The 72,089-nt window shown below is 34.5% G+C and overlaps 1 protein-coding gene across 1 annotated transcript; it reads right to left on the reverse strand.

The window, feature by feature from the left end:
* Nucleotides 1–16,049: 16,049 nt before the first annotated feature.
* On the reverse strand, nucleotides 16,050–48,885 carry ICOS (inducible T cell costimulator). Its single transcript, XM_012546436.3, has 5 exons — nucleotides 48,704–48,885; nucleotides 23,702–24,040; nucleotides 21,570–21,679; nucleotides 19,448–19,538; nucleotides 16,050–17,346 (listed from the first exon to the last, which is right to left on the reverse strand). Exons 1-5 carry the CDS (start codon nucleotides 48,759–48,761, stop codon nucleotides 17,333–17,335), a joined length of 612 nt encoding a protein of 203 aa, XP_012401890.1. The 5' UTR covers nucleotides 48,762–48,885; the 3' UTR covers nucleotides 16,050–17,332.
* Between the last annotated feature and the right edge of the window lie 23,204 nt (nucleotides 48,886–72,089).

Raw genomic sequence — 72,089 nt, forward strand, 5'->3', positions numbered from 1 at the left:
TTACAGGAAATTATGACCAGGATATATATGCCATGACCAAGTAGGATTTATACCAGGAATGCAGAGCTGGTTCAATATTAGGAAAAATATTAGTGTAATTGACTATATCAATAACCAAACTAACAGAAATCATCTGATTACCTAAATAGATGCAGCATTTCACAAAATCCAACATTCATTCCTATTAAAAACACTAGAGAGCATAGTAATAAATGAAGTTTTCCTTAAAATTATCAGTAGCATCTATTTATTTAAAACCATCAGCAAGTATCATATGTAATGGGAATAAATTAGAAATATTCTCAATACGATAAAGGGTGAAATAAAGTTACCCTCTATTACCATTACTATTCGATATTGTATTAGAAATGTTAGCTTTCGCAAAAAAATTAAAAAATTAAAGGAATTAAAGGAGGTGATAAGGAAACTAAATTATCATACTTTTCAGATGATATAATGGTATACTTAGAGAATCCTAGAGAATCAACTAAAAAACTTCCAAAAACAATTCACAACTTAAGCAAAGTTGCAGGATGCAAAATAAATTTACATAAGTCATTATCATTTTTATATATTACCAACAAAGTCCAGCAACAAGAAATACAAAGTGAAACTCCATTTAAAATAACTGTAGATAACATAAAATATTTGGGAGTCTACCTGCCAAGACAAAGTCAGGAACTATATAAACACAATTACAAAACACTTTGCTAACAAATAAAATCAGATCTAATCAATTGGAAGAATATCAAGTGCTCATGGGTAGAGTGAGCTAATACAGTAAAAATGACAATTCTACCTAAACTAATCTACTTATTCAGTGCCATATCAAACTCCTAAGAAATTATTTTATAGAGCTAGAAAATATAACAAAGTTCATCAAATATAATAACAAAGCTAGAAAATATAAGAACAAAGCTAGAAAATATAAGAACAAAAGGTCAAGAATTTCAAGGGTAATAATGGGAAAATATAAATGAAATGACCTAGCTGTATGAGATCTAAAACTATATTCTACAGCAGCAATCATTAAAATCATTTGGTACTGACTAAGAAATAGAGTGGTCAATCAGTGGCATAGGTTAAGGTCACAACACACTATTTTAGGTTCACAATATAATAATCTAATGTTTGATAAACCCATAGATCCCAACTTCTGGGATAAAAATTCACTATCCGATAAAAAATTGCTGGGGAAGTTAGAAATTAGTATGGCAGAAACTAGGCATTGACCCATACCTGAAATCCCACACCAGATAAGGTTAAAATGGCTTCTTGATTTAGACATAGTCATCCTATAATCAAATCAGAAGAACAAAGGATATGCTATGTCTCAGATCTATGGAGAAGGAAAGAATTTGTGATCAAAGAAAAACTAGAGTACATTATAGAATGCAAAATGGATAATTTGTTGTTAAAAAGGTTTTGTACAAACAAAACCAATGCAGACAAGATTAGAAGAGAAGCAGAAAACTAAGAAGAAAATTTACACCCAAGGCCTCATTTCTAAAATATATAGAGAATTGATTCAAATTTACAAGAAGATACCATTCTCCAATTGATAAATGATCAAAGATATGAATAGACAATTTTCAGATGAAGAAATTTAAACAATTTCTAGTCATATGAAAAAATGCTCTAAATCACTACTGATTAGAGAAATGCAAATTAAAACAACTCTGAAGTATCACCACACCTCTCAGATTGGCTAAGATAAAAGGAAAAATTTTTGATGAATGTTGGATGGATGTGGGAAAACTGGGATACTAATACATTGTTGGTGGAGTTATGAATGGATCCAACCATTCTGTAGAACAACATAGAGCTATGTCCAAAGGGCTAAGAAACTATGCATACCCTTTGATCCAGCAGTGTCTCTACTTGGCCTGTATCTCAAAGAAATTATAAAAAGGGAAAAGGACCCACATGTGCAAAAATGTTTGTAGCAGTCCTTTTTGTAGTGGCCAGGAACTGGAAACTGAATGGATGCCCATCAGTTGGAGAATGGCTGAATAAGTTATGGTATGTGAATGTAATGAAATATTATTGTTCTCTTAAGAAATGCTCAGCAGCATGATTTTAGAAAGACTTTGAGAGACTTACATGAACTGATGCTAAGTGGAGTGAATAGAAGCAGAAGATCATTGTACACAGCAAAAAGATTATATGATGATCAATTCTGATGGATGTGGCTCTTTTCAACACAAAGTTATTCAGGCCAGTTCCGATAGGCTTGTGGTAGAGAGAGTCATCTGAGCCCAGAAAGAAGAATGCGGGGACTAAGTGTGGATCACAACATAGTATTTTCACATTTTTGTTGTTGTTTGCTTTCTTTTTGTTTTCTTTCTCACTGTTTCCTTTTTTGATCTGATTTTTCTTGTGCAGCATGATAAGTGTGGAAATATGTATAGAAGAATTGTACATATTTAACATTTACTGGATTATTTGCCATCTAAGGGAGGGATTGGAGGGAAGTTAGGGAGAAAAAAATTAGAACACAAGCTTTTGCAAGGGTGAATATTGAAAACTATGCATATGTTTTGAAAATAAAAAGCTTTAAAAATTTTAAAAATAGCAACAACTTTATTCAATGATTACTCTTGAGTAATTTAGCTCTTCCTAACAATAAAATGATCCAAGACAGTTCCAAAGGACTCATAATGGAAAATGTCATTCACATCCAGAGAAAGAACTGATGGAGTCTGTGTGCATATCAAAATGTAATATTTTTACTTTTTTCATGTTTTTGTTTGTCTTTGGTCTGTTTCTTCTTTCACAACAAGACCAAGATGCAAATATGCTTTTCATGATTGTATAGATATAACCTAATATCAAATTTGTTACAATCTTAAGGAAGAGGCTAGAGGAAGAAAATTTGGGACTCAGTAACATTTTAAATTAATATTAAAAAATTAAATTAATATTCAAAAAATGTTTTTTAAACTTTAAAAAAGAGAATCCATTCTACAAATTATCCAACAAGAAATAATCCAGCTTTCAATTAGAGACCTCAAGAAAGTGGGAAATTCATTAACTCTTCTATCATATAAGTACCAACAAAATACTTTCTGAAAAACCTGGGGAGATGTGTATAAAATGATATAGAATGAAGTGAGAGAATCATGAAGTCACTGTTATAGTAACAGAAATATTGTAAGTATATCTACTGAGAAAGACTTAGCTACTCTGATTAACGCAATGATACAAGACAATTACAAAAATGTTATTGACCTCTAGAGAGAGAACTGATGAACTTTGAGTGCAGATGAAGAGTGATTTTTAAAACTTTGTTTTTCTTGTTTTGAATATGTGTGTATGTGTTTTCTTTTGCAACATGGCTAATATAGAAATAAGTTTTCATGACTTCACATGTTTAATCACTATCTTATTGCTTGCCTTCTCAGTGCATGAGGGAAGAATACCTGAGGGAGGAAGAGAATTAGGAACTCAAAGTTTTAAAAAGTTGAATGTTTAAAAAGTTTGCATATAATTGGTAAATATTTAATGAAATAAAAATTTTATAGGTCACAGGTGCAGTATTTTGTTTTGACAAAGAGGGATACTTCTTTCTCTGACAGAGGAGGATGATGGGTTGGGCAAAGATAAAGAGTAATGTTGACAAGAAAAAGGAAGGAAGTTGAGGAAGCTCATTTCAGATGGCCTTGATCTTCTTTGTTAAGTAGTGCTAAGATCATCTCTTGAGAAAAAAAGGGGAGGGTTAGGGTGAGGTTAGGAGATGGGGGAGCTTAAAAGGTTTGGAATAGCTACTGTGAAATTTCACAAGCGAGTTAACCAGAGAAAGATCCAAGGTTTGCCCATTAATCATGAAGACCCAGAAGATATTGGGCACAGAATTTTGAATTTATATGGTGTCCCAAAAGATTTAGTTAAGTTTTAAGCTTTAATAACTTAAAGCTTCAGTAAGACTTTGGAGATACATGTATAGTGGATTTCATCAGTGTTGTTAACAAGATTTTTTCCCAAGAATTCTTAGCAACCTACAAGCAGAGAAAAAAAAAAAAAAAAAAAAAAAAAAAAAAAAAAAAAAAAAAAAAAGCATTGGCTGTTATTCAGGACAAGAGATTGACATAATTTGTTTTATGGAAAATCAATAGGAGAAATGATTCTAGGATACCAGAGGCAAAATGCTGGAAATAATTAACTATCCTGTCCAATTTTCTTAGTCTGTCAAAGACAACCAGGAAGGGGCTTAGTGGCAAAAACAGACATCACTTCTGCAGAAAGTCAAGTTGTTCTGTGGAAAAAAATTGCTTAGCAAAAATTTCTCTTTGTGGGAGTGGCACAGTTTCTAAATGGCAAGTATCAGAACATAGTTTCATTATGTTTGTCCTGAAAGTGGATTTTTCATCTTAGATATGCAACTAGTCAAGGTTGTTAGAACTGCCCATATGGTGAGACTGGAGGTGAAGCAAAAGGATGTCCCTGGATTTCTCAAGCTAATTGAGAGTATGTGAGTTTGAAATAACTCTAATAGAGGTCTCTAGCTTAAAGCAGCTTCAAAAAAGAGTGCACATAAAAAATGATTAAAATAATGATAACTATAGGGAGGTAAAAGCTAAACAAAATCACACAACCAATTCTACACTTTTAAGATTCGGAAGGAAGTTAGAAGTAGATAGCCCCATACTCTAGCTTGTTTTTCAACATTTTGTATTTTTGTGCCTTGCCTCTATTCATCTAGATTGAAAGTCTTTTAAGAGTATGTGTCATTTCTTATATTGTCATATCTTACAGTCTTTGTTACCACCACAGTATGTAGCATAATGTCCTACATATAGAAAGCACTCAACAAAAATTTGTTTATTGGTCATTAGAACAACAATCCTGGTCCCTCCATTCAAGTAAAATTTCTTTCAAATAAAACTTTAAGCCCTGCTTGGTCTGGCTCCAGCTTACCTTTTCAGGTTTAATACATAATATTCTCCTTCTTCTGCATTCCAGACAAACTGGCTTTCTATAGCACTGTACATCTCCTCATGACCATGGAATTGGATAGGATTTAGAATGACTTCCTCTCTGGACCTTGGAATATGTCAGTTAACAAGTATTTATTAAATACCTACTATATTCCAGGCATTTGTTCATTGGATTCAGTGATTAGAGCCAATATCCCTCAGAAATCTTCAATCTCAGGATAAATTCAAGAATATAATCAAAGAGTAGGATAAAGATGTGAACAAAGAGAGGGCTAAGTAGCGGGAATTACTAACAAGAGAAGAAAGGTGTGTTCTCAGAAGAATGGCCAGACCCTGATGGGAGAGAAACAATTCACTGAGCAAAACCTTAGTTCCCAGTAAGGCATATTAGAATGTATTCTTTCTATGGCTGTCCCTCTTTTGTATGCTTCGAGCATCAACTCAAGTCCCACCTCCACAGTTGCTTGGTAGCTATCTCCATTCACCAAAATTACTATTTATCTACATACACATATTTATTTTTCAGTCATGTCCAGCTCTTTGTGACTTCTTTTTTGGCATTTTCTTGGCAAAATACTGAAATGGTTGTCATTTCCTTCTCTAACTCATTTTGCAAATGGGACAACTGAGGTAAAAAGGATTGAATGGCTTATTCAGGATCATACAGCTAATAAGTATCTGGGGCTGGGTTTGAACTCAGGAAGATGAGTCTTCTTGATTCCAATGGCACTTTATCCACTTAGTCATTTAGTGTTCTTTTCCCTTCCCACTCTTTTCCTCCCTCTCTCACTTCCCTCTTTTCCTTTCTTTCTCTGTCTCTCTGTCTGTCTCTGTCTTCTTCTTTCTCTTTATTCTCTGTCTGCTAAATAAACATGCACACACACACACACACACACACACACACTCTACTCTGTCACCTCCCCAAAAGACTAAGAGTTCCTTGATCTCCCTTCCACATCATGACTTTCCGCATCATAGTTTTGATACATCACAGGACAATGTAAGAAATTAAATGGGGATTTGCAGGGAGTTTACAGAAGCCACAGACAACATGCAAAGGCCAGTAGATGACACAGAGCCTATGACGAAATCTTTAAGCCAAATTTGTAATAAGTATTGTAAATACCCCATATAATAAAGAGAAAAAAATCAGACCTTCTCTGGTGTGAAGGGAAGGCCAAAAAGTTATATGCAGATTTTCCAGATCAAGGAGTTATCATGACCCTACTCCCTACCATAATGTGGAAGGGATAATTATTTAATTTTTGTCTTTGTATTTCCAACATCTAACAGAGTATTTGGTACATAGTAGTTGATTAATAAATGCTCATCAAATCAATGCATAAATAAAATATCAATTAAATTCAACAAATATTTATTAAGACCCTATTATGTTTCAGGCACAGAGCTAATCAGGTTCATATGTAAGGGAGTAAAAACACTAGACTATGAATCAGGAAATCTCTGTCATATAACTTTCTAGGCCTCAATATCTCTATCTGTAAAATGGGTAAGTTGGACTAAGGAATTTCTCAGATCCCTCCTATGATTCTATAGCTCAAAGACAGAGGTCAGGATTTTAGGATATTTTAAGAAATGGTGTTACTAAATTGCCACACTAAGCTTCCATCTTGTTCTTGAGTTGTGTTCTTATAAAAGACAAAGAGTTGCGTTTTTATAAAAGATAAAAAGGCAAAGAGTCTTTTAAGAACATTTATCCTAGGGAATAAAATTCCTTGAAAATTAAAATTGATGAAATGGAAAAGGAAGTATAAAAGCTAATTGAAGAAAATGACCCTTAAAAGTTAAAATTGGGCAAGTGGAAGCTAATAACTCAATGAGACATCAACAATCAATCAAATACACTCAAAAGAATGAAAAAAAATAGAAGAAAATGTAAAATATCTCTTGGGAAAAACAACTGATCTGGAAAATGGATCCAGAATAGACAATGTCAGAATCATTGGGCTACCTGAAAGCCATAACCAAAAGAAGGATCTTTCAAAAAATTATCAAGGTGAACTGTCCTGATATCCTGGAGCCAGCAAGTAGATAGGCATTAAAAGAATCTGCCAATAGAGCTGTGAGTCAACAGAAAAATACTGTAAGTGACCAGAAAGAAATAATTCAAATATTGGGGAGCCACCATCAAGATTATATAGGAAAATTGGGAAAACATAATTTGCTCTTGGTTAGGCTGAGCCAATATAATAAAAATGACAATTTTGACTATTTCACTTATCCAGTGCCATACCAATCAAACTACCAAAAATATTTGATAGAACTAGGAAAAAGTAACAACAAAATTAACCTGGAAGAACAAAAGGACGAGAATATCAAAATATAAAAAAAAGTGGTCTACAAAACCAGATCTCAAACAATAATATAAAACAATAATTATCAAAACTATCTGATACTGTTGTTTCTTTGACAACTATGACTGATATGGAAATATGTTTTACCTGATAGCATATGTATAACCTATATCAAATTGCTTACCATTCTTGGAATAGGGGAGAGGAGTGATGGTGGAAGAAAAACTTGAAATTCAAAATCTTGTAAAAAAAAAATAAATGTTAAAAATTGTGCTGACATGTAAAGGGGAGGAAATGAGATACTATTAATAAAATAATTAAAACTAGGGATTTTGATAGATTCCAGACACTGTGAGCCAACTGAAACATGGTAACCACAAAAAGCTAAGTCTATACTGGGCTTCAGTAAGGAAGGCATAGTGTCCAAAACAAAGAAGATAATTGTTCCCCTATTCTGTACTATAATCAATGCATATCTGTAGTTCTCTGTTCAAGTCTAGGTCCCTCATTTTTAAAAAAAATCTCTTTCTGTAGCATATCTAAAACAGGGTGATTAGAAGGGTGAAAAATTTAAGGTCGTGCTGAACATAGACCTATTGAAGGAGTTGTGTGTTTTTAACCTGGAAAACAAAATCTTGAGTCTGTTCAAGTATTAGAAAGTTTGATATTTTGAAAAGGAATTAACCTAGGGTAAAAAGCTAAAAGTTAACTGTGGAAGTTGTAGGCAGATAGATTTAGGTTCAATGGAAAGGAAAACTAATTTTAATGAGTGCGATCCAAAAGTGGAAAGGGCTGCTTCGATGGCTATTTAGATTCCCTTTCATTATTGGTCTTCAAGCAGAGGCTGAACAACTGTTTTCAGGAGAAGTGATTCTTGGTCAAATATGAGTAGAATGGGTAGAATGCCCACTTCTGATTCTTTCAAATAAAGTAAAGCACCCATATAAAGTAGCATGTGTGCATGCATACATACAAAAATACATACACAATCAAAACCATAACAATGAAGTGCACAATAACTACAATCATAAAAGAAAAAGTATGTAAGAATGAATGGACAAAGAATCCTGATGGAGATTTAAGGAGTGACTAAAACATTTCAACTTTGTGAGTTAAAAATAATTCATTTGAATATAAATTATTATTAAGCAAATTTGTTTGGTTGGATTGGTGTTATGTCAAAATTTTAATAAATTAAAAGGCCATGTGAAAATGTAAGAAGGGGAAGAGAGATACCACAGTATATAGAGCACTATGGACCCAAGTTCAAATCCTACCTCAGGCTCTTAAAACTTACCATTTAGTAGTTCTATACACCTGAGCAAATCACTTAATCCTAATTGCCTTGAAAAATAAATCAGGTAAGAATGTGGGAAGGGCCACCACTAGGAATTTGGCAGTTAGGTGGCTGAATAGGTAAAATTCTGTCTTGGTAGCTGTGTGACCCCAAGCAAACAACTTAACCTCTCTATACCTCAGTTTACTCATCTGTAAAATGAGGATGTTCCATTTGCTGGCATCTGATTTCCCTTTCAGTTCTACATCTATGATTCTATGAAAAGGAGAGACAACCATGGCTCCCACCACACCTGGAATCAATGTGTTCTCTTAGAATATAGGGTAATATCCTCCATTCCTCTTGATTCAAATGAAGCAAGACTGAGTATTTTCAAGAATTTTACTAGTAAACAGGAGGAAGTAGAAGAAAACAAATTTGTCAGTGAATCTACAGAGGAGAGATTTCTATTCCTGAGGTAACTAAAGCCTAATCCCAGATTGATTTATCTGATAAAGCATTAGGAATATTCTGAGTATTCTATGCCTCAATATTAAGTCTCAGATCCTGGATCCTTCAGAGATGCATGGTGTTTTTATTTCTTATTCTATGGACTTTTTGGCAGATTGTTGTCTAACTGCTAAGTTGTTTTTTTTGGGGGGGGAGAGGAGGGGTGAGACAATTGGGGTTAAGTTACTTGCTCAGGTTCACACAATAAGTATTAAGTATATGAGGCTGGATTTGAAGTCATATTCTCCTGACTTCAGGGCTGGTGCTCTATTCCCTGTATCATCTAAGTGCCCCTGTTTCTTAATCTAACCTAGCCCACATAGCATTATGGCAAATAATTCCATTGCTGGGGTCTTTCTTCTTCATATCAGTTCCTTCCAACAATCAAGCATAGCCTAGCTTCTTGTCCTGTTTCAATCTCTCTTTCTCTCTCACACACACACACACACATACACGCACGCACACACACAATTCGAATTTCTGATCTGAGAGATGACTTCAAATCTAATATCATCAGAGCAGACATGATTGCCATACTCTGATCTTTGATCAAGCTATTGCCACAACTAGAAAGGCAAGAGCAATTGACCTTGAGGGTAGGAAGGCAACAGGAATTGCCAATAACCGTGATGAGGGCATCAACCTGTTCCCTGGCCCCTGCAGACGCAACCTCTGGCCATGCTATGAAAGCAAAACTAGCCCAAGTTTCCGGGACAATGTTTATGCTGCTAAATTGACTATAGCAGATGACAAGGCGAGATCTGTATGTGACATCAGGGAAGTTCTAGGAAAATCTAGATAGTTGGGTAGCTCTTCCTGTTTATCTAAATATATATTCTCCTTTGTGGTATACTAGGACCCTCATGATATGATCTCACAGAACTTTCTGGTAAGATTAGATCCCTTGCCAAACTCTAAGGTCAAATCAGCCAGTGCTAATACTGAAGGTTTGGGGGTAAATGAAGATGAACTCCAGTTTACATAGGTACAAATCTTGTCCAAATTAGGCATTGCCCAATTAATATCCAGAAAGTTTCATGTAGGAAAAATTCAAGAACTGTGAGGACAAAAGTCCATTGTTATATTTTCCAAGTAATCTCCTATTCATTATGCTGCCCATTGTTCTAGGAGCTCTCGGTCTGGTGTTTTTTGACCTCATATTTTATGTTCTTACCCACATTCTTACTCATTTTTCTCCTAAACCTTGCCAAAGCTTTTTCTGCCTGACTTCAAGATAGAAAATCTATCCAATTCTCTTTTTGTTTCTGTCTCTGTCATAGAAAGAGTATTTTTTTCAAGTTACACAAGCTACGATTTGGAGAACCCATGGCAGAGACATGAGACGTGACTGAGTCAGCCTAGATCCTTTGGACACAGGAGACTGTGTATCACAACATACCAGTAGATTTTGTCAGAAATCTGCAAGTAGGAAAATAGGTCTGCTTCCATTCCACTCAGGTCTTTGAGGTTAAAGGCTAAAATTGTTCTATTGGTCCTTATTACAAGGTTGACTTTGAACCAAAACTCTACCCATGGATCTGTAGTGAATACAGTTAATTATGAAAAAGCAAGAAATTTCATGTCTAGGTAGTGATTGGCTCATATGTCTAATATCTAGTTGACTGGCAGAAGTATAGGCCAAAATAAAGGACAAAGGAGTTTGTGCCCTGAAATTGGTAGAAGCCTCCGTGGTTTCCTACTACATCCTGTATTTAATATTGTTATGCCTCAGTTTCCCTGAATTATTTTGCTTCAGTTCCCTTGATAGTAACCCCCCTTCCTGGCCATTAGGACTGAGATAATTAGTGTTATGGGCCAGAGCTCTGTATTTGAAACAAGGTGTTACAAGGTTGATTACAAGGTGTTATGTCAGTGGAATTGATGAGACAAGGGTTATCTAGTTTAGCATGGTGCTTAATAGTTCTCTAGTTCAATATGATTGATTTAATCTTACAACAAATAATGGTTTCCTAGTAATATAATGATTGGCTTATACTCAAAATAGAACATATAAAGCTGTGACAAACTCAGTCAGAGTCAGAGACAGATGCAGAAGGGCTTGGAGAGAGACTTCAGAAGGGCCAGACACAGACTCAGAAAGGGCTTGGAGCCAGATTCATTCACTTCATCTCACAATACCATGGTAGCTGGCCTCCTGTACTTCTCCCACTGAGACCAAGGCTAGTCTGAAAGGCCTCTAAGAAAGCTAGCCTGGGCCCCAGGCAAGGAAACTAGATTGTGAAGGAGGTAATAAAGGATTTGGATTTTAACACTTGCTATTCTTGTGGTGATTACAGAAACGAAGGCTGCTACAAGACCTCCAGAAAACCACCAAGAACATTACAAATTAGGGCTACAGAGCTCTGGTCACTTTGGCATTCCAAAAAGTCATAAAACTCAAATACTTAGATGGAACTCTCTATCTTTCTGGCCCAGACTTCCTGTCTCTTGCTTGACTAGTTTCTTCACTCCCATCTTATCAGAATTTATGATTCTTCCTTCTTCACCCCCAACTTGTCAGAATTAAAAAGTTATGGTCCTTCCAGGAATTTCCACTCAACCAGTGCTCTGTCCCACTCTTGCCTTTTTTTCCCCCTGATCACTGGAGCCCTATAAGACTCTGAAATTACTTGCTTGTTGCTGGATGCTTTGAGACAAGAGTCCCATCCAACCTGGCTGGCTATGGCTTCATCAATCTAACTTCTCCACTATTAAAATATTAAAAACCTCTAATCTCTGTCTTGCCTCAGTTTCTCCAGCATTGCAATATCCACATACATGTTCTATGGGGAGAAATGATATTTGATTGCACAGCCTCACTATAATATACGTTCACAAATGGATGTGATATATGTGTTGGCCCATGACTACACTGACAAAGAAAGTTTAGATGAGGGAAAGCTTTGCTTCAATAAAAGGATGATTACATTAAATAAATTTTCCTTTGGGTGACAACTTTGATGATACGAACCTCCTTATATTATGTGTTATCTCCTGCCTTGCCTCCTGTTCTCTTAGGACATCAGAATAATTTCTATATTTTATGACATAATCCTTTGGTATGGCTTTATTTACCACTCTGAAATTAAAATTTTAATGGTTGTAAGTGATGAGATAAGTGGCAGTCAGAAAGTTGTTAAAATCTCCTTATGATCAGCACAGGTTTTCCATGAAAGAATTTATGAAACCCCGAATTATTAACTGGCAAAAATGAAAGTTTATTGTTGGACAGAAAGCCAGTCTTGCTAAAAGACTGACTTCTATAGGGGCAAAGTCCTATTAGAGAAATGGAGTCTGGCACTGAGAAGAGAATGCCTTTTCAGCGAGCAGGGTCCTAACAGCTGAGCAAGCTACTTTGGGCCTCTGCAAAGTTTAGAATCTGCCCTTTAAAAAGAGTCTTGAGGCTTCAGGAAGCCAAAGTTCCCATCCTAGATGCTTATCTGTATCCAGCCCAGATCTCCTATTAGAATTAACAACACTTCAAAGTGATGCTTTTTGACCAAGATTTCTAATTGAATCAAAGGCTCTGGCATCCCCAAAAGATAACTTATCTGGGAGAATATGCCTTCCCTAGGAGGGGCTGACACTCCAAAAGGGATCACAGATCAAAAGGGAACACAGTTTCAGTAAAGGAACAATTTCCCTCCCCCTTCATAAGGACCAGTATAATATTAGTACTTCTTCCTGCCAGCATCACACACAATCCCTTCTTTGACCTAGTCTTCTTTGATTCATGTAGCGCCTGGCCAAAATCAACTATCATGAGAGTATCATAATCAAGTAACTTTTCAAAGAGTCTCCAGAGAATCAATTCATATATATTTTAATCTAAATATTCCTTTTGAGTAACATCAGGATTTAACTTCTCAGTAAACACATTCTTATCCAGTTTCCAAAATGTCTTTGACCTGTATCTCCAAAACCCCTCATAAACCTAATGGAGTCTATACCATGTAGATTACTAAACTTGTAATCTCTGAACCAACCTTCTACACTTAAGCATTCCTGAGAAACTCTCATTCTTAGCTAAATCCAATTTCTTGCTTATTCCTCTCTTATTTCCTCTTTTTCTTCTTGATTTGTTCAATCATTGGCAAATGTTAAACACTTTTTATAAGCTGACACATTTTCCTTTAGTAACTTTAAAGTCCTAATCCACAGAATCCTCTTCTCTCTGGAAACTCCATCTGGAATGCCATGAAAGCCATGGGAAATAGATGCCATCCCCTTGGCCTCTTCCTATAATTGGTTGGTTCATCCTAAAATCTCTGTTTTATAAAGAATGCCCAGGACAAATTTGTCTTCCTTCCTCTGCAGGCCACACTTCTAGCTCTCTGAACTTTTTCTACAATGACCCCTTCATTTTCATACACATACACATTCATGCATATATACACACACACACACACACACACAATTTTCAACTGTCTTTTATGTGTTTTCTTCCTCTATTAAAAGATGAGGGCCTTGAGGGTAAGGACAATTTCTTTCTCTATTTATATTTATATTTTCAGTGTTTGCACAGGACCTGGCACATGCTAGGTGCTTAATAAATCTAATTGATTTGTTGACAAATACATAAAGTATTTAAGTATACATGTGGATCCACTTCTATAAATATATAAATTTTAGCTATCAAAAGGTCAATAGATCAATGGAATGTCCTAAACATAGCATACTTTGATTTCATAAGGCATGTGAAATGACTTCACATGATTTTGGGGGCCTAATATTGTAAAGATCCAGAAAGGACCCCAAAAATTGAGGTCACAGATGGGTGTCATGAGGTGTCTCAAAAAAATTTGCAGGCTTGAATCCATTTCCAATCAAGGGGCAAAGTTTATTGTAATTGTAATGCCATTGAAGTAGTCTAAATTCCAAGAGAATTTAACAAAGAAGCAGAAGCAAGAAGACACATTTATCTAGTTCTTCATGTTATAGATATATTAATTTTATGGTCTAAGGGGTAGAACCAAGAAGTGGTCTCAAGAATTTAGTTATCACTGACCAACAGATTATCCATCTGACAGTCAACAATGAACTGAGGAGTGGTCTATTCACTGTTATCTAGGGAGTTTGATTTGTGAGACTATCCTGAGGCCAGAAGACTTTGGAATCAGATAGATTATTAGAATAGAAGCCCCCTAAGGTCAGGGGACCTTGAAATTATTGTTGTTTCCCCTAAAAGCTATATTACATCAATATTAAGAAATGGGAGCTGAATGATGGTATGATTAAGAGATTTTGTGACTGACTTACTAGAGCCCAAGAATGCATATCATCAGATGGATGTCTACTCAAAAGCAGATCAATCAATCGATAAATAAACACTTATTAATTATCATAAGAAATAGAGAGCTGAGTCTGGAGTCAGATAGATCTGAATTTAACTCCAACACTTAACTAATTATGTGATCTCTGGTCAAGTCTATCCACACAAATTTCCTCAATTACAAAGTGGGAGTAATTATAGCATCATCACAAGTGTTTAGTAGAATATCTAATACATAGTAGGTCCTTAATAAATGATTATTCCCTTCATCTTTCTTCCCTTTATATCCCCAGGAATTAGCACAGTGACTTACATATAATAAATACTTAATAAATGTTTGTTGAATTCCTTCAGTATTTAATTTGATTAGTTTGGCAAATGTAAGGGAAAAGAACTTGGAAACTTGCTCTGCTCCTAATTGTCTGTGTGACATTGGACAAGTAATTTCACCTCTCTGAGCCCCAGTATTCTCAAAGGAAAAATGAAAGAGTACATCAAATGATCTCTAAACCCCCTTTCATTTTGAACATTGTATGATTCTGAATCAGATACTAAGAAGGCAACACATAGCAATCTGAGTTTGAAAAGTCAGGGACAGAAGTTACTGCATTCACACAGGTCACTTGTCTATGATTGCCTCTGGTCCTGAAATGAATGGTGGCAGGGTTTCAAGTGAAATAAAGATTCCTTCCCTGTCACCCCAATCCAGTTCAGAAAGACACTTTGAGTAAAGTACTCCACCCCCAAGAAAATAAGAAAACCACTAAATCTGTAAAACAAAAAACAACTTTTATCTTTATTACTTTTGTAATTCGTTTGAAAATCTATTAAACCAAATTAATTTCACAGAAATTTTGTCCTTTAATAAATTCAACTTTGAAATGTTCAGTACTGTTGACAGAAGAAACATTGTATTTATGTGCTGTTGGCCAAAATACCAATATACCAAAGTTCAGTCTATCTGTCCACTCTTGACACCCTCACTCAAAAAAGACTTGTAGAAAAATCTCTTCTGAATAGAGTTGATCCAGGTGAATGTAAGGCAGTAAACATCAACACTTGATTCAAATTACAAGTTCAGTATTGTACTGTACAGACTCAACACTATGCATACTTAAAGCACATAGGTATACATAATGATATTATTGACAACTAAAACATTAAGGATTCTAGACTTTCATTTTGTATACTAATAGAAACTCATTTAACATAAGAGACAAAAGTAGAACTTATACATATTTTTTAACTTGGAAGCTGTGATTTTGTTAGTTCAGGTGAATTTAAGGCAGTAAACATCAACATGATTCAAATTACAAGTTCAGTATTGTGTTGTACAAACTCAACACTATGGATACTCAAAGCACAAAAATTATTAATATTATTTGACAACTAAAACATTAAGGATTCTAGACTTTTGTTTTGCTTATTTATAGAGATTCATTTAACATAAGAGCCAAAAGTAGAACTTATATACATTATTTAACTTGGAAGCTGTGATTTTGTATTTTACAAAATGAATCAGAGGGGATATTAGAACCAAGGATGACATTTTATATGTATTCCACCCAAAAGAGACCTCAAAAGAAATCTATCTTGTTCTATTCTATGTAGCTAGAGCTCCACCATCTTAATAGTTCTATCAGAAATTCAGACCTTGCTAGTGAGGTTTTTTCCCCTCCCTGAGGCAAATGGGGTTAAGCTACTTGCCCAGGGTCACACAGCTAGGAAGTGTTAAGTGTCTGAGACCAAATTTGAACTCAGGTCCTCCTGAATTTAGGGCTGGTGTGCTATCTACTGTACCACCTAGCTGCCTCCTTGCTAGTGATTTTTAAGTAAATTGATTCAGCATAAGGTTCCTATAACTCATTAAGTTGTTTTCAAACTTAAGGCAAAAGGACCAGGATCTAAGGCATTCAACCTTTATGATGAAGACAGACTTCTAGTGCTTATTCCAGGGAGCATGTGGGCTATGACAAACCTTTCTATCTTTATCTATCTTCTTGGGTCTAGAAATTCTGGGAGATCCATTACAATATAAGGATATAAGGTTCAAAGAACACTTTTGTTAAGATTATTGGCCATTTAACCAGACTAGAACTTTTCAAGCAAATTATCAGTTATTCTACTAGAAGGATGCCAGATTGCCACAGAAAATCCTCTGTTTAAATTCAATCTATGAAAATGACATTGCCTGGAAGCCACCAAATACTACAACAGAGGGCTGATAATATTGGGTGAAGCTATAGCAATTCTGAGTATTATTTCCTATCAAGATGATACTGAAGTAGCAGATATGGTTAAATAAATTTGAAGGAACAAGTTGGGTTTCTGTGACAGAACAATTGTTTTAGGGAAACAGATTATATTTATCAAGGTCTCAAAGTACCATTTAGTCTTTTTGAGCTTCAGAGAAATAATATAGAAATATCCCCTTGACTCTGCTTGATAGAAAAGTAGATGCACAGAAGGAAATGAGTAAATAAGAGAATACTAGTAGAAAATAAAATATACTTAAGCCCTTCCTGAGTTACATCCTGGCATTGCTAAGATATCTGAAGTCAGAGCAATACTGTAGCATTGCAGAACTACCCAGTATTTTCAAAGTTCTTAGGTATAATTCAAGTGTTTCCCCTTATTTTCCTATGGGTGTATTTCAAGCTTCTAGGATGTTTGCTAAATATAGTAAATTGAATTCCACAGGAAAAAAGAGGTAGTCTGTCAGTGATATGAAGATGTCCTTAGAAGAGAGTCCATAGCATTGGATTCATTCTTATTTTGTCTCTTTTTAAGGTGGATGCGTTTATTTTTATCTGAGGCCAAAAATCCCATGAGCAAAACATGTCTGCTCTGAACAGAGCCCTATTGTCCCAACCTGTTGAAAAATGATTGACATATATAATCACTAGAATCCATGTATATAGTAAACCAAATGAATTCAAAACCCTGAGTTGAATCAAAATACAGAATTTCAAGTAGGCAGAGTTGACTTGTGTGCTTCTCCGCTGGACACCTGAGTTTCAGATTATGTGCTCATGCCTGTAATGCAAATTTAGAATTAGTCGTAAAGAGACCACCATTTGCCAGACTTTTATTTAATGAGCTACCTAATGGAATGCTCTTTCTCTATCTTTTCAGCTATCCAGATCTTGCCCATCTTTCAAGATCTATCTCAAATCTGACCTCCTTATTGATTCTAGGAGCTAGAAGGGACCTTAGAATTAATATGGTTCAACCAACTGTATAACACAAATGAGGAAACTAAGATCTTCAAAAAGCCTTCCCCAACCACCTTATCCCACATTTCTTTGACTTTCAGTTTTTGGAACTGCAGATATCTGTGCCCTTCATTTGGCATTTAATGATATACTGTCCAAAAGGAAATGTAAATTCCTTGAGTGGAGGAACTATTTCATTTTTGTCTTCATAGCCCAATCACTTAACAGCATACCAACACATAGTAGTCTCTTCATAAGTGCTAATATATTAACAAATCATAAATGCTTATTGACTATTATGATAAATACTTGTCACAAAATCTTAATAAATGTTTATTTATTACATATTAAATGACTGATTACTAGCTGGCAATCTTCTGGGCCTAAACGGCACTGTCCTAGAAGCTCTTCTGTATTAAGAAAAAATATATTTCTTATTACGCTTACATTACACTACCTTCTTTCAAGAGTTTTTTTTTTTTTTAATTCCTGTACTTATATCCTCAATGTATAATGATGAGGTAAAGTCTAGTTTTCAGGGCTCCTGGTATGGGAACCAAAAATATGATGGGGTTTAGGTTTGGGGGTTCCCTTTTATAAGGAACCAAATGATAAGGTCTAGATTTAGGGAACCAAAATGAGATTAGGATTTCTGGTGGTCAGGGAGTTAAATGATAAAGTCTAGTGGCAGTTTCAGGGTTCAGGGAACCAAATGGAGAGGTTTGGCTCCCCTGCACCCCCTTGGGATTTGGCACAAGGGTAGGGCGTTTTGGGGAACCCCCTTCTGAAGTCACAGTGATTCTCTGTAAAGGAATTTACAAACCTGAAAACCTAGATTGATAAAAGAGGTTTATTATGGGGATTGGGAAGTAAAGTTCGAAATCCTAACAGAGGCATAAAGTCTTGTTAGGGAAATAGGTGAGGATAAAGAGAGGATAGCACTGGAAAAGAATATTCTCCAGTGGGCAGAAGCTCCTTGGCATAGCAAGCATAGCATAGCTGGCATGTCTAGAACCTCCACAAAGAAATGAGTTTTTAATTGCCATTTTTATGAGGAGGTCTTTAGCTGCAAGCTGGATTTCAGCTTGAGCTGAATTTGAATAGAATTGAATGAGTTTCTTTAACTGAATAGGGTTGGAATTCTTTTGCTCTGGAGTGAACCAACTCCACCTAGATAACAGAATGAAGCTGGTTATCTTGTTTCCCTTGGGCAGGGTCCCTCACTGAGGCAGAGTCCAAGGAGAATTTCTCCTTCAAGAAGTTTTAAAGTTTCGGGGTCCCTTCTTCATATAGCATAGTACTTGATACATAGTAGTTGGTCAGTAAATACTGAGTTTATTTATTGAAAATGAATTGTTATCTGAATTTATATTCCAAATTTTTTTCTTTAGAACCCAGAAAACGCAGTGCCAATCAGTGATTATGAGTAGTATCTAAATAGAGCTGAGCTTAGGATACCCATGGTTGAGGGAAAACACTTAAAATATTAAATGGTTATCCCTTCCAGCTCTTGGACTATTGTGCGATTATTTCTAAGGCCTTTTCTTGGATGGTTTCATGTTATTATTCTTTTCTCAAAGTCAGTAGGATAATTGCAAAATTGGTGAAGTATGATGCTCTATCACTAGATCACACCCTCATATTTGCTCTTCCTCCTCACTCTAATCCTGGAGATTTTTGAGCTTTTAAACTAACAATGAAGAATTCAATGCAAAGAACTAGCATAGACACAACTTCTGAGTGTTTTTTTTTTTCTCTCACGGTAGTAAAATGAAAGCAAACTTCAATTGCAGAAATTCTTGCTTCTATCAAACCTGCTAAAATCAATCCAAGCAGAAAGGGACTTTTACTCTGAAAAGAAAACATAAATATTTAGATCCTAATACTCCAATCATTAATTAAATCCCTAAATCAAGACCCACCTTTGAATCCAGGGTTTTTAGCTGCAGTCACTGCTGCCATAGGCATGTATTCGCTATTAGTTTCATGCAAAAGAGATTGATTTTGGCTCATCTGAAAAGAAAGAACATCCCATTAACAATGTGAGTAGTTACTCTGTTTTCTAACCTCTGCCTTCCAGCTTTGTTCTCTACCTTTCTTTTCCCATTTGTTATAAAACCTTGCCAGATTCTGGGCAAATAATTCAACCTTTATGTGTCCCAAGAAACTCCTTTGAATTTTTCTAAATCATAGCTCTGTATTGGTATTTGGGGTAGAAAAAAAAAAAAGAGTTACAGCTTATGAAATCGTGAATCCTTAGAGTGAGTCCCAAAGTTTTAGGAGCATCAAGTCAGGCTTTTAGAACAGACACTAAAGGGAGTCAGTAAAGAGTGGAAAGAGTTATAAACTGTGTGACTTTGAGTAAGTTATATAACATCCACAAAATGACAACTCTCTTGCATTTTATAGATGATACAGAAATGGAATGGAATTATCATTCAGGTTTCTATATCTCTTAAGAACTTTGGAATCAATTACTTATTGGGAGATACAACATAGCCTGCTCTCATTAGAGAAAATGCTGCGCTTTATGAGCAAAGTGGAATTGAAATAGCCCAAAGGAAATGTGAGATATGCCAAATTAGAGAAACTACCCCAGATGTCTATAAGGACTATTTGTGTTCAACCAAGAGCAATACTGCTCTTGAAGGCGAGGGAAACTGTTCCCTTTACTGAAGCTGTGTTCCCTTTAAGATTATCACTAAATTGTGTTCCCTTTAAAATTAAATTGTGTCCCCTTATTTGATCTCAGAGATCAGGATCTCCCAGGCTCCAAGAGTCTAGACAGAGGACCCATCCTCTGCGTGAGAGAAGCAACACTATTCAAGGGCAAATCAACTCCCATTGATCTTTCTGAAATTCTAAATTCTCATTCAATTGAGAAATCCTGGTCTGATCAGCTCAGGCTGTCCCAGCCTCCCACCAAGATACCCATATAACAAGCTTCCTTCAGCTCAATTCCTTGCAGAAGGCCTAAAGTAGCATCCTCAGCTGCTAGGACTCTCTCTGCCCGCTGAGAAGGGATTCTCTCAGCAGCAAATTCCATTTCCCAATAGAACTCTGCCACTATAGAAATCAAACTGGTTTCTATCCAACAATAAACTTTCATTTTGTAATTAATAATTTGGGAATAAGTGAATTCTTTCACTTTAAACTTGTGGCCAGCCAAAAGAGGATTTTTAACAACTACCTTACTGTGACTAACCTCATCATCATCTCCAATTGAGGGGATGCAAATCTCTTCACTCTGATCAACCATATTCAGATACACTGTAACTTGACTCTAACAAAGTAATGTTATTTTGGTCCTCTTTGAGAATTAAGGACAATAACCAACCAGTTCTATATTTATGGTCCTACATGTGTGATAGTAGCCCTTAAAGGAAGAATTTTCTGCATAAATATCATGCCTTTATATTTTTTTAAGTGTGATTTTTCTCATTTTGGCCCAGATTCCCTCACATACCCTATCTTAAAGTTATATCCCTTCCTTTCCATTTTCTCTCTTCTTCAAAATTTAGTCTATCATGGATTTATTTGTTTCTTTTTCTTGGTATCAGGAATATTTGTGTGTTTAACAGAACATCTTGTTTATTGAAATTTCAGCTCTTTGAATTCAGAGCCACAATGAGCTATGAAGCTAAAACAAACCCAGTAATCTAGGAAGAGCAAGACCCTCTCCCTGGGCCCTGCCATTCTTCCATGGTTCAAGTTCAAGAGACTGGGCAGGTAACTCAGTCTACTTACATCTCTCTACTCCACTTATCATACTGTAAAAAAAGCCAATAGGCAGATTTCATTCCTGAGTACCTTGCCGATTTATATTAAGGACTCTTCTTCTTTTCTGATCCAGATGATTAAATTAGCCAGGAGCTACAGCTGGAAAGAAGTTGCTCTCATTTTCTTGAAATATTTTGGCAAATACAATTCATCCTTTCCCCTAATAAGCACATCTCCCTGATGTTCTTCAGTCAGTTAGGTCCAAAATGTATCATCTATCTTGTAGAGGAATGATTTTTACAGGAAAAGACAGAATCTTCTCACCTTTTTTCTTACACAGTAAGAAAATATGCCAACAAATATTCCAATAAAACAGAGGAGACATGCAATTCCAATAGACAGCCATAAGATCATATGGAAGCAAGACTTTGATTCTAAATTGGAAAAAAAAATGAGACAAATGTTAGTGTTAGGAATGTAATTTTGAAAATCATTTTTCCTGTATTAAGAGAGCTCCTTAAGAGACTCAGAATATGCTTTTTAAGCACTTGTGACATTCAATAAATGTAGAATAATATAAATATCAACTTATGTTAACAACTTGGACAGCAAAAATTGCACACATACATATATGTATATGTATGCATATATTTGTATATTTACAAATTTGTATACATACACATACATACATACATATACATACATACATATGGTCCGTGGTTGGTAGATTAGCCTTCTCTATATCTGCATAAAAGAGGTAACCAGGTAGTGGTGACCCCAGTCAAGTTATTTAATCCTATTTGCCTTAGTGTCCTCATCTGTAAAATGACTTCAAGAAGGAAATGGCAAACCATTTAATACCTTTGCAAGAAAACCCCAGATGGGGTCACAAAGATTCAGACACCACTGAAATCTCAGAAAAACAAGATGAAAAAGTGAAGTGACTAAAACGACTGAAACAAGAGCAACAAAAAGCTGTGTAAGGAATAAGCATTGGATATGTTCAAAGTAATTTTTATCCACTCTTTTTTGTTAGTCTTACGTCACATGCCATGTTATATTCTTTTATTCCCTTTATTAGTAATAACTCTTAAGGAAAGGCAATGTGACAATGTGAGTAGAGGGTGAACCTTTCAGTCAAGAAGTCCTCAATTCTAGTCTTAAGCTCCAACATATACTGGCTCATGGCCAGGGACAGATCTCTTAAAATTTCAATCTAAACTCAAACACCCTCTAAGAATATATGTTGTGGAGTATTTGCTGATTTGTATCAGTGGAGAATCAGAGTCAACTCCATTGCACTAAACTTTAGAGCTGACTGTGTGCAAGGAACTGGGGAATCAAAGTTAAAAGTGAAGCAAGACCTGACCCCAAGGAGTTTAATTCTATTGGGAGGAAACAACATCTATAGGAATAAGTAGATGCTGAAATTTGAGGAGGGGTTGAGAATTAATTACTGAGGAAATGTTTTGCCTAGAAGATGGTGCTTATACTGAACAGGAAGGGAAATAAGGATTTTAAGAGATAAGGTAGTAATGGACTGTGTGGTAGAGGTAAGGGGATTGTTATTATTTTTATTAATTATTGTTATAATCATCTATATCATCGTCATTATTCAAGAAAGGCAGGTTATCAGAGCTGGATTCTGAACCCAAGCTTCATAATTCCATATTTAACCCTTTTTCTACTAAACCCGAGATAGTTCAGCTAAACATTTTTTGAAGTTTCTGTCTCTAACTTTAGGTTTTAGGTTTATGCTATCATCATTTCATGTGTAGTGATTTTTTTCTTAATATTTTGCTCAGTGGATTTTAAGTTCCTTGAAGCTACTGTTTTAAATTTCTTAACCCCAGCACCTAATATAGCACTTTGCACATAATAGGGGCTAAAGAATTATATTTTGAATCATTGTTGATTATTAGCTTTTAAGAACATGCTTTAAAAGGAATATGACATAAGGCAACTAAATGGCACAATGTAAAAAACATTAGACTCAGGAAGATTTGAGTTTAATCCTTGCCCCTAACTGTGTGACTCTGGGCAAGTCACTTACTCCCACTCAGGCTCAGTTTTATCATCTCTGAAAAGGGTATGATAATAGCACCTATCTTGGAGAGTTGTGTTGAGAGGGAAAAATGAAAAGGTTTGCAAACCTTAAAGAGCTAATAAATGTTAGCTATTTTGGGATTTTTCAATATCAATGAGTTAAAAAATGTTTCTGTAACTTTTTAATAAAAATAAAATTTAAAGTTACCACCTTAAATTTTTCCATTGGAAAATAATTGAGACTTACTGAAGCTAGAAGAATGCCAATGCCAAAGGCATTTGACTTGTTGATTTATTTTATAATATTTAACAAACTGCATGTGCACATGTCTCTAAGAAAATGGCTTTTTTCCCACTACTATTAGAGGAAATATCCTTTTAAGCACAATAGAATTTGAAAGTTCTCTTACCATAGATATGTAAATAAGCTCCATTTGAAGTACTGTTCTGGAAAGGAGGAGGAAAACTAATATGCAGGCTACAGAAGTAATGATCAGTATGAGTGCTGTCCAAGTCCGTCAAGAAGAAAATTACACTTGTATTAGAAAGCTCGGGTTGACAAGATACCAACTCATTAGTCATTTTAATATCATGCTTAAGCTTTTGGAGTTCACAGACTTTTTGCTTTCTAGTCGCTCTCATCAACTGCATTTTAAAGTCCCGGACATTTTCAGGATAGTGGCAGGTCAATTTTAATCCTCCATTATGGAATTCAATCAACTTCAGCTGAACAGACACATTAAAATTTTCTGGGGGGTGAAAAAAAAAAAACAAGTATCGTTTTGTGTTAAAAAAAAAATAACAAGTAACATTTAATGTCATGTATGTTTCTGAGTAATAATGTAAGAATATAAGAATAATCACCTTTCACATCTTAGCTTAAGTTAGAACTTTATAAATCCGATAATAACAGAAAGTTAGATCTCAGAAAACAAAAGTGAATGGCTATTGAAAGCAGGGTAGTTTCTGTCAATTACATTATTTGAAGTTTTTTAGTGGAAATCGACAAAAATGGCATGACTCCTAACAGTAAACAACAAATATTTATGTCTTTAGTTCTATTCCTAGTTCACCCCCTAACTTGGACTCATAGAATCTCACAAAAGACCTTTGGTCATCTAGTCCATCATATCTAGATAGGAATCAACTTTACTTGGACAAGTGGTCATCATGCTCTACATGAAGACCTCACTGTCTAGTCAAGCCCATAATATGATGTCCCCCAAAGTCTGTATATATCGATGATCTAAACTAGTTTTGAGGGAAACTAAAATGTAAAGACAAAAGAGGATAAATACATGAAAATCTGAATAGGAAACTGTTAAAGTTGATGGTTGTATGTTAAACATCCTATCTGGCATAGAAAATCATTCTAAATTTGATGGAGAAAAAGGGACAGAGAAAGAATGAATTAACTTACTCATAGCTATTCTGTCACTGTGAGACTTTGAACTGTGTAATCTTTGACAAATTATTCCATTTCTCTAGGCTTCCATTTCCTTATCTGTAAAATGAGAGTGATTGACTAAATGACTAAGTTTCCAACTCTAAATCTTTGATTTGGTGCTCTACTTTGTTATTCACTTATTCCTAATAGGAAGAAGTCAACAACATTGACTCTTCCTAGCTCTCTTTTAGTTGTTTCTAAGTCAATTGTTTGAACTACTGGAGATCTTAGTGGTCTCTGTGGTCCCAATCCTTATAGTCAGGAGGTAGAGCAAGTAAATTGCTAAAGATCTAAACACCAAAAACAAAAACAAAAACATTTTTAAATCATTGCTCCAGTGATGAGGAAATCAAGTGCCCTTAGTCTATTTGCAGCCTGGTACTTAGAAGAATCAATAAACATTTGAACAATTATAAGTTGACCAGTCAAAAAAGAAAAGTTGTGAAAATAGTACATAGTAAAAATACACTTCTAGAAGAACAAAATGTTCCAACATAAATATGGGTAGAGATAATTATTTTTCAAAATTCATTCATTCTCTCACCAGAGACCCAAAAGATCAAAAAAGCTCCTTTCCCAACATGAATGTCTGTGAACCAGGACATATGTACTGAGAAAATGGAGGAGGAAATGTAATTGAGAATGAAAGAATAATTAGTTCCATCATTCAGCCAACAAATAAATATTTACTATTTGTTGGGAATTGTAGGACTTTACTGAATTCACTGAATGTTACATGTCTGGTCAGGTCTGAGTTCAAGAGCAGCCAAAGGAGGAAGATGTGGTTTTCCTGACTAAGCTGTAGAAATCTCAAGAATAGATAAAACTTGATCCCTAGAATAGTTTTTATTCTTTGAGTCTTACCAAAAGTACAGTTCAAACACTTCTAACCTTTCTTTTTTTTTATGAGCAATTCCTTGTTAAAAAAAAATCATCCAGAAGAAAATTATAAACAAGGTATGTCATATATAAACTGGGAAACAGATTTTCATTTAAGGATTTGATGCTAAAAAAAAAAAAAAACCAAGAGAAATAATGTTTAAAAATGTATAGTCTTAGGCATTTACAAAGAAAAAAGAAATAATTAGGGTTATGCATACCTAAATAAGTATAGCCCTCTTACTCAACATTAATTAGTTCTATGCAAATCTGAGGCTAAAACAGTAATAATACAAGCTGACATTTTTATAACATTTTAAAGTGTTCAAGCTTTTTACATACATCATATCATTTGATCTTTATAATATCCCTGTGAAATGTATTCTTGGAATTCAGGGACTGGAAGCTAAGGCGGAGGCAAAGTAGACACAGGTACCTTTAGGGGTGATTGTTACCCCTAAAACACTCATCCAGAGATTCTAAAAGAAGTATCAGGAGCTTCCCCTAATGCTGGTATTCATGACAGAAGTAGATGTTGCTCAGTTGGCCTATAACTGGTTAAGGAGAATTGTGATGAGCAGATTATAGGATTTGCTATCCTGACTGGGATAGAATTTTGTGATCATGATGAGTTCAAGCAATACTTGTACTCTGGATATGAACAATGAATGGATGCATTTCTTGATGAGAGTTGGGAATCAGTTTTTTCATCAGGGAGGATATATCACTGTTAAAAGTAAATCTAGTATATTTCTGTGTAAACATACCCAGATGCAGACTCTTAGACAAGTTTAAGGGAATATGAACTTTCTGGCTTTTCTGGATACTCTAGAAAATTATGGGTACAGTATGTATATGTGAGTCATCATAGTTTAGAACTTCATCAATCCTTACTTAGATCATTCTCCTTATTGGTTTAGTGTCTCCTCTCCTCAATCTATCCACTTCACAGCTATGAATATATTCTTCCTACAAAATTCTTCCCACAGATATGACAGGGGAATTATATTTCCATTGGGTGGATTCCAGTTACATCTAAATAAATGGCAAAATCTTCAGCTTGGTATTTGAAACCTCCCATAATATGAATCTAACCAGCCTTTCCTAGTTTCCTGTGGATCCTGAACTCATCACATCTCTTGCCTGCATGCAAGCATATAATACACTTTTTCTCCATGCTATGGAAGTGAACCAAAGCCCAGACAATCCATTATAATCCACAACATGAATATAACAACAATTTTTTACTACCATGCTTTAGAATCTTTAGTTTCCTTTAAGACTCATCTACCACCTCCTCTGAAGTTTTTTTCTAATATTTGTCTCTACCACCTCTTTGTCTCTGTCTCTCTCTGTGTCTCCGTCTTCGCGTGTCTCCGTCTCTCTCCTTCCCTCCTTTTTCTCCTTTCCTTTTCCTCCCTCTTCCTCCTTCTTTTTCTTTTTCCATCCCTTTCATTCTATCTTCTTCCCACTATTTCCCCCCTCTAAATCCCCTTTGCCCTCCCCTCTCTCTCCCTTTCCTTCCCTTTCCCTCCTTTTCTCCTTATTTCTCTTGCTCTTTCCTGCCCTCCCTTCCTCCTCCTAGTACTTCTTTGTAAATGAATGTGGTGCCTTGGTGCCTTTAAAAATGTAACATAACCCTTCCTATCTAGTTATATTTGTAATCAATTACTTTTGACTTCTGGAAAGATCTAAAACCAATAGAAATCTTAACTTGACACTGATGCAGTCTTCCCCCTTTATGGGTAAAACAAAACAAAACAAAACAAAAACTGTACTGAGTTTTTTTCAGCTTCTGATTTACCCTCAGACAGTGGATTGTGATTGCTATATATCTGATAAACTGCCTAGTCTCTGCCCCATTTTCCAGGACTATAGCTATGTTTTATCTGGCTCACACATAGTGGACTAGAATATAGTCCAAGAGGGTCAGGATATGACATGCAAGATTTTTAAAGGCAAATTGGATCACAAATGTAAAACAGAGTTGTTGACATCTGTTTTAGGCAAAGGTCAAAAGTAGAGGAACTCTCAAGTGACCCCATGGAGAGAAAAAGTTGCATTAAAAAAATTCTTTTCCTGTCTCAGTAGTCTTTTAATTCTTTTAATTACTAGGCTACTCCCATTCTACCAAAAAAAAAAAAAGAAAAAGAAAGAAAGAAAGAAAGAAAAAGAAAAAAAAGAAAAAGAGAAAACTAAACTGGACTTCCTTTTAAGCCTCAACCAAAAAAGAAAAGGAAAAAAACCTGGAATATGTTGCCTTGTGTCAAAATGCGTGCAAAAATATAATGGTATAATATAGCCCAGCAAGTCCTGAATATATTTCTTGGCTATTTCAAGTGTTATCAGTAATAATAATAATAATGCCAGAAGTATTCTGGAACCAAGTCAAACTGCTTCTCTCAGATTAGTTTATTTTTAGCATGAACATTTATACCTTGGGAATCTGAAAAAGCTACAAATTCATTCTATCTAACTTCCTCATTTGTGAAATGAGAAGACTGGACAAGGTCCTTTCCAGGGATCCTATGATAAAATCTGCCCTGTTTTTCTCACCAAGTGGTAAGAATTTAAGTAAATTTAAGAAAATTTTGTTTAAATAAAGAGCAATTATATCATGTGACGTATCAGTAAATTAATAAGTAGATGGAGGTGATAGGAACCCTCCTTCAGAATCAGATTTACTTCTTTTCTAATCCATAAATGTTTATAACTTTCTTTGAAAATATCCTTTTTCTGTTGTTCCTTTTGGAATTTGCTCAGTAATTCCAATTTCGGTTGATATTTTTCCAGTTTCAGGATCTTCAGGTAAAGATCCATCTATGGCTACTGTTTTCCCTTTCTGCAGTTACAAAGATATTTCTTCCTTTTGATTTTTCTTGACCACTAAAAACCTCTGAAAGGCCTCAAGATTGATCTGGAGATAAACGTTTCACCTGGTCTTTTCCAAAGTCTATGATTTTAATACCTTGTTTTAGACCAAAAATACCTAAGAAGTCTTTCCAGCTCCTTTCTTGCCTCCATGATGTTTTTGGCATGCTCACTTCAATCTCAAGTTTACCATAAGCATCATCATATTCTAGTATCTATAATACTAGGCTGGATGAAAAGGAGGAACTTCCATTTTTGTCTCTTCTTACTTAAATTTAATTCAATAATAGCTTTAAAAATAAACTTCAGGAAGTTGTGCCTCAGTTCCTCTCTGACAGAAAGAATCAAAAACATTTTCTATGTGCCTCAAAGGAATGTCAAGGGCTCATAATTGATCAATTGTACATTTTTACCTCTCTGTATTTTCATCACATTTTAAAAGCTAGTTTATCCCTTCTTTCATAAACATCAGACTTTAATGATTTCCAATGATTTGTTTATTTTTAACTATGAGTCGAAGGAAAGCTTGATCAACCAGATTAAATTACTCTGAATTCTAGAATTTGAGTATTTCTTTTTGGTAAGAATGAAGATTCGGGACATGACTTTGTTCTGCCTTTAGTTTATAAATTATATGTTCTCCTACTCTCCGTAGCTATTTTTGGCATGTATAAAATGTTGCTAAAGAGAGTTAGCCCTTTATAAACAAAGCATGTAATGTAATGGCAAATAGTATAAAAATAACCAGGAAAAAGACTTGGATTTATTAGCCTTTAAAGCTTTGAATGCATTTTTTTTCTTAATTCCACTTTTTGTCTTTTATGCTCTCCTGCCTCTTCTTTTCCTTTTTTCTTTATCTGCTTGTTTTCCTCTATCCTTAGTCTATAGTTCTTCCCCTTATATTAATATATACAAATCCTTCTTTAATATCCTGAATTAGTTATCCTTACTAATATGCAATCTATGATATCCAAAACCTAAATATGTTTCAATTATTCTTGAGCATTTGATACTGCTTTCCACATAGACTAATTCAAACTCATTTCCTAATATAACTTATGCCTTCCTAAACCGTAGCCTCCATTCTTCATCGTCTTTGTTCTTAGTCTTGCATTATTGATTTATGCTAGAGAAAGTCACATAACTATGATTATTGATATGATCATTTTATATATCTTTTATTTTTATATTATTTAATTTCAACTTGGCTGTCAGAGCTGTATGGCAATTCTTTCATTCTTCCCCATTGATTCATTATCATACTCTTTCTCTCTCTACAAGTATCTTCTATATTCCCCTTAATTCTTCCCTCTCAGAAGAGCACTCCCGCTATTCTTCCCTCTCAGAAGAGCACCCCAGCTTCTATTTTATTAAGAAATGATGTCTTCCATCTTGATCTTCCTCTTCAGTCCTACTTCAGACTTTAAAATCCTGAACATAATTTATCACTTTTTCTTTTTTTTTGTTATTTAAATAACTTAGAGGAAAAGATGGCCCTTCTTCTTACTGAAGTCTCTTCTTATCTTCTCAATAATTTCTTCCCACACTCATTTTCTCTGGGAGCTTGCCCACCTTAAACATGCTTCCTTCTTTCCTTCCTTCCTTTCTTCCTTCCTTCCTTTCTTCCTTCCTTTCTTTTTTTCTTTCTATTGGAATTAAGTAACTTGCTCCTTCTTCTTTCTATTTCTCTCTGTGTGTCTCTCTCTATCTCTCTATCTCTGTGTCTCTCAACTCTCTCCTGTCTCTCTCTGTCTCTCCTCTCTCTGTTGCCTTTCTCCTCTCTTCTCTTTCTTTAGATGGATAGATGGATAGATAAACAGACAGATGGATAGATAGGTAGGTAGGTAGGTAAGTAGATAGATTACTATTATAAATGTAACTAGCTGGCATATAACTAACATGCACTTGCAGTCAGGAAGGCCCAAATTCAAATTCTGCCTCAGATACTTAATAGCTATATGACTATGGGCATAACATTTAACTTTGATGAGTTTTGATTTCCTTATCTATAAAGTCGGGATAATCATAGTGCTTATCATACTATGGGTCACTAGGTCCATTTTTATACTGGGTTTCTGTGAGGGCCAAATGAGATACCATATGTAAAGCACTTTGTAAACCTTAAAGTACTACATCAATACTATCATTATTCTTTCTCTTCTTTATTTATTATTTAATGTTATTATTTATTATTATTCTATGTCTTTTTTGGTGATTTTATCAGCTCTTGTTGTTAATGAAAATTTTAATGCAGATGATTCAAAAATCTATATATTAAGTCCTAATCTCTCTCTTTTAAAAAATTGAAATAAGAAGTAGTTTGGAGTGCTGTCCTCGGACTTGAGAAAAATCTGGATGGTCATTCCACCTCTGATCATTGGCTATGTTACTTATATTATTTAATCTCCTAGTGACACAGGTAATTCTATAAGATATAAATTTTAGTACAGTAGTTGGTCTTTATTGGTAGAGAGAATTTTCTCACCAGCATATCACCACACCAATGAAATGTTATTCTACACTATCCTCTCTCTTGAACTCTATTTTCAAATTAGCAACTCCCTTTGGGACATCCCCTTCTCAATGCTTTATCACCATTTCAAATTCAGCATATCCCAAATCCATCTCTAACACTTACCTTGTGACATCTTTAAAAAGGGAAATAATAATAACACTTGCCTCACATAGTTGTTGTTGGAATCTGATGATGATATATATTTGAAATGTTTAGTATAATATGAAGTAATAAATAAATGTCAGCTACAAATAATTCATAACATCTCATTATATTGCTACCTAAACACCTTCCTTCAAACTTCTTTATTTATTGATAGAGCCACCATATTTCCAGCTATCCATTCAGTCTGAGGTTTATAACCTTAAACTTATCTTTGACTCTTTCTTTATTCACAAATGCTCAAAATTTCAGCAACAAAAAAAAGATTAAAAGTCTTAATGCAAGAGATAGATTTGACTTCTGAGGTAATGCTGAGATTTAGTGGAATGAAACCCATGTCTTCATGTAGTTCTGTAAGCCTATATAATATAGTGTCTCTTTCAGATTTTGATAAGATGTAGGTTATAAGAGATAAAGATAGAGGCAATGGGAGTTTTTGACAGGAAGATTTTCATGACACAAAGAATTTGTCCCCAGTAAATAGATTGCCTTAGTACCTTGTTTCTTAGATATTCATTTGCTTAAGACGAACAGAGGAAACTTGGATTTAAAAAAAAAATAAAAGGGTGGAAAACTAAGAACCATTTGGTTATTATTGGGTACAAGATTTTGAGAAATGTGCTGAATGCTCATGATAAGTTAAAATGAGGATTCTCATTGGGGGAATACAGCCTTGACCCAGAAAGAGGATTTTGAAAATTAACCAGAGAAGCCATATCTTTCCACATGGCCCACATGGCACCTACTACCTGGGACAACCCCAGATGAAAAAGGGAACAATTCAGCATAAGAATAAAGCAGTCACATAGTAACAGTCACATAGTGACACAGAATATAGTCACATAGTAACAGTGAAGCAACCCAACCAGCAAAGATGCTAGACCCTATGAAAGGCAAACCCAGCCTAACATTAGAAAGACCCATCCTAGGAATAAGGCAACTCTTCAGAATCATCCATCCAGCACAGACACCATGCCCAGCAGTGAACTTGATGAGGGTAGTTCAAGAGAAAGAAAAGACATCAAGGTCCTATAGTTCCAGACTTCTAAGTTTATTGTCACCTGTGTTCCTCATTATTATGATAATAAGTTGATATACACTCATGATAATGAATAAGTTCATATACACTCTCCCTGAAAAAGTGCTGATAGGAGAGTGCATTTCAAGTCTATGGGAGAAATGGTTTATAACATTTGTTCTTCTTATTCTATTTAATTTAAAAATCTCCCTTAAAAGTTGTCTACTGGCTGAATGTGAATTAGGAGCATATCAATGGGGTCTCAGAAGCTACAGTGTTATATTCTGACTACTTACTAAGGTTGCCCCAGCAAATACAGAAGTAATAGTTGTCTCCCTTTTGGGGAGTGTGTGTGAGTATGAGTTAGTGTTCTACATGCTTAATCCTATTCCAAAGAAGCAGAATAAATAACAGGTTCAAGAGGAAGGAAGGGAAGAGAAGAAACATTGTATATTAAGAAGTATTCAAATAAAGAAATATAATAAACAGATAAGGTAGGGTATAGAAGCATGGAGGAAAGCATTTGAATCAATGAAGGATGTTTAAATTAGAGCATATGTCAGACTCCCTAGACAAAAAGAAGAAATAAATGAAGAGTTCAGGAACAAATTACCAATCTAGCAATGAGGCACAATATAATAGTAATAGAGGATTTCAATTATCCATAAAACTGCTTAATATCTTTTTCTGCCAAAAACAAAGCAGCCGTAGATTGACTACTTTGGGATTATTTTATGTATCAAAAGATGGATGAGCCAACAAGGGAAAGTTCTATTCCGTGCCCGAGTTGTGAATTTGATGTTTGTTGAATTGAATTGAACAAGCAATCAGTGCAAACCTTGCATGTGCTATTTGATGTACTTGTTGCTCCAGAATTTTTTAAAAAGATAAATAAAACTTAGAGGAAAGATAACATGCACACAAATAACTAACTACAAAATGATGTCTCAATTTAAAAGAGAGAGAGAATCACATGAACAATTATCAAGCTTGACTTGAATTCCTAGAAAAATTCTATGTTATTAAAGGAAAGGTTACTAAACATTGAGAAAAGGAAATGGTGATCACAAAAACTAAGTATGGCTTTATCATCAAGAGATCATGCCATACTAATTATTTTGGGACAATTACTTAACTAGATGATTAGAAAAATGTTATAGAGTTGCCTAGATTTCAGCAAGCTATTTAAGGAAGATGCTTCCATTATCTTTGAGGACCTGCTGGACTGATGTGGACTAGATGATAGAATAATTCAATGGATTTAGATCTGGTTGAATTATTGTTTATAAAGGATAATCATTATAAAGTTGAATTCAAGTTTGAGGGAAGTATCCCAAGAATCTGTGTTTGGTTCCATGCCATTTAATGTTTTAGAACAATTACTTGAAATTATGATATATTAATTTAATGGAATGTTTTCTATAAGAAATGAAAAACAGGCTGATTTCAGAAAAACCTGGAAAGACTTGCATGAATTGATGTTACATGAAGTGAATAGAACCAAGAAAATAATGTACACAGCAGAAACAGCATTGTGAAATGCACAAGAGCAATGGTCTTGACTCTTTTCAAAAATGAAGTAATCCAAGGCAATTCCAATAGAGTTTTTTGCAATAACTTTTTTTTTTGCTTTTTTGCTGAGGCAATTGGGGTTAAATGACTCCCCCAGGGTCTCACAGCTAGGAAGTGTTAAGTGTCTGAGGTCAGATTTGAACTCAGGTCCTCTTGGTTTCAGGGCTGGTGCTCTATCCACTGCACCACCTAGCTGCTCTTAGTTTTTTATTTTCAAAATGCATGCAAATAAAGTTTTCAACATTCATTCTTGCAAAATCTTATGTTCCAAATTTTTCTCCCTCCCTGCTCAATATAGGTTAATGGGTAATTCTTCCAAACATATTTCCACATTTATCATGATGCACACACACACACACACACACACACACACACACACACAAAATCAGATCAAAAACATGAGAAAGAAAAAATGTAAGTAAACAACATCAACAAAGGTGAAATACTAAGTTGTATTCCAAAATTCAGTTCCCATTATTCTCTTTCTGGATGCAGATGATTCTCTCCATCACATCTATTGGAACAATTCCAATAGACTTACATGGAGGGAGCAATACACATCTCGGGAGAGAACTGTGGAGACTGAATGTGGATCAAAGTCTAGTACTTTCACTTGTTGTTGTTTGCTTGCTTGCTTGGTTTTTTTCTCATGGTTATTTTTTTTCACCTTTTAATCTGATTTTTCTTGTGAACATGATGGATATGGAAATACATTTGGAAGAGTCGCATATGTTTATCCTATATTAGATTGCTTGCTATCTATGGGAAGGGTTGGGAGGGAGAGGAAGGGAGAGAGATTTGGAGCACAGAGTTTTGCAGGGGTGAGTGTTTAAAGCTGTCTTTGTGTGTATTTGGAAAAATAAAAAAAAACTATTAAAAGCAATTATTTGGATGAAGATACAATTATCAGATTTATAGAAATGATTATCAGAAAAGATAGTTAATACATAAATAAGTCAAGGTCCCAAAACATCCTGATAAACTAATACATTAGACCAACTCTAACAAGATGAAGTTTAATAACAAAATGAGTTCCAAAAATCCATTTGAAGAGTAAAATCTAGAGAAAATGTGGCTATATGAGTTTAAAGTGATAGCAATGTTTTTAGTGCATTCAAAGCTTCATATGGCAAACAAAATACCTTATGTACTTATAAAGGCATGACATTTAGAATATGGGAAAGTGATAGACCCACTGTCTTTTGCCATAGCCAGATTACATCTAGACTGTTGTGTTCAGCCAAGAATATCATTTTAGGAAGGAATTCATTTACAAATGAAGAAACTACAGAACCCAACCAGTAAATCCAATCTCCTCATAAAGATAAGGCACAGAGAAATTAAGTAATTTGTCCAAAATGATACACAGCTTGTATCTGACAGGATTTAAAATCAGATCTTCTTAGTTGCAAGTCCAGTGTCCTGTGTTTCATGCCATCCTGCTTCCATCTTTTCTTTTCTTGTCCTCATTCTTTCTCTTGGTGATCTCCTCAACTTCTATGATATTAATTGCCATTTCTATTCAGATGACTTCCAAATCCATATAGTCAGTCCTAATTTCTTTCCTGAACTCCAGTTCTGCATTGCCAAGAGTGTGCTATCTCCACTTGGACATTTACTTACTAGGCATTTCAAATATGTCCAAAATGGAACTCATTAGATTTTCCCCAAAACTCCTATCTCTTCCAATTTTTTCTGTTTCTGAAAATATTACTATTGCGATTACCAATTTCTCTTATTTGTCATATCTAATCAATTGCCAAGTCAATTGGTCCATAAGCATTCATTCAGTACCTACGGTACTATGTATCAAGCACTGTGAAAAGCTGTGGATAGCTTTGTGGAGAACAAAGAAAGACAATACATCGTACCTGTTCTCAAGGAGCTCACAATATAATGGGGATGACAATGGAACAGAAACTATTTACAAATTATGTACATACTGAATTGATAAGAGGGAAGATATCAGGCAAGGCTTATGGTGGAAAGTGGGATTTTAGTTGATATGGAAGGAAGTCAGGTAATCTAGGAGGCAGAGATGATGAGGGAGAGCATCTTAGACCTAAGAAGAAAGCCCATGAAAATGCCCAAAATTGACAGAAGGAATGTATGTAGGTCCTGATTAATGTAAATTAAGATTCCCCTGAAATGGTTAAATAGATTTAAATTCACTTTTTAAAATTATGTTTCCACAAAAGTTAATCACAAGATTCCAAGATTCTATTCTTGGAATTGTGCTAGTATTGGAAATAGGATTAAAAACATAACAGTCCCTGCCTCAAAGAATATTCTAAGATTTTAGAATCTGTAAAATGGGAATTCAACACAATTCAATTGAAAAGGATTATTCATGATCTCTTTATTTTTAAACCATTGGCTGTTTCTCAGATCTCTTCCTTCTTGACCTCCCTACAGAGTTTTTGTTAATTTCCTCAATGCTTCATCCATCTTATTTTGTATACATCTTGTATTTGCTTCTGTGATTGTATTATATACATTCAGTAGAAGAATAACTCCATGAAGGTAGAAACTTTTATCTTTGTGTCCCCAGTGCTTAACATATACACAGTAAGATATTAAAGTGGAAGAGGAAAATTGATTGATTTTTTTTAAAAAAATCTTTAAGAAAAATTTATTTGCTTGGGAAGGCTCCTTAAATAGCTATATTATATAATGAAATGGAACAAGGGCATTCTCCAAAATAAAACAGACCAACTTAACTTCTTTCTACTTACAAAGTTCTTTGCAAGCAAAAGCATTCTTCATTTTTGCACTGATGGTGGGACCTTACATATTCAGGGTAAAATTACTGATAAGAACAAATAACTGATAATTAATTAGAATAAGAACTTATCAATTGGTAAGAACATTGAGAACACTTGATTTTATTGACATAAATATTCCTTCATGAATGCAGAATCTGCATGCCTTCACATCAATAAACAAATATATATTAAGTGCTCATTGTGTGTTAGGCACTGTGCTAGTACTAGGGATCTCCATTCTCAATAACCATTCCCAATAAGTGATATATGATTATGAGTTTCTGGATGCTGCTCTGGGCCCGGGCGTTTCTGAATTTAACTTGGATTGTTCTCGTATATACCCAGTCCAACATTAGGCTAAAAGAGGGGACATTTTAGAGGGAGCTTATAGGTTATTAGAACATCCTTCAGAAATCCCAGGTCATCTCCCTACCATGATAAAGCACCAAATTAGGACTTGAGTGGAAGTGTTTAATACTTCTGTGGGTGGGGGAAATTATTTAACTTCACAAGTGTGTATTGTGAGGAAAAAAAGAAAGACACCTTCCTATAAAAGCTGTTTTGCTTTGCGGTAATGGAAAAAAAAAATCCCACAGGTGTTCAACTCAGGTGGCCAGAACATCAAAATAAATTATTTGCAGACTTATGCTGTGATGTCAGTCACTACTTTGTGGTTTCTTTGAATGACTGTTTTACCAGAAAGATATCATGAGATTAAATAAACTGGCTTTTCTACTTAGTAGTCAGAGTTAAGACTGGAGTATGAAGAGAGTATGAACTGCATCCCTCACATTCAACCAACTGCATTCAAGAATTTCATGACTATTAGGATTTTTAATCATAAAAGTGAAGGTAACGAAAGAAGCCTAAGGAAGACCCAAAACAAGATGGTTGCTCATTCAACAACCCAGATTCCCCCTTCCCCCAAAAAATGGCCCTAGTGCACGAACAGAGCTGGAAGGAGTGTAGTAGTAAATTCCTTCAACAGCTCAATTCCTTCATGATGATTCTTCTAAACAAATAATTTAGTCTGAAAAACATTAGACTTCTAGTCAAATGTACATTTAAGCTCTGATTCAGCTATTTATAAACTAGCAATTTGACTTTGAGTATATAGAAAACTGAATCTGGAGGCAGGGGCTCTGGATTCAAATTCTGCATCTTTTACTATTTGTGTTACATTAATAGATTATTTCCCCACTTTTGTTTCTTGCTGAGGAAAATGAGAAAGTTGATCTAAATTAGAGGGGTTTAACTTTTTTGATTATGTGTTGTGGACTGCTTTGGGAGTCTGGCAAAGTCTTTTGGACCCCTTTTCAAAATAATTTGTTGTTGTTGTTGAAGAAAATATCAAACTTCAGTTAGAGGTTAATAAAAATAAACTTATAATGTTTTTTTTTCATCCATATACACAGATGTCCTGAAAATTACCTATGGACCCTTATTTAAGAATGTGTCATCTAAATGATCTTTAAATCTTTTTTTGAGCTCTGACATTCTGTGACTCCATGATGAAGTGGTAAAGGAAGCAACCCTTTTCCCCCTGTACACATGATAAATACTTGTCCTCTAGTACCAAGGAGAAAACATAGTTAACTGATTCCCCAAAGAGTCTGCAGTTACCAAAATATCCAAGCTATTAGTAGCTGTCATTTTGAGGGGTGTCATTCCTACTAGAAACAGATGGCAATTTTGAAAAGCGTTGGCTGGTGAATTATGCAAAAAGTTGGGTAAAACCAGACCCTACTTTTTTACTACCCGAAATATGGTACAGGAACACTTCAGTAGAATATAGGTATGAAGGCATCTGTTTAAGCTCTGTTCTCAAGGGTTACTTAGTGAGCAGGCAGTTCAGACCTTTTGAGAATCTCCAAAACTAGAATACCTAATTAGCAGCACCAGACAGACTTTGTCACGTGAGAGAGGCAATCTTTTGGGTTGATAAATCTCAAGAACTAAAACTACTAAGTTACCTCAAATATTTTATCTTGTTTTTAGTTACATAATACTAACACAATGGAAGTAAGTTTTATCTTCTGTGAAAATTCTTTAGATACTTGTTTTATCTCCCCTTCTATACTCTAAGTTCCATAAGTTATGGACTGTTTAAATTATCTATGTAGCCTCACTGTCTCTTGCACAGTCCCTTCTTCATATAACATAGTTAATAACTATGAATTAAATAATATTTTATACATATATATGTATTTGCATACATGTATGCACAGAAACATGTGTGTATATATACATATATACAAGAACTTCACTTCCTTAATTCTTAATATAGAACTCTACAGGTGCTGTCTGTTCCTTTGATCTAGTATCATAAAAGAGAGAACTTTTCAGTATAGGTTTCTAACAATTTGTTTTCAAACTGCTTAGGATAGAAGGGAAATGAAGGTTGGTGAAGATAGGAGGAGAATTGTCAAAGTTTCTAAAATAAAAATAACATCAAATGATATAAAGGAATGAAATAGCAAACTGATGGAATGCTTATATTGTTCATTTAGATGAAAATAGAGCAAAGAGAGTGTCTAATTCCATAATTATTTTCGTTTTTGTTGCTGTAGTTCTTGTTATAATTATTTACAAAGCTACAAATGGAAGGGCTACTCACACACTTCCTCCACTATAGCTTTAACCCCTCTCTGATCTGACACAGTTTGCCACTTCTTAAGATCCCTGTATCCCATTCCAGGAGGCTCACAATAGAGGTACCAGAATTAGTACAAATATCCCATTGGCTTAGCCCTACTTTAGCTCAGAACCCAATTCACCAACTCTAGTAGCAAAAATTGCTAATATGTATTACCAAGCCCAGTTCCAAAATGCTTTAAATAGCCTTACTATTGGAGTCAAGTAGATTTCTTCTTAGAAGAATTATCTATTACACACAAAATGCCATTTTAAAAATCAATTTTAAAATATTGAATTGTTTTACTCCTAGCAAGTTGACTTCACTATCAATATCAGTAACATTTATTAATCGTTGTCTTTGTCAATAGCACTGAACTCGTGTTTGAGAATTTATAGAAATAGGGAAAGACATCGCTCTGCCCTCACAGAGTTTAAACTCCAACAAATATTAGTCACCGTAGTAGATAAATCTTATAAAAGATATTTGAGTCTTTCTAATGTCCAATATCAAAAAAAACAAAAAAAGAAAGAGAGGAAAGAGAATGTTCAGTATTGAAAATTAATCTTGATTATAATGAATATGAAATCTTAGGTTTTAGTAAATCACAATAAACATTTTCCATTTAAACCTTGCACCAATCTAATGAGAAATTAATGTAAATGATTAATTCTAGTTTTTTAGATGAGAAAATGAAGGCTCAAAAACATAATTGACTTGTTCAAAGTTACACAGCTAGTGATATGGTGAGTTAACTCTAACCATAATTTATTAATTCCATGAAAAATCCAACAAACTGATTAATTAAATGTAATGAATGTCACTAAAAATATTTAATCATCCCAACTTCTGAATAGAAAAATCGATTCAAAAGAAGTTGATATTTGCTATGTATGTCATAGGATTTTTGACTCTAGAATTCCCATTTATTTGTTTATACATATTTTTTACATTTCTTTATGAAAGAAATACATTTCATTACATTTCTATAAATTTGATTGCTTAAACTTACTGGTCAACTTTATTTTTATTTTTTAAAATTCAAAGCAAAGAAAAATGATTTTCAACTAACAATAGTTTGGAAATAGCCTTGAAAGCCTGAAGTCCTATATTTCCCAAAATAAAATTTTGAATTCCAATACAACATTTTCAAGTGCCATACATAAATTATTTCATGTAAAAAAATGAAGCAATCAGCAAAATATGCTTTTGGCCATCATTTTTAAAGGAATACATTTGGTTAGGACAAGAGCCCCACAAAAATCCCACTTACATGAAAATTTTTGAGGTTTTGTTTTCCTTTGTAAGCCTATATAAGCTATGAATGGTTCATTAGGAATAATACATTTTGTCCAAGCCCAATCAATCATTTTATAAATTTAACTAAATTTTCTTAGTTCTATTACATATGGGCCTTGGTCATAACCTTTGAAAGGCTAGCAAGGCCAAAAGTATTTCCGCAGTTAGAGCTAAGATAAACATTTAAGTTTTCCCTGACTATATATGTGTTTTGATTCTATCCAGAAAAGATATTTGTGCATACATATATATAAGATTTTATATGTATATATGTGGTGTGTATACACATACATTTTAAGGTTTAATTGTGTATCTTTTTTAAAAATAATAGATTTTTATTTTCAAAATATATGCAAAGATAGTTTTTAGAATTCACCCTTGAAAAACTTCATGTTCCAAATTTTTTCTCTTTCTCTCCCCTCCACTCCCTTGCTTAGTCAGCAAGTAACCCAATATATGTTAAACATGCAATTTTTCTATACATACTCCCACAATTATCATGCTGCACAAGAAAAATCAGCTCAAAGAGGAAAACAAAATGAGAAAGAAAACAAAAAGCAAACAAACAACAAAAAAGGTGAAAAAAATTATGTTGGTAATCCATATTTAGTCCCCATTATTCTCTCTCTCTCTCTCTCTCTCTCTCTGAATGCAGATGACTCTTTCCATCACAAATCTATTGGAATTGGCCTGAATCACTTCATTGTTGAAAAGAGCCATGTCCATTAAAATTGATGAACACATAATCTTGTTGCTGTGTACAATGTTCTTTTGATTCTACTCACTTCACTTAGCATCAGTTCATGCAAGTCTTCAGAAAGTCCAGACCATTCTAAAATCATCCTACTGATCATTTCTTATAGAACAGTAATATTTCATATTGTACATATAACTTTACCTATTCAGCCATTCTCCAACTATTAGGTATCCAATCAGTTTCTAGTTCCTTGCCACTACAGAAAGGAATGCTAAAAAACATTTTTGCATAATACATAAATATTTTTTAAAATATTTAATTCGTTTGTGTGTTTTCATTATTTCATGTTCAGTCCTCTAAAATCTACTTATTGAGTAGAATTATCTGAAATTTCCTTTTTGCTATTTGTTTTGTTTCGTTGGTTAAGGTTTACAAATTTAACAAAATAATAACTTGTACTTATATAATGCTTTATGATAATAAGATGCTTAAAATAACTTTTCTCCTTTCATTCTCATGATTCTAAAAGTTGTGATCATAGTGGTATCTCTATTTTTCAGATGAGGAAACTGAGTTCTCAAAGAAAATAAATGGTTTGCTGAAGAGTACACAGATAGTACATGTCAAAACCAGAAATTCAACTCAAGTCTTCTAACTTCGAGTCTCCTGTTCTTTTCAATTTGCCACCCATATGAACTCATAAATTTTCTTTTATTATCCTGATATTTTAAAAGTTGAGGTACATATATACCTATTTGTATCTAATGATAGCTGTCTTTAGTGTTAAGGAGGAGAGGAAAAGAAAAAAAGAAATAAGAAATTTACCTGATAACTTTATTACATATTTAAAAGGAACAGCAAGTTATATATAATAGATTTACAGTTTCATGTTAATCATTTTAATACTATGTTATGGAAATGCTTGTTTTATTCCATAAATTAAAAATAAAATAAATAAATGTGGGGAAAATTGAGGTACAAATGATGAATTAATTAAATGAGATTTTTTCTACTTTTTCAATATATCTGTTCTGATTTATATTTCAGAATCATAGGATAAGAATGTTAAAAAGGACTTCAGACCTCATCTAGATCTCAGCTTCTTAAATTGTGGTTTGTGACCCTATATAGGATCTCTTAACTGAATGTTGGGGTTACAAAATTTTTATTTATTATCAGTAAATGTTTGAGTTGCATACCTATTTTGTATATCTACATGCCCAAAGTCACATAAAAATTTCCCAGATGAAAAGGGATTGTGAGTGGGAAAAGATTAAAAAGTTCTGATCTAGATGAATGCATACTTGAAAAACGAATCCATCTCTTTTACTACATACCTGACAAATGAAGAAACCTGTAAAATGAAGATAATAATAGCATCTCCCCTATAGGGTTGATATGATGATAAATGAGATAATGTGCTTTGCAAATCTCAGACTATATAAATGCTATTATTGCTATAAATGTTATTGTTATTATAAATGCTAATATTGTTATTGGCTCCCACTTTTGTTCCCAGTACCAAATAAAACAAATTGAATACCTGTTCTATGTGGGAACTTTTCAAATACTTGAAGATAGTTCCCATGTCTTGTTATCCCAAGGATTTCCTTTTCTAGATTATATACTTTCATAGGCCCTTCACTTTCTTGAGAACTCTCCACAAGTTATATTCTAAGCTTATCAATGCCCTTTCCAAAATGTATTTCCCCAAACTGAACAAAGTATTTCACATATGGTCTGATAAGGGAAACATCCAGGAAAATTATCATACATCACACTCAAAATACTTCCTTAAGTTAGTGAATTTTTTTAATTTGGATATTTGTTCCTATGATGCAGTTAACATCCCATCCATTCTTACCCATTCTGTGTAACTTTTCCTCATGTGTTCCACTAACACCTCATAGCTAAATGAATTTTGCAGAATATCAAATCATCCTGTCAATTTTGCATTCAAAACATTCCCATTTGCTACAATACTAAGTCTAGACTCATCAACCTGTTATTCAAGGGTCTTTGAAAACTTACCATACAATAAAATACACATTTAAACTATATATATATATATATATATATATATATATATATATATATTCTCAACATAAACTCTAGACAAACCAAACTGGACTTCTCATTGTTCCCTGAACTCACTTTCTAACCTTATGTCTTACCTCATTCTGTTTCTTCAAATTGGAATGCCCTCTCTTCCCTTTTGCTTATCTTTCAAAATCCAGCTTTGGTCCCAAGCCTTCTCTGAGGATTGCAGCTTATGCATATACATCTCTTCCTTTTCTGAAATTCTTTAACAATTGTTTTCCATGGCATTTGATCTGGTCAATTATTATTATATTATTGTTCAACTATTCCATATATATGAGTCACCTCTCTTCAATCATATTGAAGTCAATCAATATCTCAACCAATGATTTAAGATCAGCCAGACTGATCTCTTAGAAATCAGTGATTCTGTGTCCCATTTGTTATCTACCTCTCCCTGCACCTGGCATAATGTAAACTGATAGTTGGCATTCAATATAAAAATGTTTCACTTAATTAACATGGAAGAAAGAGGAGGCAAAATGGACCAATATCTAGAGAATAAGTGTGAGAGAGTAGATAGAACACTGAATTTCTCAGAGAATCTAAATTATAGTACCAACTGCATTGTTAACTAGCTACGTGACTAGGGACAACTGACTCTACTCTTCAAAGCCTCTGTTTCTTCAGCTACTAAATGGAAACAAATGTGCACTAATTATATCATATGGTTATTGTAAAAAAAAATTACTACATACACTTTGAGCTCTTTGAATTGTTATCACTACCTTGGATTTTCCCCTTATATATGTGTACAAAAACTTATATAAAATCTATATAAATCTTATAAAATGGCAACTAAGTGGCACTGCACATGAAGTGCTGGAGTCAGTAAGAATTGTGATCAAACTCAACTATTTATTAGCTATGTACCCCTAGCAATAAATCTCTGTATGCCTTAATTTAGTATTCTGTAAAAATGGGGGTAATAATGCCACTTACGTCATGGGGTTGTTATGGGAATAAAATGAAATCATATTTATGGAGCATTTGAAAATCTTGAAACATTTTATAAATGCTGTTATTATCATTATGGTAATTGTTGTTAAATCTTGTACAAAGCAGTGCTTCCATGTGAACTCACTGAAAAACTGAAGCATATAAATTATGCTAGCATGTATATTAATATATTTTATTTTAGGAGCATGTTTTAAGAACAAAGAGCATCCAACTTTGTGTGTGTGTGTGTGTGTGTGTGTTGTGTGTGTATATTTTCCCCAAGATGAGATAGACACTTTTGGCTTGTGATTTGAGGGTAGGAAATCCTTGCACAATTCAAATCCCATTTCATTGGTAGACAAAGATGCATTTTTACTTTAGCCCCATGGGTGCTAACTAGCCCAAGAAAGAACAAAAGGTCTTCTGTACTTCAACTCATTAACAAAACTGCCAGACAGCTTCTGACTCAAGAAGCTGTTATAAGGGATAGCGTGCCGTGGCAGATGATACATTAAGTGGAACAGTTGGATGAGCTGTACACATGCTGAGCTGAGATATGTTACAGGCAGTTAGAACTTAGGAGAATGGGGAAAACTTAGTATACAAGTCACTTGTGGTATAGGAAGATGCTATTTTTATAGGATAACTTCTGGGTTCTTAAGTCAGTGTCAGAAAAAAGGAAGTATTTTTTTTTTTCTCTATGGGTAACTAAAACTTGAAGTATGAGAGGCTGTGTATAGAGTGGAAATGGAACTGAATAAACAGCCACAAAACCTGAATTCTTATCTTTAAACTGCCACTAACAGACCACATGGATATTTCACTTTATCTATATCACTTAACTTCAATCACTTAATTTTCATCACTGGTAATCAGATTTACAAATTCATACCATTCTTGATCTTTGCCTAAGGTGTGAATATTAAATGATATAATGTACATGAAGGTTCTTTAAAGACTGTAAAATCTGCTGAGGATGCCCATAATCCTAGCTACTGGGGAGCCTGGGACAGAAGGAGTTCATAAACTTAACAATTTCTGAGCTTAAATATGGAAAAAACTGATTGGATATTTGTACTAATGCCTGAGAGGTGGTGGGGATTGGATATCAAGTTGCTAAAAGTTCATAGAACCAGCTCAGAAATGAAACATATCAAAGTTTTCCTGTTAATCAATAGTGGGTTAGGGTCTATGAGTAACCCGTGTGCTTCCAGCTGGAAAGAGAGATCTAGTATGTATATGTGTGTGTACATATGTGTATATACCTACACCCTCATATGTTACATATACATATATGTATAGGAGAGACCTAGTATGTATATGTGTGTGTACATGTGTATATACCTACATCCTCATATGTTACATATACATATATATAGGGATGTGTATAGATATACATACAACTGTATATATGCATATAAGTATGTATGTATATAATTTTTATAAAGTTCTCCACAGATATGACCTGTATTATTTTATAATAAATAATCACAATTGCATTGTTAAAAAAAAAAATCTTCCTGGGGCAGCTAATTGGTTCAGTGGATAGAGCACCAGCCCTGAAGTCAGGAGGACCTGAGTTCAAATTTGAACCCAGACACTTAACACTTCCTGGCTGTGTGACCCTGAGCAAGTCACTTAACCCCAATTGCCTCAGCAAAAAAATTTTCCAAATGTTTTATGACACAGGAAAGAATAGCATAGGACTTTATATATCAATTTCATCAATTAGTCAATAAGTTCTTATAAAGTACCTACTATATGACGATTATTATGCTAGGAATACAACAAAAAATAGTTGCTGTTTAAGTGTTTGTCAAATGAATGAATGAAGCTAGGAAATACTAGCCTTTAAATGTAGTTAGAAGTTACCTATTTAGTCAAAGATGCTTTATATAAGAAGGAAAAATATTCATGAAGCACCTATCATGTATATATACCAGATGCTGTGCTAAGCACTTTCCAAATATCTCATTTGATCCTCAGAATAAATCTGAAAATCAGGTGTTGTTATTGTTCTCATTTTACATTTAAGGAAACTGAGGAACACTGAAATTAAGTGACTTGCCTAGGATCACATAAGTGAGTCTGAGGTGTGATTTGAAATCGTCAGCCAGATTTTGAGTTTAGCACTGCATCTCTTATGTCACCTCTCTACCTCTTGCTCTTCTATGCACAATAAACAAAAAATTTACAAGATTTAGGCTTAGCCAATTTTTTTAATTGAAAAACTGGAATAAAGTAAAAATTCCCTTATTGACCAAACTCTCCTATTTAGCCAAGCTATCATGATCTATTTACAATTTTCACATGAATTTCAGAACCCTGGGCAGTCAGTCACATGAGAGTTACAAATCCTGAGCTCTCATTCCTTCCATTCCTTCTCTGCACTCACTTCAACAAATATTTATTGAACATTGTCAGCTGTTGTAACAGGTACTTGGTCACAAAGGCAAACCAAAATAACCCCTTCCCTCTAGAAGCCTAAATGCTACAGGACTTCTTGCTCTCTACTTCTATTGCACATCTATTGTTCAAATCTATAGAATTTGGCAGAAATATGATCATCATTATCATTATTGTTATTGTTATGTATCCTTAGTTACTAGTACTTCAGTTTCTTTAGCCGTCAAATGAAAATAAGATGTGCCCCTGGTGCTATTTGTACTATGAAAATCAGTGAATAAATGTCAAAATGATGTAGAATTAATTGTACTCTAGAAAGATGAAATTACTATCCAGAGTTAAAATATCACTCTGGAGGCTTAAAGTGCTTCATCTAAGACTTGGTCTAAACTAGAAAATAAAGCTAATATTAACATAATTAGCTTGGAGTCTAGCTGACCAAAACTCAGATTGATGTAGCATCTTTCGATGTTATTTGACAGTTCCTCAAAACAATGCACTTTGGAAGAAAAAAAGAAAAAAACCCAACAATGATGTTCAAATATAAGCATTCTGAGGCCATATCTTAATTCATTTTTGCATCTCCCTGATGACCAGGTATGATATAACATACCTTGAATAAACATCTCTTAAATAAAAGAATACCATCCAGGTTTCATTCATTCTAACTAGTTTTGGATTTTATTTGTTTATAGAAAAAAAAATAAAACACAGGCAAACGTGAAACTATGATGAGCTGGGAGTAGATTTTAGACATCTCATAGGACTCAACTTCTTAAACTGTGGGTCATGATTATATATGGACTTTCATAACTGAATGTGGAGGTCATGAAATTTTGATTTCTTACCAGTAAATGTTTGATTTGTATACCTATTTGATAGACCTATATATCTGGGGTCATGTAAAAGTTTCTTGACCAAAAAGAGATTGTAAGTGGAAAAAGTTTAAAAAGCCCTGGACTGGAACAACCACAAAGTCGGTGTGTCCTAAATACTTCATAGTCTCATTTAATCAGGGTGTTTCCCCCTCCAGTACCACTGATTCATCTTATCTCACCACAGTGCCAGGCACATACATTTGTGTCAAGAGTCATTTAAAAATTTGGAGGCAAGTTAAAGTGTTTGTCTCTATACCACTCCAAAATATATTTACTGATGTGATTAAGCTTGTCAAATTGTCTTCTTTCAACTCTGCTGTTAGCAGCACTTCGTTCTCATGTATCACTTCGGTTGTATGCCTTCCCAGCCATCAAGAATATGGCACAGAGTTGAAGAGCAAATAAAAATAACACAAAGTGAGGCATCATCTACTGTTTTCTGAGTTAGAGACAAGGACATTTGAATCTCAATTTTATTATTAAAGAATCATGTGAGAATAACTTTGGGGCCTTTTGTGGTGTATGATTAATATATCCCAAAAACCCTCACCTAAATCAAAATATGGAAATATTTTTCTGAGTGCCTTGAATGTACAGTTTTTTTGTTAAATAAGACTAAAATAACCAGGATAAAGGGGGATCCAAAATTTAAAAAAATATGTCCTCTTGCCTGTTCCATTCATCACTTAATCCCTGATATAGTTAAAAGTCCAATGTCAAGAAAATCTCTGTGTCTAATGGGACATTGTGAGCCTCAAATCACAGGAAAGATAAAAATATCAAATTGATCTTCCTAAAAGACCCTCTATTTAGTTTCCCTGGACAATAAGAATCCCCATTCCAGATGTGAGTGCTATTTATTTTAAATAACTTAGTAGTTTAAATCTTGTTGACAGGAGCCATTTTAATTTGTATTTTTTTTCAGGAGAGAAAAAAAAAGTAGAATCCTACTTTCTGACAGTGAAAGGTAACTCCAAGAAGTTAACAAGAATATTATGATACAGGTCTGTACCATTTTCCTTAGCAAAAGAAAACAGCTTCATGGATTAATAAATTATGGAAAACTGAATCTGACCTCAGTGACAGGCCCAAAGTTGAACACATAAATCTTCTCTTACAATTCCCAGCTCCCCAAGCCCATCCTCTGGTCATTGGTTTCTCTTGCCAAAATGTTCTTAATCTCTCTATGGGTCATAACCTAATAAGAAAAGCACAGTAGGGACACTCACCTGCTAGAACTTTAGCCTGGAGGCAGAGGAGAACAAAAAGTAAGATGTCTGTCTTCATATTTGCCTGAAACAGATGCTACCACGCTCTCTCAGGATTTTTCAAAGCTGACGGATGAATTCACGTCTTCAGTTGTTTTCTAAGCTCTGGGGAGGAAGTGTGTTATGTGGGGGTTGAGTTGAGAGAAATGCAAAAGCAGTAAGTCAAAGGCTTTCACTTAACTCCCAAAGGCTATATTGGTCTTATTGTGGCTTGTGAAAACCAAAGACACATTTGTCCACAAATTACTGACAGATTAACATAGAGATGATTCTACAAATGAGAACACGTGTTACTGGACTTGTTGCCATAAAGAACACAGGTGTTTCTCTCATTGTTAACTTTATTCCCCCAGACATACTTTTCCTAAATTATCAACTCCTATGTATAACAATATTTTTAGGCAAATAAATGGTGAATATCTCCCTATATTCCCTATATTTTCACATATTCCAAGTTATTCTGTTATTTTTAAAGCTGGGAGAATCTTTGGAGAAAGATAAGAAAAGGAGGGAGGAAATCAGTAAGTCACATTTATATGTATAGAACACTTTCTTCTAATAGTCTCATGGGATGACTAGATAGAAATAAGCACTGGTATGATTTTCTTGGTATTGGGAACTCCTAGATAAAGGAAAAGAAAATTCCCTCTATCAAGGTTAATGTTATCTTCTCTGCAACTTATGGTATTGATGGTTCTGTGAGGCTGTGACTTGCCCAGAGTCACTCAGAGATATCATGAATCCATTCTCAAGTCAACATTCTCTCTTAAGATAAATTAAGCATTAAGCTGTTTTATTGATGAGGAATATGAGTGCCTTGCCAATAGTCACACAGTCTGTAAATATGAGAACTATGTAACTATTGTAAATATGAGAGCATATGAAAATAGCATTGTCCTGATTTTAAGTGTAGTGCTTTTCCCACTATCCTGCCCTACCTTTCACCAATTAGAACAGGTAGAATGTGGAATGGTTAGAGTTCCATTCAATTCAACAAATATTTCATGAATAACCAGTATGAAAGGTGTCGTGATAGGCTCTAGAAATAAAAACTTGAAAAAACAGAAGACATTGCCTCTGGAAAGACAAATAGTAGAATTATAGGAGCTAAAGTGATGAGTAGTCTAAAGCAGAAATAAGGTCCCAATTATCATAATGATGGCCATGAAGATGCTATCAGTAGGCAATGTCTAAGGTTCAGGGTACGATAAATAGTCCAAAAAAAACCCATTACATCAGTCTGCTATTTTCAGTTGGTCTGCAAGCACATGAACGTTTTTATATGTAGAACTGGCCTCTCTCCATCATCTTCTTCTAAAGCCTCTTCAGCTGGAGCCTTCCAGTTATCATAGCCAAAAGGAATGAAAACCTCTAAAAAGTCTTGGAGAAGAGAATGATTAAGTATTTTTGATTATGCCATTGTTTGCTGCTGCTATGATGGTGACTGAGAATGACTAACCAAAATGCTTGCACACATATCTAATATTTTCTTATTGCAAAAGGAAGGGAAGCCTATGGACTAATAGCAATCATATGTTTTGTTTTAAAAACCTTAAGCAAAGATTCACCTATAAATAATTTTATTTTTTCCCCAGTACTGGCAAGTCTTGTCTAATGTCATTAATTGGTCCCATAATAATATGGCATAAAACAATGTTTTATTCATTCAGTTGTATAAATAGAGAGCCGAGATCAAAACTTGTCAGGTACAATTCAAATTACTATGTGTAATAGTGAAGATGAGGACAAAGACCTATTCTGGCAATATCTTGTCTACAGAAAGCTTCTTTTGTGAAACTACATTACAACATGAAAGGGCACATAAAGGGGAGAAGGGAGAAGGGGGGTAGAGACAAATGAATGATGTGCTGTCAGGATCAAATCAAAGGCTAGAAATTATGAGAAAATGGTCTCAGAAAGAGAAGCTATAGGAGGTGAGGAGGAGAAGGAGGAGAAGAAGGAGGAGGAGGGGAGGAGAAGGAGGAAGAGGAGCAAGAAGAGGAGGAGGAGGAGAGAAAGATTTTAAAAGAGGGGAAAGGAAGATGGACTTACTTGGGAGGTGATGGGGGCTTCAATGGATGACAAGAGATGGTCAGGAAAGAGAAATAAGGACCTTCCACTGAATAAGGCTTAAAGCCTTCGGTGCTTTCTACTTTTCCTAAAAGGAAGGAAGTTACAACCCTTAGAGAAAACTTGCATCTGGAGAAATTGGAGAGCATGGACATCAGAAAGAGATTTTCAGGCAAATATAGAAAAGAAATGGTCATCAAGAGAGTATAAATCAGTTGGGTGGTATAATCAAAAATTAGTGAGACCTGTTGAAGACCTTAGCTTAAAAAGTTCAGTCTCCCACTGCATCCAGGGCCATCTCCAGTGGTCCTCATCTGTAGCTGGCCACTGGACCCAAATGGCTCTGGAGGGAAAATGAGGCAGGTGACTTTGCACATTCCCCCTCACTTAAATCCAATTTACTTACATGCCACAGCATCACTTCCCTGATATCATAGGCCTCTTTGAGAACAAACAAGAAACAACAACTTCTGGGAGCAAAGCTGGCCCACAAACTGGAATTGGTCAGTTGAAAAGCTTCCTGTCTCCTTCCTTCCTTTCCTCCTTCTTTCCTTCCTTCCTTCCCTCCTTCCTTTCTTCCCTCCTTCCTTCCTTTCTTCCTTCCTTCCTTCCTTCCTTCCCTCCTTCCTTTCTTCCCACCCTCCTTTCTTCCTTCCCTCCTTCCTTCCCTCCTTCCTTTCTTTCCTTCTTTCCTCCTTCCTTCCCTCCCTCCTTTCCTCCTTACTTCCCTCCTTCCCTCTTTCCTTTCTTCCCTCCCTCCCTCCTTCCCTCCTTCCTTTCTTTCCTCCTTTCCTCCTTCCTTCCCTCCTTCTCTCTTTCCTTTCTTCCTTCCTTCCTTCCTTCTTTCCTTCCTTTCTTCCCTCCTTCCTTTCTTCCTTCCTTCTTTTCTTCCTTCCTTTCTTTCTTCCTTCCTTCCTTCCCGCTTTCCTCCCTCCCTCCCTCTGGCCATGTAAGATTTTATACCCTTACCTATAGATGCACTTAAAAGCATTTTTTTCCTTTTATCTCGTTCTTCTGAACTCTCCCAAGATATCGTTGGGTTTACTAGCTAGAATTTTTTAAAGGACCATGACTTAATTCAAAACCAATCTGATTCTTCTTGATCACCAATAGGTTCCAAGCCAAGCCCCATTTGGTCATTATTTGAGTCCTTATTGATTCAGACGGTGTGTAAATTGCAATCATTTTGCTTTGGCCAGAAACTCTGAAGGTCTTCCACTCCCATATTTATTTATTTATTTTGATTTGGGAGGGACTAGCTGAAAAAAGAGATTCTTTGCTTCCATTGCTACCTAGCTTAATCATTAAATGGGTTTGGCCTCAGTGAAACTAATATCTATGGAAGACTTTATCTTTAAAAGACCAAAGTCTCCCATTTCATTCAGTGCCATTTCCAGTCTTCTTAAAATATATCTTGTCACTGGGACACAGCTCTGGAGGGGAAAGTGAGGGCAGGTGATTTTGCACAGCTCTTCATCACTTAAATTCAATTCATTTGTATGACATGATCCTTTTTGAGAAAGAAGGACAAGCAACAACCTCTCTGACACCTGCAATATTTGTCTTTCATTGGGAGCTGTGGATCAATGGAAAAGGAGAATCCTTGAGGAAAATCTTACAAGGCATTTGTAGGAAACATAGAGAAGTGATACCACAATGGATGCCTTAGAACCTTTAATTGCATTAAGAATGTAGAGAGAAGAGAGAGACTAAAATATTATAAGGGTCATAAATCAGAAAATGAAGATCTAGAATAAACAGAAAGATGGATAATGAAGAGAATAAAAGAAATCATTTTCAGAAAAGGGAACTAAAAATGTGAAAACTAAGAAACAAGAGGAAGAAAGAAAGGGAAAATATCAAATGAGAAGAAGAGCTGAAGAATGGGAAGAAAACTAATGTGGGCAGGGCCATCTTAAAAAAAAAGATTAAAATAAAGTAACTTATGGAACATAGTACTATGTCTACAGCAGAAGTGGCCAAATAGGAAAAAATTCTTTGTATTAAATTTCTCTGATAAGGAATTGATTTCCAAAATATATAAACAATAAATACATCTAAAACTAATAGTCATTCCCAAATAAATGAGTAAAGGATATTAACAAATACTTTTCAAAAGAAGAAATTAAAGTATTCATAACCACAAAAATGCACCAAATCACTAATAAGAGAAATGTAAATCAAAACAATCCTAAGGTTTCACCGCATACACTGCAAATTGGTGAAAATAATTCCCCAAAAGTTACAAGTCAATATTGGAAGATTGTGAAAAGATAGGCATATTAGTGAAATTAGTGAGCTGTGAAATGGCACAAACATTGGAAATTGGAAAACAATTTCAAATTATATAAATAAAGTTACTAAAATGTCCATACGCTTTGAATCAGAGAAGCCAGTACTGAGCTTATATCCCAAAGAAGATTTATATAGTTCAAAATATATGTAGTGGTGTTTTTTGTGACATCTAAGACAATCTAAAACAAAATAGATGCCCATCTATTAGGGAAATATATTTGGTATATTAATGAAATGCAGTAAGAAGTTATGTTTGATAAATGCAGAGAAGCATAAAAAGATCTATATGAACTAATGCAGAATAAAGTAATCCATCAAGAAAACATATGTGCAATGATTACAATGATGTAAATAAATAGAAAAAAATAATACACCAAAAATCAAAAGTAAATATAACAAAATTATAAAGACTAAGCAGGACTCAAATGAAAAGATATGAAAAGGGAGCAACTAAATGGCTCAGTAGACAGCACACTGGCCCTGGAATTAAGAGGATCTAAATTCAAATCTGGCTTCAAAGGTTAACACTTACTTGCTATGTGACACTGAGTAAGTCACTTAACCCTAATTGCCTGACCAAAAATAAATAAAGGAAAGATATGAAAGGATATCCCCAAAGTATCTTTTTTTTGTTAAGATGGAAAGTCCCCAAACATTACATGTTCCATATGTTTTAGACTTTTTCAATATATGGATTATTTCTGCTACCTTTTTCCCCCTCTCCAAAAAAGCAGTATATGTTATATGGAATGGTACATAGAGAATGGGAGGAAGAAGGATACTTTATAATGTATGAAACAGAAATCATGAATTTAAAATTATATATATATATATATATATATATATAGTGTGTGTGTGTGTGTATGTATGTGGTATAAAGAGCTATGTATTAGCAAAGCAAACACTTCCCATGAATGTTTTCTAATAGAGACCTTATGGAAGTCCAATGGGCAAAGAACTTTTCTGAGTAGAAATTATATTGACCAAGTGATAGGCTAGAAAAAGAAAAGTATTCTCCCTGTCAGAGATTACCTCAACCGGTGGACCAAGTTGGAAAAACTAGAGTTATCTAGGAAGTCTCTGAGACCACTCTATGTTGGGAGAGAGGGAGAAGAAAAGGGACACTTTCTTGGAGCTAGAATAGAGTGTCAGCAAGAATGATCTCTGGCAACTGGTCTTTATTTTTTTTGGTTTTGTAATTTGGGGAGGAGACAAATACACTTCATTTTTCAAAGTATCCTTCTCTTGCTCCTTGTTTCAGAGAACTGTTCCTTATAACAAAGAATAAAAAAGAGGGGGGGGGGAGGAAATCAATTCAGCAAAACTAATCAACTCATTGAAAAAGTTTGACATTACATGAAATGTTATACATCCATTTTCTCCTCTTAAAAAAGTATTGTCTTTTCACTTGTTCTCTTGGGATCAAGCTTGACTATAATTTTATTTCATTCAATGTCAATTATTTTATTTTTTTCTATTTATACTGTTATGCATATGGTTTTCCTGGTTCTTTCCCTGGTTCTGTATAATTTACTTTATGCCAGTTCATATGTCTTTCCATGTTTCTCTTTATTCATCATATTAACTATTTCTTACAATATAGTGATATTCCATCAAATTTACATTCAGCCATTCCATAATTAGTGTTGTTAATAATTCTTTTCTATTATTAAAAATGGTTAGAAATGTTATGGTATGTATGGTGCTTTATTTTTGTCACTAACTTCCTTGGGATATATACCCAGCAACAAAATCTCTCAATCAAATGGTTTCAACATTTTTGTCACATTATTTGCATAATTCTGACTACTTTCAAAAATGGTTGAATTCATTCATAGCTCCACCAGCATTGCCTTTTGTGCCTATCTTTCCATAACCCCTGCAATTTTGTTATCTTTTCCATCTTTTGTTATCTTTGCTAACTGAATAGGTATGAGGTAAAATCTCAGAGTTGGTTTGATTTGCATTTCTCTGATCAACTTGTAACATTCTTTTACATGATTTTTAATAGTTTGAGATTCTTCTTTGAACAAATGTTTATATGTTTTGACCACTTATCTGTTGGATCTGGTCATGTTTTAATGGAATTATTATAAAATTGGATTGGCCAAGAAAATGTCACATGGACCATGAGAACAGGAAGTCCTTTGCTTATCTATGTATCTGCAGTGTGCACAGTGCCTAGCACATGGTAAATGTCTAGTAAATATAGTAAGTAAGTCTACCTGTTTGGTATACATTTACCTTTGTACAGTCAGGATTTTAGACACAAAATGGTCTCTTGGACTTTGTAAGAGCTATTCTCCCATTCTACAGCATGCTCACTGTACCACAGTAGTGATTGTAGTCACAGATTGGTGACCCAATTGATCTCCTGATCAGAAATTACTTCAAGCATCATCATTTTTTTTTCTTTTGGGGAGGAAGTAGATGAAGTTTGAAAATCCTGGATATATAAAAATTTCCAAAGAAACAACTAAAACATAAGTCTAAACAAACTTTTTGTTAACACATTGAGGGGGAAAGGCTATAGAAATTATGATTCCATTAAGGTTGAACACAGATTAAGTTGGGAGGGTAAAGAAAGATGTGGAGTTTTATTTTATCTGAATCTCTTTGCCTCTTTAAACAGTTTGGTTTCTTAGTGTTCATAAGTTCCTGGCTAAGTACCCTCTTCTATACACGTGGCCAAACATGATCTTTGAGTAGCCATAACTCTTACCCTTAATTATATTTCATATTGAACTTTTTTATGTGTGTTCTTTCTCATTCCTCTCAAATCTCCAAATACCATCAATCAAACTGCTTGTAGTTTCCAAAATTCAGTTTACTTTTCAACCCAGTAAAAATTTCCATTCACCCCACAGGAAGCCTTTTTTGTTTTATTTTTTTTGTTGTTGTTCATTCTGTGACTTACAAGTGTTTTGATTTGTATATGCAGATGCCCGAGGTGGGAGTATGTGGGATGGAAACTTTGCTACGATGAGAATTGAGTGGAATGTTTAATAATTCTTGCCTTTCAGGCATTCAAGTTCAAAAGCAAATGCTCTCCTAAACTCTGCAGGTGAATACCTATTTCATAGTTTGAATCCCTGGTTTCCTTCAAATTAGTCCCAATACCACATTTTACATGAAGCCTGATATTGTCTCTCCCAATTAAAGGTAAGTTGCTTCGTGGCAGGAACAGTTTTACTTTTTTTTTTTTTTTTTTTTTTTTTTTGCATCTCAATTGTGTAACACAATTCCTAAAACAGAGTAGTTACTCAACTAACATTTATTGATTAATTTATTGATTGCAATGTATTGATTGTGACACTTCCTTCCATGTGCCAAAAGGCTACTAATTTTCAACTTGAATGAAGATGGAATTAGGAATGGGGTTCACAGAATTAAATCCCCACTGCATGTGTGCACACAAACTCACACATCCATTAAATCTAAATGCTTCATTCAACCTTGGCGAAACTATTCAAACATAATTTGCCATCCTCGGGTAGAAAAAGTAAAACTATATGATTGTACACACATGTTCTTGTATCCTAGTTGCATGAAAATACCAAAGGGGAGCACAATTACTAAGGTTTTATTCTCTAGATTATATTGTGACATAGAATATATAGCATCAGAGTAAGAGGGATTTATTTAACTCTTCCAAAGACTTATGGTGTCACCAGTGAAGAACTGTGTCTTTCACTGGATCAGATAGTCAATTCCTCCCACTTTAGCAGACGGATTCTTGAGTTACCATAGTCAAAAGAATGTCACTTGATGGCCAAATCACCTAAGATATACTTTTTGGAATTTAGTTAAACTATTCTCGAGTGACATTTTGTCACTGTCTTTTAGTTCTATCCAGCTCAGTAGGACATTCCAGTGTTTGTTGTGACTTTAGCAGAATTTTTGAAAATACTATCAAATCCTGATGAGAAATCAGCATAAGAATTTAGTGGAACATTAAGGTATACTAGCAATTAACTCAAATTCACTTTTGGTTTATCTCTTCTTTCCATCATTAGTTGTAACCCAAAAGAAAATTGAATTTTAAATCAGCCTTAAATGTTTTGAAATTGTTTGGTATTTTTTTTATCCCCAAAGTAATTGATTTGTCTAAAAATTCCAATATCCTTTTCAGATAAGGCTACATTTTTTTCTAAAGAAGGTAGGAAATCTATTCTACAAGGTGTAGCAATATAAACAGTTAATAGTTAACAAGCAGTTATTAAGCCCTTATTTAGTGCCTGTAATGCTAAGTATAGTAATGTGACTCATTTTGAAATAAACATATAGGAACTTATATAGACAAACAAACATTATCTTTCAAAGAAATCTCAATGGGAGACTGTGTCAATCATTCTTCTAATGCTCAGGACCTTTTCTGAAGTACATCATTTAGAATTATCTTCAGAACTTGTGACTCAGATTTTTCAAAATACTTAATGGTGACAAATCTTTGTCTTTTGGGGCTAGATCAAATTTTTGGAACCACTTAAAAGTCATTCGGAGCCACATCTAATTGACAAGATAATTGATCAAACTGAGAAACACCATTTTCTGCCTAATTCATTAAAAAAAAAAAATAGAGAGCAATTCTGCAATTGTTTTGATCAATATTATTCCACCAAAATGTTGAAATAAACACATAAAATAAGGTTTTGAAAGACAACAATTACTTGGGGTATGGAAGTTCTACACAAATTTAGTGGAAGGGAAAGTCACCACAATTCCTAGTCACTTAAGGCCTTCATGCTCTGCTAGTCCCTAATTTTTTTGGTGGTATGCTCCTGTGCTATGTCTAACCACTGGGAGACTTTGATCTTCCTTGAATACTTATCAAACATTAGTTTTTAGCAACCACTTCACTAATGTACTGGTATATTTTTAGAATAAAATGATGACAATTCTGTAGCCATTAAAATCATTCATTTCCTTCACCATTAGGCTCCTTGAGGATAGAGACTATTGGACACATAACACTGCAGATTTGGAGCTGCCAAAGCCCATAGAGAAAAGTTATTGACTTCCAGCCTACATCATTTTACAGTTGAGAAAACTGAAAGTGCCACACGTAATGTAATTTACCCCCGATTACATATCTGCTGTCTGAAGCAGGATTGAGCATTACTATACTTGAAATGAAAATCATCAAATCCAAGTTATCCCACCTCACTTAATTATGTAATGCTTAAATATAGTAACAATTAATTCAGATTGATTCTTAGGGCAAAAGGTACAGGAGATTAGTCGCAAAGATGCTACATGGTGACCATAGGTTTTCAAAGGATTAAGATATCATGAGTTATGTTATGGACAATCCCTTAGAAAATCTTTAGAAAAATTGGAATCACAGTCCCTAGGTTGATACATATATCTCTCTAGGGAAGTTGAGTCTTGCAAACTTCAAATTCTGAACAATATCATAAGCCATTGCAACATGCTGTCTCTGGAATCTTCAGGACCCAATTCTGTCTGCTGCATTCGTGGGATTTTAGATTGGGGCTCAAAATGAAAGGCTAAAATTTAGTCGATTTTTGTAGTGAAAGTGACAAAATAAAAAAAAAAGAAATGAAAGAAAAATGTCAACAAAACATTAAAAAAAAAAAAACAGGAACAGGCAGAAGGCAGCTTAGGAAGGAGCAGCAGCAGGATGATTTTGTTATAACCATGTTAAATTTAATATATTCTTCCTTTTAAAATCAACAAACATTTATTTTTCACCCACTATGTTCCAGTCATTATGCTAAACACTGAGAATACAGAGATGAAAAGTGAAATAATTCCTGAAAACCATTCATAGTATTTTCAATTCTATAGACTTCCCTCAGTCTCATTCTTCTTTCTATAGTTAGGTCCCTATTAGTGAGAACAATGAATCCCCTGAAGTGCACTAGTTAAATGTGTTTGAATTCACACAATTTCAAGTCATAATTATATAACATATAATAATTGGGTCCAGCCTAAAGGAAATATGAAGTGTGATTTGGAATAATAAACCATCTCAGGAGATTCATTATTCCCACTAATCAGGCCCAACAATATACTGAAATATTCCAATCTGTTGTTTAAGTTCACAATGAAAATAAAAGTGGATATTTTTAAAAGGAATACAGTATTTTTTTAATTAGAGAGGATTCAATTTGGAGGGGGACTTGACATGATGTTTCCAAAACTGACATTTAATTCATTAATAGTATTTAATTCAAAAATGACATTTAGTGAGTGAGCAGTAAAATCTGTTTGATATTGCTTGAGGGTTTTTTTGTTTTGTTTTGTTTTTTTATGTGAATGGCTGACACCTACTGGCATAATCAGTAGTGGGTTTGGGTTTTCGTTTTGTTTTGCTTTGTTTTTCAGAAGAAAAAAAATTGGGTTAAGGTGGAGGAAAGAAAGAAATACCTATTTAATGCAAGTTAATAATCATTTGCCTTCATCAATGAAGTAGTTCTGGGTACCAACCTAGATTATTTTGAAATTACTATATGTAAAAGAAAGAGCATAGGATGCCTAAGGCACTAATCCATAAAACATCAGTGAGGAGTTGAGTCCTGGATTCACTACACTTAAAAAATTTTCAGCTAGGCCAAAACTTTCTTAGTTTAGGTTTGTAAACTTGATTTTTAAATGTATTTAAACTTGTAATCCTATGTATTTTATTTTATGCATTTAAAATGTTATTCTGGCAAAGGTTTCACCAGACTGTCAAAGGAATCCATAATACAAAAATAGATTAAGAACCCCTGATTTAGAAGAAGATAGGAGTCTGCAATAAATGTGAAGGCTGGAAAGGGGATTCCATGGGATAGGACAAAGAAAGAGGGGAAAATGTTCTAATCATTATCTAAGAATCGAATTTGGCCATGTAAGATAATTTGAATTAGTATGGATTGATCATAGATTTTACAGGTGCAGAAACTGAGACCCATAAAAGCCAAGGAGCCAGTTTAGGATCATACAACCAATAAATTTCTAAGATGGGGTCTGAACCTAGGTGATCTTGAGTCCAAGTCTAGTACTCTATCTACTATTCCATGGGGAAGATGGAGGCAGAAGACGTGCAAGGTGTCCTGGAATCAATCACTTGAAAGAGGTTGGTGGCAGAAATTGGAAAGAAAGAAGTTGTGCTAGGAATTGTAAACACAAACAAAAATTAAGTGGTCCCTGTCCTCAAGACCACTACATTCTATTAGAGAAGGCAACATATACACAAGGAAGTATATACAGAATAAATATGAAACAAAAGTAATTTGGAGGGAAAGTTCACTAGCAGCTGGGCGAAATCAGTAACAACTTTGTGTAAAAGGAGACAAAGGATTCCATGAGGTGCTGATGAAAAGGAAGTTTTTTTCCTTATATTATCCCTTGGAAACTCAATCTTTGGATTTGTTCTAGAGCCCTATCTCCTTTTAGGAGAGTAGTTCTTATTTTTTTTTTTTTTTTGTATCATGGGCCCCTTTGTCAGTCTAATGGAACCTATGGACTGTCGTTGCTCAGAATAATGTTTTTAAATGCATTTACAGGAATAGAGGAAAACCAGTGCAAATGCATGACGATCCAGATGCAATATTGAGGAACAGCACATACGGCCAGTTTGGTTTGACTAGAGAGTGTAGGAAAGAGAGTCGGGTATAATAAGAATATAAAAAAGGCTGGGATTAGGTTTCAAAAGACTTTAAATGCCATGCTTAGGAGTTTATATTATATCCTACAGGTAATAGGGAGCCCCTGGAAGTTTGTTGAGTGGATGAGTGTCATGGTCACATTGGTATTTTAGGAAAATCATCTTAGCAGTTGTGTGGAGAATGTTTTAGAGAAGGGAAATTTTTAAACAAAACAATAGTCCATCATGAGGGCCTAAACTATAACAGATACTTTTTTAATTGAAAGAAGACCCTTTTCCAACTTCAGAGAAATGGTGGAGGAAGAGCTGATAAGATCTGTGAATTGAATGATTATGTGGGATTAGGGATACACCAGTGGAAATTCAAAAATAATGCAGAGATTGTATCACTGGGAAATGGAAGGATGATGCTGTCTTCTACAGATTATGGTAATTTGGAATGGTACTGAGTTATAAAATACATAATAGATCTTCAAAAGATATGTCTTGATTTGGGAGAAAAATAAATTTTCTATTAAAAACAAGTTTTATTTACATGATTCTAAATATCTGGATGAAAAAAAGAAAAACTCTGAAGTCAAAGGACCTAGTTTTACCATTTAAGTGCCTTTAGCCAAGTTTACTTAGCCTTTATGAGCTACACATTCTTAAATCTGTTACAGTAAATTTTGTATAAAAGATCATCAGATTTCTTTTCAGCTTTAAATCAATGATCTCTGTAATTGAGCTGTTTTTTCCAGCTAATACCAAACAATGAGCTAGTTAACTAAATTGTTCACTTTTCATTTAGATGTTTGGCAATACATAAGCATGGCTTTAATAAGCCGACTCTGTGATACCAGAGGGAGATTCAAAAAAATGGAAAATGACATAGTGTAAGCCTATTCTTTTCTTAGAAATCTGTATCCCTAAAATAAGCTTTGGAAAAGGCAATAAGGCTGATGGAAAAATATAAAATATTCTGTTGCTTCTTTCTAGGTCATTCTGATTAAAGGATCTATATTTTAGATTGGGTCAGGATTGAAGGGAAGGAAAATTTGACTACATATAATAAGGAGAACTTGCTTGAATTCTCTTCATTATTAGTAGATTTTAGTTGCCCATTCTATTCCTTCCTCCATCTCTATAAATAATTTAGAGCTTTCATTTTGTGTACTGAACTCTTTGTCTTTCAAAAGATAAAAGGGACTCCCTGACAGCATTTTTCATTATTTCACATTATAAAATCATGTTCTTTTCAATTATTTTGTTGAATTCTGTTTTCCTACTGCTACTACAACTCTTTCAACTGAGAAATTCTAAATTTCCCTGTATAATGAAAAGACCACTGGACTAGGAATCAAAAGAACTTGATTTAAATCTTAGTTCTTTTACTTAATAACATGGGTTTCTACTAAGGTTGTCTGCCATATAGACTTGTTTCACCCCAAAAAAATGATTCTTGTAGCTGTCCTTAAGGCTTAATTGGTCTAAGAGAACAATGACCATCCTACCAACATCTTTCTTGTAGCCAAAGTATGAAATTCAACCAGGAAGAAGCCAAAGGCTCCTCCATGATTCTTGACCATTGTGCCATCATGGCTATCACAGAGGCAGGAAAGTTATGCTCAACTGGATCAATGCTGTGTAGTCAATGCATATACTTTCCATGCTATAGCTAAACAAACTTAATTTGGTCAATAAATGTCTCATTTTGTTCCAATACTGAACTACCAGATCCACTCAAAATAACTTCATATAAAATATACAATAACATCATATGGAAGAAAGTCCCATAAAAATCCAATATATTTTTTAAAATTTATTTTATTTTTAATTCATGGAACAAAAACAAGCATTTCCATAACACAAATATACCAAATATACCACAAAATTGTCATATAATTTATTTTTTCCTTTTTTTCTTCCTACCCTTCCCATATCCTAGAAATGACTACCATTAGATATAAATAAGTATGTGCATGTTTGATGGATGAATGGATAGATAAATAGATAGATAGATAGATAGATTTGTATGTGTGTGTAAAATTATCCAATATTTCTATTTATCGGTTTTTCCCTGGATGCAGATAGTGTCTTTTTATATCCTTTCTTTTTAATTTTTGTATTTATAATAGTCAAAATGACTTAAGCATTCTTAAAAACAATATTATTGTTACTGTATACAATACTCTCCTTTTGTTGCTCACTTTTCTCTTCATATCATGAAGTTTTTCCATGCTTTTCTAAGATCACTGACTTCATCCCTTCAACACAGTAATATTTCATTACAACTATATACCCTCTTGAAATTTCTACATTTTTGTCCCAACATAAAGAGCCACTATAAACATCTCATTCACATAAAAGTTATGATTCTTCCATTTTATTTTTATTATTTTCTTTCTCAGCCTCTTTTTTTTTACCTTATCCCTATTATCATATCTTTTCCACTTACCCAACCAAGGTATTATTTTAGCATGTTTCCAAAAAGTGTTGACCTATCCATCTTTGCAATGGAGCATTGCAAAGTGAATCCAGATCTTCTAAATGTAAATGGATGCCTTTGATATCTTCCATCTGATACTATAAGCACTCAGGCTACAAAATATCAAATAAAGAATGAGTTCTTAGCCAAACAGAAAATAACAGACATCCCAGAAACACCCATACATGTGCTCCTCAACTGTCACTTGGGCTCCTCTTCATTTTCCCAAGGCCACTAAGTCATTCTCCCCTCTCAATGGTCACACCAGAATCCATATGGCTCATGTTACAGGTTGTGCATTGCTGTTGTCAGCTCACCACTGTGATGAGCTCTACTGCAAGCAAGGTAAAGTCAATGAATTTGCCCTTCCCTGTTGTGTTTCTGATGCCATTCAAATGTCTCTGTGTGGTGTCATTTCCAGTGTACATGACTCCTGCTAGAGGATTCATGAATATCTGAGTCTTTCTCTAGACCCCATGCAATTCAGGATCTTTCTCTTCGATGGTTTGGGTCTCTTTTATATCCTTCTTAGCATGCACTCTCTGAGACTTCTTTGGATGAGGGGAAAAGGAGAGGAAAGGAAGGAGAAAAAAAGGAAAGGGAAGGAAAAGAAAGGAGGGGAGAAGAAAAGAAGAAAAGAGGAAGAAGAAGAGAAGAAAAGAGAGAAGAGCAAAAAGATAGAAGAAAGATAGAAGAAAGGACAGGACAAGAGAAGGGAAGGGAGGGCAGGGGAAGTAAGAAAAGGGAAAATGAGGGGAAGGGCAAGAAAGAGAATTCAGGAGAGGGAAGGAGAGGAGCATTTATTTATACTTACTATGTACCAACAACTACGTTAAGCACTTTACAAATATTATTTCATTTAATTCTCATAACACCTTTTTCAATTTGGTGTGGTTATTATTCCCATTTTATAGTTAAGGAATCAGCTATTGGGATAGAGCACAAGGTCTTGCATCATAAAACCCGAGTTCAAATATTGCCTCAGACACATATTAGCTGTGTCCTGGTAAGTCAATTAACTTTGTTTGCCTCAGTTTCCTTATCTATAAAATGAGCTGGAGAAGGAAATGGTAAACCACTCCAGTACCTTCACCAAGAAAATCACAAATGTGGTCATGAAGAGTTGAACACGAATGAACTACAATAAATAATTGGGGAAACTGAGAGGTTTCTCGAAGAAGGTTTCTTTGTTTGTAAAATGAGGTCATTAGACTAGATGATATGTCAGGTTTCTTCCAGTTTTAAATCTATGTTGTTATGATTTTGATAAGCTAATAGGGATTGGTAGACTATAAGATAGTCTAAACCTAAATGTAAAAATCATTCTTAGTTCTAGGGCCATACATAAACAAGATTCTAATCCTATTTGGACATTGTTTACTGATCCTTGAGCTAAAATATCAGGATCAATCTAGAAGGAGGAAATTTAATAGCATTAAATGTAGTCTTATACTTGGGTCCAAAACAATCAACTATACAAGTACAAAATGGGGCATGTGTGGCTAGACAGCAGTTCATCTCTTGAAGGCTTAGGAAACTTAAGATGAGCCAACAATGTGTTGCAATTTTAGACTGTATTAAGAAAGGCATAGTATCCAGAACTAGGAAGATGGGGAAGGAGAGAGTTCTATTTGCTCTATGGGAGATGGGGAAGGAGAGAATTCAACTTGCTGTTTCTATTATCTCATATATGTAATATTGTGTTTCAATTTTAGAAAAGACATTGATAAACCAAAAGGTTTTCAATACTTTGAGACTATGTTATGTGAGGATCATTTGAAAGAATTGGACTGGATATGTTTATTTGGAGAAAAGCAACCTTAGAAAATCCATGATGTGTAAACTTTGATCAAGTATTTAAAGGCTAGCATGTAAAAGAAGGGCAGGTAGATGAAGCAGTGGATAGATCTCTGAACTTGGTGTCAGGAAGACTCATCTTTTTGAGTTCAAATCCAGCTTCAGATACTAACTAGTCATGTCATCCTGGGCAAGTCACTAAAACTTGTTTGCCTCAGTTTCTCATCTGTAAACTGAGCTGGAGAAGAAAATGGCAAACCACTCTAGTGTCTTTGCTAAGAAAACCCCCCCAAAAAAAATACTGAAATGATGAAACTGGAGATTGTATCTAAATTGAGCTCTACAACTAGGACTATTTGAAAAGGAATATTAAATTAAAAAAAAAACAATATTAAGGAACCTTCAAAGGGAGACAACAAAGTCAAATTATTTTTTCTGTGGTTAGTTGGTCAGCTTCTAGCAGGGACTCAGAGACTGAGCTTACACAGTGGTTAGATTTGTGATGTGAGTTATCTTGGTGGGGTTCCCTTCTTTCTGTGGTTAGTTGGTCAGCTTCTACTTTTCCTGCAGCAGCTCAGAGTGGGCTGCTATCGCGGTTAGATTTGTGGTGTGAGTTAACTTCATGGGATTCTGTTTAAGGGTCTAAAGGTGAACTAGTAACTGCTGTTCATACCTCAAAAGATAGCCTACAATCACCAACAAAGCCTTGTGAAATTTATTATCAGGTGCTTTAGAAGCACTAAGGATACTATAAGAGCCTCTGGATATTTTCTCTTTTGAATCATTTATTGACCATATCTCAGTTTGCTAAGAGATACCAGTTACAACCTCTTGCTGATATAGTGTGATTTAGGTGTGAGTTAGCAAATATTAAGTGTGAGTTAGGAAAAGATAAGAAAAATTAGGAAAAACAAGCTGAGCATAATGTCTGAAGTGATATTCAGAACTAGAATTATAGAGTTTTATTCTGTTAAATCACAGGGCAATCCACAATTCCTTACCTTTAAAGTTATTTTTTTATCTACTAGATCACATTACTACCATAAATCTTTAAATTGTATAAAATACAAAAATTTAAAGGAGCGAAAATCACTAAATTCATCTGTTAAAATTTTGAAACTTTTATACTGCATTAATTTTCAAATATGCCCTTCTTCTTCCCCTTCTATACCTAATGAAAATTATGTAATTTAGATAATGAAAATTTCTTTTATAAGTTCATAAAAATCATGCAGCATCTTAATCCAGGAACGATAGGCATTTAACATGTCATACCAATAGTTTCTCTGTTTCTCTAATAAAGAACCTTGAAATCATTTTTCTAGTCTCAAGAAGTTCTAACAATAGTGCTAAGAAAAAAATTTCCCCATGTTCACCAATTTCCTTTCATTATACTCACACTTCTCAGTATTATATTGATAACCAAGCATTGGCAATACTAGCTATAAAGACTTAAATCCAATTTTTTCTGACTCCAAATCCAGCAACTAAAAGCCTAAAGTTCTATGTGTAGACTTTGAGTCTACACATATGCAAATTTATTGGTTGTTATCCTCCATACTCAAAGAGGACCAAAATGACATCACAGACAGTCTGACTGTGGCTGATTAGACCAACATGAGTTCAGAATACTCTGCTATAGGCTGGCACAAATAGGCCATGTGAACATTTGGTGTGGATTCCTTAAATCTATGCATCTCACATTTCTTTTGAGCTACACAAATCAAAATTGAAGTAATTCTGCAAATATCATAGTATGAATGGCCATGATAATCACAGTAAAATCTAAGTTGGTCCACCTAAGGACTAGGCAGAACAGAACTGTGCAAAGAATTGTACAAAGCATAAATTCAGATATTCCAATGGGGAAGTGGGGATAACTGAGCCAACAAAAGTAGACAAAAAGCTTAAGGTATAGTCAGATAATAGAAGTTTCAAAGTTAGAGGACTACTCTTAATCATGTTTGAGAGAAGAGAAAAAGATAGGGGAATCCTTTACTTTTTCTTATTTTGGAAAGGATGTGGTTTTGGATCTATGGTTTTATTAGTATAGTATATTTATTAGTATTTATATCTTCAATAAGGAAAAATCCCTTCACCTACCACAGATCTGTAACTGTTCTGTAACTTATAATTCAAGAGTTAATGAAAAGATTAGGGGCACAATCTTGCCTCCTCAGTTTTCCCACCATTTTCTGTTTTTAAAATCCGAGCCCTTGCAGGGAGCCTCATATTTTGGTATCCCTTTGTCCCTCATTGCTGCATCCACTTGGGATTTCTGGAATTGAATTATTCTGTACCATTCTCATTCCAGACTAGACCAATTTCCTTCCTGTTTTAGGGGGAATAAAAAGATCAAGGTCTCTCTCTGCATCCAGGGTTATTACCAGTCTTCTGAGCTATGTCTGACCACTGGAACCAGATGGTTCTGGAGGGCAAGGTGAGGCAGGTGACCTTGTACAGCCCTCTCTCATTTAAATCCAATTTACTTGAAGGTCATGCCATCATCTCCTTGTCATCATCTCAAGAACAAAGGATAAACAACAATAACTACCTGAAAGGATAAGAGCAGTTTGTCAAGGGTAGTATCTGAATTTACAACTTTTCTATTCATTATATTAAGATCCCTCTCTTTTTTGTACTTTTTTGGTACATTAAGGAGAATTAGAGGAAGTAATCAATTCTATATAATTAAAGCTACTTTTAAAGGGAAATATGTAAAAGAGAAAACTCACCAAAACTGATTTTTGACAAGCAACCACTGTAACACAATTGCTTTATTTGCCCATATAGGAACCCATTATTCCCCTCTGTCTTTCTCTTTCTCTTTCTCTCTTTTCATATATACATACATATATATGCACATACATATACATACACAATACATTATATTCATATATTCATGTATATATAGTTTATTTTAATATATGCCTAAGTAAGCCACATATGTTCTATAGACATATTTATCCAATTGTGTTAGGACTATTTTGGTCTCTGTTCCAAAGTAGTTGACTAGTGATCCATCCTTCATATATCAGATACCCCAAAACATGAAGTAGTGAATAAAAATATTTAAGTGAATATTAAGGCCTGAATTCAAATCCAACCTCAGATATGGACTGTGTGTCACTTCTGTCACTAAAACTCTGACTTACTTCAATTTCCTCATCAATAAAACAGGGATGATTATAATAGCACATACCTCAGGGTGAGGATCAGATGAGAATATTTGTAAAGCATTTTGCAGACTTGAAGAACTATGTAAATGCTAACTATGATTATCATTGTATACATTGCTTTTTTTGACTAGAGCACAACTCAAGAGAATTAAAAGAGAAGTCAGAAATTCAAATCATGAACAAACTGATATCTTCCTTTTTTGTATAAACTCATAAGAACCTAGAGAGGGGACATTTTTTCAGATTCAAGCCAAGATAAGGACAGGCTTCTTTCTCTATAAGAACTTATCCAAAATCATCCATGGGGGAGAGTAGATTTCTTCCCCTACACCTCTTCCCCCATTCTCTTTCTCCTTCCTTTGCCCTCTCAAACAATTAAAATGTTCGAAGATTTCAAAGGCGGAACTAGAGATAAAAGTAACAAAAAGTACCTTGTTTCTTCACTAATCACATCCCTAAGACCCCGTAAGAAGCAAAGGAAAATTCTTAAAACATGTCAGATATAGGATTTTTCCTATACAAAGTAGGAAATTGAAGAAGTCATCTTCAGAATTGCAATAGTTCTTTCCCATTCCCATCTGGCACATGGACAATAGATGTAGACTTGGAGATTTGTAGCCTCTTTGAAGCTTTATTAGCTGTCTTGAATATCCTTCAATAAAACTTAGATTATTTACTTTTTTGTGCAAGTTTTGTGCTTAGTTTTTTCCTTTTCCTTTATAAGTATAGACATAGATATTATGGAATCATTCATCCAGGGTGTCATTTGTCTCCAAATATAAGAACTGAAATGATTTGGAAAATTTGGATCCTGACTTTGCCATTTAGCTCTTGTGAGACCAAGTTTTGTAACTTCTCTGAGATGGAGATTTTTTTTTATTTCAGGGCAATTGAGATTAAATGATTTATTCAGGGTCATACAGCTAATGAGTGTTAAGTATCTGAGGCCAAAATCGAAGTTCTTCTGACTTCAAGGCCAGTGTTTTATCCACTGTACCATCTAGCTGCCCCCTGACATGGAATTTTCTCAACTGTAAAATGAGAAAATTGGATTAGATGGCCTTCATGGTCTCTCCTTTTCATTTTAGGAAAAAATCCTGAGAACTAAAAGAATAATTACTAATTGGTGAAGCTCAAGTAGTGTCAATTCTCTAGCCCAAGAAAATCCAAGCTATTTGCTTTTTGATGAATAGATTTTTTTTTGTTATTGTTAATAGATACAAGTTTCAGAATTAATAAAGGGCCTCTGCCTCCTTATCACTCAAATGTCACAGAAGTGTTTTATTTATAAGTTACAGATTGTTAAAGCTAGAAACAACATTAAAGATCATTTAGTTCAATAACCTCTTTTATACAAATAAACTGAGGCCTAGAAAGAGGAAGCGAGCTTTAAAAATTGTTATGAAGGCATAACACTTTTAGATTTAAAAATTGGTTAAAGTTTGAGAGAAATAAACTTTTCCTTTACAACTCAGAAATTTCTTTGTTGAAGGAAAACCTTAAAATAACAAATCAGTAAATTGAATCTTTGTCCTAAGGGCTCACTAAGAGATTATGAGACATGAGATTCTCCTTCTGGTTTGGGCTGAATAATGTTGACCTCTTCCAAAAACAAATACACCTCTGTTCTTGTTGCCAGCACAGGATACCTGCTGTAAAGGAAGAAACCTACTCAAAAACCACAAATGAAAATCTTGTAAAAAGGAACAAAGTGATGGCAAGGCCCAAAGCAAGACTTGACTTGGTATAAATAAAAGAATGGATGAATGAATAAATAAATAGGGGAGAGATTCCACTGTCATCAAGAATTCCTTGTGTGTTTTCTTTGGATGTAACAACTAGATTAAAATAGAAAGTACAAAGCTACATATGTTTCCCTACATGACTACATTTTAGACAGAGCTATACAACAAAGAAAAAAAAAGATTACTGAATTTGGAGGGTCCCCATTTTATAGAGCACCTAAGTTTTAATCCCATTTATCTACTACATTTGGGATTCTATGTAAGTTAATTGACCTCTCTGGGTTTCAGTATCCTTTTCTGCAAACTGAGGGCGATTGGACTAACTGGTTCTAAATCTTCGACCTGATAAATTTGAATTTTAATATTGTCCTTGTCACATTTCTTGGAGAATTTGTGAATTTTGTGTAATAGAGGAAATAATATGTTCATTTAACCAGTGTATTTGATTATACAGAACACCCTCTTACCTGGTCATGGCAAATAAGAGAGTTTATTTGTTTGCTTAGACATATCTGTAATTAGCTGAGTCTGTGCTTTTCTCTGTGTTGGCAAATGCTCAGCATGCAGAGCATGTCAACAATTCTGAAACCTGGATGTCCTTGATTAAATACAGAACCAACTGTGTCAACCAATACCTCTTTCAGTGGTTTAAAGGCAATGTTTTCTATTCCTCTGGGCAAACCTAAGTTTGACTTCCAGCTACTGTGTCTCATTTTTCTGGGGGCAGGAAGAGAGCATGAGAATGTGGTGTTAAAAGGATCCAAGGGGAATATTCCATCATCCAAATTATTCAAAGGGTAGAAATTCAAGCCACTTCACTCTGCATCACAAATTTGAAAAGCAATAGAGATTAAGCCATTAAATGATTAATTTTTCACAGAAAGACACATAAATACTTTTCTCTTCATTATTTCCCATGTGCAGAGAAGTAATGGGCTTTAATGGAAAGAAAAAACCTAACTTGCATTCAGAAGACTTGGATAGTAAGTGAGAGCACTTACAAACTTTATGAGCCTCAGTTTTCTCAAATGTCAAATAGGAACTACAATACTTATAATATTTATCTTATAGGATTATCATGGGAATCAAATGACTATTTAGATATAGTTATTTGTAAATGTTAAGCACTATATACTTATAAGTTTTTGTTATTGATGCTAATCCTAGCTAGCACTTACATAGAACTTTAAGATTTACAAGGCACTGAACATATATGTTCTTGTTAGATCTTCACAATAATCCTCTAAGGCAGATATTATTATTACTTTTATCCTTATGTTGCAGATGATAAAATTGAGGATGGAGAAGTCAAATTTCTTGCCCATGGTCACACAATAATAATTCTTCATGCATACAGTTGACAAATATTTAATAAGTACCTGATATGTGCCAAATTCTATGCTAAGCCCAGGTTTTAGGAAAAGGGAAAAAAATTTTAAAATTAGTTTCTGCCCTTTCTCTATATATGTGTTTCTCTCTCTCTCTCTCTCTCTCTCACTCTCTCTATTTCTCTCTCATCTCTCTCTGTGTCTCTTTGACTCTGTCTCTCTGTCTCTGTCTCCGTTTTTCTCTCTCTGTCTCCCCTTTGATCCTCAGAGTTTAATGGGGAAGCTAAAATGAAAAAAAAAAAAAAGCATGTACAAAAAAGATCTATATAAGATAATCAATAATGAAAGGGTGCTCCAAACTGATCAGAGAAATGCAAATTAAGACAACTCTGAAATACCACTACACACCTGTCAGATTGGCTAGAATGTCAGGGAAAGATAATGCGGAATGTTGGAGGGAATGTGGGAAAACCGGGACACTAATACATGTTGGTGGAATTGTGAATACATCCAACCATTCTGGAGAGCAATTTGGAACTATGTTCAAAAAGTTATCAAACTGTGCCTACCTTTTGACCCAGCAATGTTTCTACTGAGCCTGTATCCCAAAGAGATCTTAAAGAAGGGAAAGGGACCCACATGTTCCAAAATGTCTGTGGCAGCCATTTTTGTAGTGGCCAGAAACTGGAAATTGAGTGGCTACCCATCAGTTGAAGATTGGCTTGAATAAGTTATAGTGTATGAATGTTATGGAATATTATTGTTCTGTAAGAAACGACCAGCAGGATGATTTCTAAGAGGTCTGGAGAGACTTACGTGAACTGATACTATGTGAAATGAGCAGAACCAGG

The sequence above is a fragment of the Sarcophilus harrisii genome, chromosome 3 (genome assembly GCF_902635505.1).
Source record: "Sarcophilus harrisii chromosome 3, mSarHar1.11, whole genome shotgun sequence".
Taxonomy (NCBI): domain Eukaryota; kingdom Metazoa; phylum Chordata; class Mammalia; order Dasyuromorphia; family Dasyuridae; genus Sarcophilus; species Sarcophilus harrisii.

What these genes read in the sequence shown, in the direction of transcription:
- ICOS (XM_012546436.3), bottom strand. Translation starts at nt 48,761, where the DNA reads ATGAAGACAGACATCTTACTTTTTGTTCTCCTCTGCCTCCAGGCTAAA. An exon ending in CCAGGCTAAAGTTCTAGCAG is followed by an intron (nt 24,041 to 48,703) that starts GTGAGTGTCCCT and finishes TTCACCCCCCAG; the next exon opens with AAAATTTTAATGTGTCTGTT. An exon ending in CTTACTGTGTAAGAAAAAAG is followed by an intron (nt 19,539 to 21,569) that starts GTGAGAAGATTC and finishes CTTTCTTTTCAG; the next exon opens with ATGAGCCAAAATCAATCTCT.